General features: G+C 36.3%; 4 protein-coding genes and 1 long non-coding RNA gene across 6 annotated transcripts in view; 4 read left to right on the forward strand and 1 right to left on the reverse strand.

The window, feature by feature from the left end:
- Positions 1-3351: 3351 nt before the first annotated feature.
- On the forward strand, positions 3352-5958 carry LOC148867592 (exopolygalacturonase-like). Its single transcript, XM_088981021.1, has 4 exons — positions 3352-3998; positions 4345-4653; positions 4753-5042; positions 5160-5958. The coding sequence occupies exons 1-4, from the start codon at positions 3666-3668 to the stop codon at positions 5632-5634; spliced, it is 1407 nt and encodes a 468-aa protein (XP_088837147.1). The 5' UTR covers positions 3352-3665; the 3' UTR covers positions 5635-5958.
- A 19910-nt stretch (positions 5959-25868) lies between these two features.
- Positions 25869-31440, reverse strand: LOC148867593 (uncharacterized). Its single transcript, XR_016109177.1, has 2 exons — positions 31050-31440; positions 25869-26440 (listed from the first exon to the last, which is right to left on the reverse strand). It is a non-coding gene; the product is annotated as an uncharacterized LOC148867593 (long non-coding RNA).
- A 130-nt stretch (positions 31441-31570) lies between these two features.
- LOC148867594 (exopolygalacturonase-like) lies at positions 31571-36041 on the forward strand. Its single transcript, XM_088979687.1, has 4 exons — positions 31571-32086; positions 33253-33567; positions 34907-35196; positions 35295-36041. Exons 1-4 carry the CDS (start codon positions 31871-31873, stop codon positions 35767-35769), a joined length of 1296 nt encoding a protein of 431 aa, XP_088835813.1. The 5' UTR covers positions 31571-31870; the 3' UTR covers positions 35770-36041.
- A 21057-nt stretch (positions 36042-57098) lies between these two features.
- LOC148867595 (multiple organellar RNA editing factor 3, mitochondrial-like) lies at positions 57099-60516 on the forward strand. 2 transcript variants are annotated; one of them, XR_016109816.1, is made up of 5 exons: positions 57135-57632; positions 57731-57828; positions 57910-57975; positions 58058-58378; positions 60118-60516. XR_016109816.1 is itself a non-coding variant. In XM_088977762.1 (4 exons), exons 1-4 carry the CDS (start codon positions 57274-57276, stop codon positions 58264-58266), a joined length of 732 nt encoding a protein of 243 aa, XP_088833888.1. In that variant the 5' UTR covers positions 57099-57273; the 3' UTR covers positions 58267-58640. The 2 variants fall into 2 exon arrangements, 1 of the variants encoding a protein (XP_088833888.1); XM_088977762.1 differs by lacking the exon at positions 60118-60516 and having other exon boundaries at positions 57099-57632; positions 58058-58640.
- A 1507-nt stretch (positions 60517-62023) lies between these two features.
- LOC148867596 (Tetratricopeptide repeat (TPR)-like superfamily protein) overlaps positions 62024-65274 on the forward strand; it is a 3264-nt gene continuing 13 nt past the window's right edge. The window contains exons 1-3 of the mRNA XM_088977761.1: positions 62024-62384; positions 62506-63899; positions 64839-65274. The exon at positions 64839-65274 is cut by the window's right edge and continues 13 nt beyond it. Coding sequence (XP_088833887.1) covers positions 62523-63899; positions 64839-65012 — 1551 coding nt within the window. The 5' untranslated portion in view covers positions 62024-62384; positions 62506-62522 and the 3' untranslated portion in view covers positions 65013-65274. The remainder of the gene's footprint in view (positions 62385-62505; positions 63900-64838) is intronic.

Raw genomic sequence — 65274 nt, forward strand, 5'->3', positions numbered from 1 at the left:
CCGCTTGTTTGGAAGACAACAATTCTACAATTTTTAGATGATCGACTTCTTTGTCCCGATTGCTTACAACAACTCTGCTTCCTTCCTTTTCAATTTTAAGATGCAGAACAATTCCACCTATCTTCATAAAGTAGCTCAACGTCTATGTTTCTGGTGAACAAGTTTATCAGGCCTCGAATTTCAATATATAGTTTCCGCAAATCCGAAAGTTTCGCTTCTTTCCTTTCTGTTTCCACCATGATTTCAAGTAACAATTTGACAATATTGGGGATAACGAACAATTAAGGGGGTGCTATGTAGTGTGGATGAGAAATTGGTGGGTGTAGACTGATCTACATCACACCATAGTTCATAGTTGTTCTAAACTATGAACAAATTGTGTGGACTGCACCAATCCACACTCACAATAACGTTCTGTAGGCGTTGATTCCATGTTTCTCATATACATTTATGAATGATATATACTAACATTTTAAAAAACAACCAAGAAACAGAGTTGTTCTGGCCACTGGTTTTCGGGTCGACAGTCCGACCGTCTAGTTGGAACGGATGGCCCGTTCTAACCAACAAATTAAAAAATAAAAAATAATTTAAAATAAAAACCGGTTAAAAACTGTTGAATGGGTCAACGGTTCAACCGCTTGGGTCAACGGGTTGTTGACTTTTTCAACAATTTTTGGCCAAAACTGGGTTTGGGGTAAAATGGAACCACTTTGCCTGGACGGTTCTAAAACAAATGGTCTAGCCGTTTGGAGCAACGGCAATTCGAAAACCTTGATTTACACAATTAATCATAAATATTAATTTTTTATAAAATAATAGTAAAATAATTAAAATTTTAAAAATATATTTAAAATATTATTTTACTGACAAAACATTAAAATTAAAAAAAATAAAAAATTAAGTAAAATAATTTATATTTTATTGACAAAAATATTAAAATGTGAAACAGACAATAGGGTTTCAACCTTTTAGGGAAAGTGTAAAGTAGGGGATCAAAAATCAAGTGTGAAGGGTCCTTAACCACGAGATGAACACAATGTCGAACACCGCCGAAAGCTATAAGTTGAAGAGGAACCATGGTCGTCTCTATTTATAAATCCAAAATGAAATCACCAAAAAGAGTTTTTTGCGCTGCATCTAATACACCAAGTTTTGAATTTAATAAATTATTTTTACTTTTTATAATTTGTATTCATATTATTTTTTATTTTTTATTCTTAATAATTATTAAATATTTTATGAGATAGTGTTAATTGAACTCAAAATTACCAAATACTCTGTTCTAGGGGTAAAATAATAAAATCAAAGAATTTCAGATGCTAAAGGTTAGATTCAACACAAACAACTTTATCTATTCAAAGCCCCTAAAAAGTAAAAAAGCACATATAAGATTTTAGACACAAATAATTTCTTTTTAACTCTTCAGATTTCATATTTCATATTTATCAAAGAACACCTAAGCCTTAATGTCTTTTTCATCTCCCACCCACCCAATGGCCTTACACCACTTTTATAAAAAAACTTATCCCCTTTTTATAAAAAGGTATCCCCTTTACGGATTATATTTATCCACTTATATATAAAGCAAGACAACTCTACTCCCACTATATATTAATTCATTTGGATGTGTGCCCCGCCCCAAGATTCCCTTTCTCTTGAATTTTCTAGTTTGATTCTCACAGCTCTGATTATCGTTTTCTTTCTTCTTTATCAAATCTAGTTCTTAATGTATGGCTGAGATATCATGAGAACAACTATTTTGTTATGCCTTTTATCTGAGCCTCATCTTCTCTAATAAATTCCATAGGATGGCAAAAACTTGCTCCACCAAAGTATTCTTCCTAGAATCATGGTGAGTTAAATTTATTATATTAGTTGTGTGATCGGAGGACTGTGGATTACTTGTATTAGATATTGAATTGGACCAGTCCAGTCCAAAGTATTTATTGCATTAGGTTGGATTGAGCCAATATCTTGTCCATTGATAGAAGATAAGAATATAGGTGTCAATGGATTAGGTTTAAATTATCATTAATCTAAATTAAAACAAATTTGAACAGATTGGACAGTCCAGACATTGAATTGGACCGATCCAATTCAAGTGTATCTATGTGTATCTTAGTTTTTATAGTGTTTATTAAAGCATTTATAGTGTTTTCAAATGTATCTATGTATATCTTAGTTTTTCTCCAATACGCATGTGTATTCAAGGCGTATCTTGATGTTTTTTAAAATTGTCTTTCTAATACACTTGCATTTCCGATACTTTGAACACTGGTTTTAATTGGTCAAAACTCTTTCGATACTATTTTCCCATATATATGTGTGTGTGTGAGGGGGTCAGATGGCAAAATTTATGACACATGGCACAATATGGATCATGAAATAAATGACATGTGCCACAAGGAAAATTTGTGAATATGGCAAAATATACTCCATGTGGCAAATTTTGCAACACAGCAAGACATTTGCCATGATCCCATAAATATAGGACATGTGGCACAATATATGAATGCCGTGTGACAATTTGTGACATATGACATAACCATAGGTCATGTGACATTTTTATATTATAAAATTCAACAAATAGCAAGTTGCCACATGAAATTTATTATGTACATTAAAACAATATGACGTAACCAATATTTACCAAATATTGTTTATGTTTTTAATCTCAAAAACTTGTTTGAAAAGCAATATTTTCCAAATAAAAAATCATATAGTAAAAACACAAAACATACTTAATTGAGCACAAAATCATAAACTTATCCAAACATAACCTTAACTCTTCCAAGTCACATTGTGAGAAGCAACATGAATTTTCCAACAAGGGAATCAGACTAATTTAATTACCACGTACCTTGCTAGCTTGTTGGTACTAATTAATAGATGGTAATTATACTTAACAATAATATGAATATATGCATCTTGAGGTTAGGGATGTCAATTGGACTGGATTTGGTCCAATCCGATCCAATTTAATCTGAGGCCATTATAAATGGATCAGGTCCAATCCAATCTAATATTGAATGTTTTGGACCAATTTGGATCGGTCCAATTCAATGTCTAGACTGTTCAATCTGTTCAAATTTATTTTGATTTAGATTGGTTTCAACACAAACCTAGTCCATTGATACATATATTCTAATCTTATATTAATGAATCAGATACTAGCTTAATCTAATCCAATTTAATATAAATTTGTTACAACCGGATCAGGTCCAATCCAATCTAATAAATGTGTTGGACCAGATTGGTCCAATCGAAAGCCGATGGACACCCTTAATTGAGGGGGTATGGACGTGGGAACAGCTCGTTTGTAGATAGAGAGATGCGTGAGTGAACCGCAAACTAATTCCGGCCGTCATGCTCAGGACGGAATCAGAAATCAAATCTCTTTCCTCCGAAAAGATGTTGAAGCGCAATAGTTGGAACTTGGGAGGTTGTTGAGAGAAGAAGAATCCCGCGGTGAGGTTACATTACAATAAACATGGTTGAATTTGAGGGAAGATCGATGATGGACCGAATAAAAATAATAGAGTGACTATAAATAGATTTTGTGATGGCCTGCCTAGCTAAACGTACGACGTATAAATAATACTTGACTCCCGTCAAATCAAAGAAAGAAAAGAGAAGACAGGTGGTTTGAGATTGAGAACACAATGAAGATGAAGATGGGAGGAACTACTCTGCAGAAAGCTTTTATTCTCTTGGTTTCTTTATCTTTGTTGGGATTATACGCAGCCAATGGAGCACATTTGCGCCATGGTCACGGTCATCATCGTGGCCGGCATTTACAACATTCACATCATCATGCTTATGGCCGGCATTTACAACATTTACACCATGGTTATGGTCGGCATTTACAACATCTTGAACGCCATGGGTATGGCCGAATTAACCGTTTCCGCTTCCAACAGGGTGGTGACGCCGGTACAATATTTGACGTCAAAAGTTTCGGGGCTAAGCCGGACGGCCGGACCGACAATGTTCAGGTTAGTGGAGATACGTATTACGTAGGTGTTTAATTATGTTCATATTATTTCAAGTGTTTCATCTGCATTTGGAAAGGCATGCAGATTTTATAATTACGTTTCAGAATTCAGAGTTTACTCTGAAAATCCAGTTCAACACCATGAACTGGATTTAAAATTCAACCGCGCGATAAGGACATTTACATCGAAAATAAACATGCAAAGCGAAAAGAATTTTACACCGAAAACAAACGCAGCGGAAATGAATTGATCAAATTAATGATGTGATCGATGTGGGTTTTATCAAATAAATGATGATGATGATGATAAAATGAAATTAATCATGTTCATGTGTGGGTGGGTGCAGGCATTTATGAAGACATGGAATGCAGCTTGCCAATCGGGGTCGAAAGCAACGGTCCTGATCCCTGACGGAGTATTTCTAGTCGGCCAGGTGATATTTGAAGGTCCATGCAAAAGCCCCATTGTTGTTCAAGTGAAGGGATATCTGAAAGCAGTGATAGATGTCAGCGATTACCCTTCTCCTGAATGGATTTCGTTTGAACACGTGAACGGCTTGACTGTTACAGGAGGAGGGACCTTAGATGGCCAAGGCAAAACCGACTGGAAGTATAATGACTGCAGCAAAAACGCCTACTGCCAGCTTCTTCCGTCGGTAACTAATTAATTAATGTTGAACCCAGATAGATTGAGATGGCCGGTCGCCGGCCGGTCGTTCATTGTTTTAACTTTAAAAACTAAACTATTGGTGCAGTCTCTGAAATTAAACTCCGTCACCAACGGACAAGTTGGGCAGCTCAAGTTGCTGGATAGCAAAGCGTTCCATATGGTAATTTTAAAAGGCAAAAGCATTACGGTACAAGATCTCCAGATCTCTGCCCCTGAAGACAGCCCCAACACCGACGGCATTCATCTCAGTCGCTCCATTGATGTCACCATATCTAACGTCGTCATCGGCACAGGCGATGACTGCATTTCCATCGGCCAAGGATCCAACAATGTCAACATCAACCAAGTCTACTGCGGCCCAGGACATGGCATCAGGTAATTAATTCCCAAACTCTGTCGCTCTGGCTAGCTAGCTAACTAACAAGGAACAACCGATCGATCTGTGTCTATCTATACGCCATTAATTGCTTGTTTTATCACGGGACACAACAGCGTGGGCAGCCTTGGCAAGTACGACGACGAACAGGACGTAAAAGGGGTCACTGTGAATAACTGCACTCTGGCAAACACACAGAATGGCCTGAGGATTAAAACCTGGCCAGGATCACCGCCGAGCCAAGCTTCAAGCATATTGTTTAAGAATGTCGTCATGAAGAATGTTCGGTACCCCATCATCATCGATCAACAATACTGTGCATCGACGTCTCACTGCAGTAACACTAATCCCTCCAACGTAAAGCTTAGCGACATTCGATACCAGAATATCAGAGGCACCTCATCGTCACAGGTTGCAATCAAGATCAACTGCAGCCCAGCGGTGCCCTGCAAAGGTATTCAACTGTTCGACGTCAATTTAAAGTACGAACCCGGGACCAACGACGCGGGCCGTGATACGGCTGCCATGGCCACATGTTCTTATGCACAAATAGGCTACGGGGGGATACAGAATCCACAGCCTTGTAGATAGTTGCTCTCTGCAAACGGTGCTTTGAAGCTGCAAGCAATTAATAATTAAGTGGCGAGATCACGGCGACGGGAAAGTGTTCAATGCCTCCGATCGACAAAGTGAAATCGCCATTTTTACGTCCGACACTGCAGCTTCTATCACACGATTTCAACAATACGCACCACATTAACTATTTATTCCTTTATTAGAACTTGCTCTTCTCTATTGTAAAGTATTAGTGTGTGGATGTATACATTTCTCGCCTTTTGGCTAAGATCGTGTATTGATGTAAAAGAGTGTCATCAATAAATCAAATGACTCTTGTCCCGTTTGTTTATCCGGAAATTTGATTTTCCCATTTTCCAAGTGGTTTATAAAATAGTTTGCCCCATTATATTTGACCTTTTTAATATTAGTGTAAAAAGATCATTATATTAATTATTTAGGAATCAAATCAAAAGAAAATGAATAAGTGAATTTACTTACTTGGCTAAATACAATTACCCAGGTAAGTATGAAATTTAGAAACAACGCTGGACCTCTGGTTTTGCAACCCATTAAGGTTCAACCTCTACGATAATGGATAGTCAAAGGTACTCTAAAACAAGTTCAACTAGAGCAAAGAAGAAGAAGCACTCCGGAACCGAAAGAGGTTTTGAACTCAAATTTTTAATTGATCTCAAGAGGGGAGACAAATCTGGACATTAGAGGGCTAAACGCGATATTCATTGGGTAGTCGGTTCTACGGTCAATGCCAGTGGGAGTTGGGGATTACTGACATGCATCGCTTCACACCCACGATAGGCGCCGGTGTCGAATGTCAATGTGTTGACAAAGCATTATGTATTGGACAAAATTTCAAAAATTTATTAATCTTTTTAAAAATCGAATTTCCTCTGTTTTGCGAAAGTACAAAGGGTGTAAGCCCTATTATTCACTTTGCTAATAAAGGGGCCAATCATTTCACTATGATCATCCACTCAAATAAATTCTCAGACTACCCTAACATACTCAGGTTTTAATCCTTGATGAATCTCATTGATTGACATATCAAATACATCTCAATCCAATACTTAGTACAACAACATAATCAACAAGGATTATGTATAATTTTTCAGTTTTGCCTATCAATCTCCAAGGTCCAAAGCATAACTAGAAAATTGTCAAGGTTCAATATTCCATCCAAACACATGCACGCTGTATGTTCTTTAGGTCTAACCCTAATAATTGAGACAAACTACCCCAACTTCATTGGTAGCACATCAGTGTTATCCTTGGCAAGATAAACTCCCCAAGCCTATCCAACGGCTGAGAACATTCTTAACTAATACGAATCTCATAAGTATCCAGTTTAAGAGGTAATTTCACAAAAACATACCAATATCAATATGAAACAATAATATACTTATATTCATTTACAATAAATGTATCTATACATCGATTTGACTGGAGCTAAGGGCATACACTATCTAATAGCGTCCTTACTCTTGGCCTCAAATGACTTTTGTTTCACTAGTTCATTGCATCATAATTCCCTTCAACTTGCATTGAAATCAAATCGTGGAGCTCGCCCTATGTGGGAGTTTTGTTACGGGTCTTGTCTTCATCTTCACTACATTGGAGACTTGCAAAGCTACGCTAAGAGGTTTCATCATCATTGGGCTAGGGTTTGTAATGCTACACTGAGAACCTTAGGCTGCATTAGAAAGTCTTAAGCTCAACCCCAACTTAACCTTTCTTAAAGACTTTGATGGTGGTGTTGGTGATACCCCAGGAACATGTGCCAAGTTTGAATAGGGGGACCAAACTTCTTCAACAGCCCAAAGTGGAGACAATGTTCTACCATAACTAAAATTGGTAATAATCAAAATAAGAGAGATTAAGAGAGAGTGTTATATTGATAAGGAAATATGTTCTCAATATCTCAATAGCTCAAGTATACTCCCTATTATTTTGGGTTCTATTTATAAACCCTTTATGACTATTGGGTTAGTTCCAATGGATAGGAACTACCCACAAATCTCTCTAAATAGATGGGATTAGCCTCCATTGGGATGAGACACTTGTCCTTGCTTGTTGAGACATTTTCTTAACTAATAACTATTCTGATGGACCAAGTTTAAAAGAGATAAGTCAAAACAGATTTTATTTTATAAGAAAATAATATATAATAATAATGATATAATTGGAAAAAGGTGTTAATTGTGTGTGCACGTTGGTCCACATAGAGCAAATACTCCATCGGTTGTGTGGTTATTCCCGTTGGCCTATGGATAGTCCTATACAACGAGGATGATATCTAGGGCCATAGGCCACTCTTTCCAATATCTCCCACTTGGTCATATTGGCCTGAGGTGTACTATCTGCCCAATAGTCCTATTGACCTCGCATGCCATTTTAAAATTGCCCATCAATTAAATTGGGCTTGGTCAATGGTTTGACAACTATTTCACATGCTAGCACATCCAATTCATATTTTTGAGGTACATCAAGAACATAATGATGTTGTAGTAGCACATGCTTTTCAGTCAATCCAATATCTTTATTTTTGATGATCCAGATTGCAGCCCGATCAATATTTTATTTTTTGTTCATGATAGGTCTTATAAGTGCACCTTCCACCTTGAGATTTTAAATAAACTTGTGGATCCACATTGCTACAATTGCAATTTTATTGCATGCAATAAATTCCATTTTCATTGTGTGTTTTGTTAAACACACTTCATTTCCAAGAGACTGCTCCTCTTCCTAAGAGGAAAATATAATTAGTAGTAGGTTGTCTCCCGCAAAAAACTTGCATCACAATATTCTACCAATTTCAAATCATTGCATCAGTAGGTTAATTTATAATATTTATTTCTCAATAAATAATTCTTAGTATCCCTTTAATCACCTTCCAATGCAATTTCCAAAGTTATTTTAATATTAACTAACAACACCTTTTGCATATGCTGAATATATATATATATATATATAATCCATTTGAGCACATGTATTTATTTTCATCTTTTTAATTTCGTTTTCATCTTTGGGAGTTGCATAATTTTGTTCCCTTCAAAGATAGAGTTCTTAATAGATTACATATTTCCAATCAAAATAATTTTATTCAAGTAGGATTATTGTCAAAGAGAGGATTCTTCATTTTCCTGTAATACCTAGTAAAAGAAATTGGCATTACATATAATATGTATTCTACCTCTTATCTTTCCAAAATTCTCCCCTCATTTTCCACAAAGGAAAATTAGTTCTATTTAATTTCTCAATTTTACTTAGTTCACCAGCTATGGCAATGATCCTCCCATGTTTTCCATTCCTTCCTCCTTTTATGTGTATTTCTCCTCTTTGTTTTGACATTATTTCGCTCCCACCATCCTTCTTCTTCCTTAATAAATATTGATGGTAATTTCTCTATTAAATTTTTTATTATTCTAAGCTTTAGGGGTATATTTTCTACTCCTAATTTTACAATTCTAAGGGAGTATAATGCGTATATATAACTTAAGGATTGAAGAGTGATATTCTAGAGAAAATGACTAAACAGTAAAAGTTTCAACAATTCAAAGACTATATTGCAATTAGAATTGAGAAACACTTAATAATTGTTCAAATATTATGTAGTAATCAAAAAATCCACAAACATACATGACTTTTCAACAATTTAATATAGGGACTAATATGCAATTCACAAAAGTTATCTAACAGATAAAATCACATACATATTGGATGGCAATTGAATATACACACTTTAAATTAGTATAGAATTAAATAGAGATAAGATGCTATGATGAGGGGGAAAAGGGGAAAAAAATATGTTAGACTCTACTAAAAGACAAATTCAAATGTACACCCACTCTTTCAAGTAGCCAAAATAGCTATTAATTAGGAGAGCAAATAAGGGAAGCTAAAAATTTAGGGAGAATAACTGATCAGTCCATGTCAGAATTTTCTATCCCCACCCGGACAGGGGGGATGAATCCTGACTTTGAATTGATGCCAAATTCACGGGCAAGATGCAGTTTATAGGGGGGCTACTAATAGACTATGGGGGCTGTAATTCAGAGTTCTGCATTGGGTTGTAGTGTACTTAACCCAAATTTTAATGCTCTTTTCTAGGAGATTAGATACGAGAGTAAGTAGTAGGCTAGTGGTTAATTTTCCAACAATTGAAGGCACAACAATTTTAGAAGAATATCTTGCAAAAACAATTTAGTAAAAATAAAAAGATGATAACAAGAATTTTTTTTTAGGAGAGCATCCTATCAAAAACAAAGAGATTAAAGAATATATATTAAATGGCCCAATAAGTCACTCATTTAGCTATGAGATAGGCTCCTTTTTTTTAAACAAATTTTGACCACTAAAAACCCAGGAATATTATGAAAAAAAGTTAGCATTGGAAACTAAGTTTAATCATTTCAGTGTGAATCAAATACTACTACAAAGGCTTAATGAAATAGAGATATGAATCCCTATATGCAAATCCAAAAAGAAAAAACCCCATTTAAAACTTTGAATAGTCTCAATTTTTTTTAGACTTGTATGAGATAAATTCTTGCAATTATTGGGCAGAAAATACTTAGATAACAATAAAGAGAGATTTTATAGCAAGAATTTAGCAGCCCAAATATTCAAATGGCTATAATGATCATAAAAATTAACAAAACACAATCCAAGACTTAATAGGAAACATGCCACTATAATGATCATAAAAGTTAACAAATCACTTTTATATGTTGCTTAGAAATAATCCGATCACTAAATAACATGGTTCATACGCAACATTTTTTTTTTAGTGATCTTAAGGAAATTATATTTTCCAATGTAAATCAAATGGGTAACAAAGGACGATTTACTTTGAGGAGAATAATTAGAAAGGATAAAATAAAAATCGGCTGTTTTATTTTCCCTTTTATTTGAAGGAATCTACTTTATCAAATAACGTCACGTTTGATCATCTTTCCTCCAAAATTTTTTGTCTATTCTGGATAACCTTAAAAGGGCTTTTAAATTTTCTTCTAAGTGATTCGGTTGAATAGGTTATTAATTAATAATTACTTGCTACTTAAATATCCTATTTAATGTCACATTTTATCTCCTACACAAAGGGCAAGATTTTGGCTATTTAATGTCTCACTAGACCTGTTCATGGGCCCTTGGGCTCGGGCCGGGCTTTCATTTGTCATTAAGGGATATATGTTAGGCCCGAGCTCAAGCCCGGCCTGACCAACGGGCCTATAACTTGAGCCCGAGCCCGAAGCCCGACCTAATAAAATAAAAAACAATATTTTCTATTTAAATTAAAATTAAAAATTCAGATAGTTTTTTTTCTTATTTAAATGAACAATGGGCCTACAAGATGGTTTTTTTTTCTTATATAAATGAACAATGGGCCTATAAGATGGTTTTTTTCCCCTTTCTTTTATATTTTAAAACACAGTTTTACATTCTTAAATCAAAAAATTTATTCAAATGGACATAATCACATTATTCACTTTAAGATGGTTTTTTTCCCCTTTCTTTTATATTTTAAAACACAGTTTTACATTCTTAAATCAAAAAATTTATTCAAATGGACATAATCACATTATTCACTTTAAGTCTAATATTAGGTCGGGCCAGGCCGGGCTCGGGTCAGGTTATTTTGATAAAACCCAACCACAGCTTGAATTTATTGCGGACCGGGCTTTTTGACCCGAATTTAAGCCCGAGGGCCTATAACCACGTTCAAGCCCGTTTGGGGGCCATGAACAGATCTAGTTCTCACAAAGTTTTGGCCGACTCAAGACCCTTTTTTTTTTAATTTTCAATTCCTTGAAAAACCAAAATCTTAGCTGTATTACTTTGGAAAGTCAAAATAAATTAAAAAAAAAAAACAAGAAAACCAAATCGTTTTTAAAAATATAACCATTTTAGAGGTTACCGAAGAACGATCCAGAATTAAATGGATAAAAGATCAAACGTTGCTTTATCTTTGAGAGTAATTTTACTAAAACAAAAGAAAATTCATAATAGCCACCAAAATTACTCTCATACATACCTATTTAATTACTTATCAAGACCAAATCTCAACCAATATGAAAGATTAGTTGCTTTATCTTCAAATGAACGGTTTTCGTAACCAAAGATAAATGACAGATTTAAAGGTATCGAATGCATACAACTCAATCAGGAATGAAATCTAAAAGCATATTTGATGTTTAAACAAAAGATGCATGCATCCAGAATTTTCAGATTCAAATAATGTAAAATGGTTTGGCCAAAGTGCATGAGCAACCCAATCACAAATTTCACGAAAGGAACAAAAAATGGGAGAACGACCACACCTGATTTGGAGACAAAAAGACGAAAAAAGTTCTTTTCTATAAATCTGGTCTCCACGACAATGTTTTTAAAACCGAATTGGACAATGAACCGGTCAGGGGTCTGGTTTCTGCGTTGAATGGTCTGACCATTCGAATCAAATGGGTGGCCCATTCTGACAAAAAAAAAAAAAATGGTCAAACCGTTGAATGATTCGAATGGTTCGACTGCTCAAGACAGCGATTTACTGACCAAATCAACAACTTTTGGGGAAATAATGGTTATGGGGTAAAACAGAACTGGTCACCTGACTGGTTCCCGATTTTTCTGGTCTGACCATCCGATCTAGTCCGGTTTTGAAAGCCATGCTCCACAATGCCAAATGAGCTTTGAAGTAGGCTCTGATACCACTAAAAGAATTTGATGGTAGTGTTGGTGATATCCCAAGAACGTGTGCCAAGTTTGAACACGGGGCACAAACTTCTTCAACAAGTCAAAGTGAGACAATGTTCGTTCTATCACAACTAAAATTAATAATAATCAAGATAAGAGAGATTAAGAGAGAGTGTTGTGCTCAGAAGGAAATATGTTATCAGTAGCTCAAGTATACTTCCCGCTATTTTGGGTTTTATAGATCCTTTTATGATTATTATGTTTATTCCAATGAATAGGAACCGCCCACAAATCTCTCTAAATAGTTGGGATTAGCCTCCACTAGGATGAGACACTTGTCCTTACTTGTTGAGACATTTTCTCAACCAATAAATGCTCTATTGGATCAAATTTAAAAGAAATAAGTCAAAATAAATTTTATTTTATAAGAAAATAAATAATAATAATAATAATAATAATTGGGATTGTATGTACTTGTTGGTCCATATAGAGCAAATACTCCATCGATCGTATGATTATTCCCATTGGCATACGAATAATCATACACGTCAAGGATAATATCAAACACCATAGGCCACTCGGTCCAAAATGTTGTTCACCCCATCATCCATGAGTAATTAAATAAATGAATCACCTCTTTTAGGCTAATTATTACATAAATCTTCATCCCGTGTATTCCATCAAAACAATTAATGGAAGGGGTATATTTGCATATTTATTTAAAGCATGATTAGGGGTTTGTTGTAATTAAAATAGAGGAAATTTTTAATTAAGCATTTGTTAAAAAATAAATGCATGAGAAGTTTAAGTAATTTTCCCTATATATAATAGTGGAGAAACTTTAGTTGTTGGGAAAAACAACCTGCACTCGATTGCTTGGGAGTTTCATCCATATGACGCATCATCCCATTGCATAGTTTAGTTTGGAAGTGCTTAAAAATAAGCGTTAATTCAAATAAGTATTTATATTGAGTTCGAATTATACCAATAAGCGCTTATTTGTAAGGGTGCAAATGGATCGGATCATGATTCAATCTTATTTGAGATCTAATCTTATTTGGTCAAACTCGGATCACCCGAATCCGATCTGATATATATTATATATTTATAAATATATATATTTGCTATCTATTTTTTATAAAAAACATGTATATATATGATGAAAATAATTAAAAAATACTTGTATCTTTTGTTTTTATTTTATTTAAATTAGTATATTTTATTTTTCATTTAATAATTTATTATTTAAAAAAAAAATAAGTCGGACCAATCAAATCCAAAGATCCGATTTACCAATAGGATTCAAATTCAAATCGAGTCCAATTTGATCTGATCAAATCTTCGAATCGGATCGGACCTAACATGACAGTGTCACTAATTCAAATCCGATCCGATACATTTACATCCCTACTTATTTGCGTTTGGAAAATAAATACAAATAAATACTTATTAGAGAAGCCCAAATTATGGGCTTATTTTTAAGTGATTTCCTTTCTGACCTATCTTGCCCAACCATGTCATTTTCTTTTTCATCAAACATTCATGAACACTTAATAGAATGAACTTATTTTTAAGCATTTACTTAATAAGCACTTATTTTTCAAATAAACACTCCCAAACTCTGCTTTAGTGGATTAAAATGGCACGTGAGATGACTTGCTAACATTGGAAGAGAACCATTTGATACAATCAGCCATGTGCTGATGATGGTGGTGTTGCTCCAGCTGTACATATTCAATCACCAAAAGAGGTGTTATGAACCATTGACATGCTAGACGCTAATTATAGGCCATTGTCCATAAAAAAGGGCCACGCAAGGCATTCTGATTAGACTTGTTCATGGGCCAGGCCGGGTCGGGCTCAGGCCGGGCTTTTACTCTTCATGAATAGAAATTTGTTAGGCCCGAGCCTGAGCCTGAGCCTGGCCCGACCAACGGGCCTACAACTTGGGCCCGAGCCTGACCCTGATAGAAAGCCCGAAGCCAAAGCAAGAGCCTGAAGCCTGACGGTGACTGTAAGCTACGATTTTAGCAGTGAGAAGTGTGTCAGTTCGCGTCTGAGAAAGAGAGAGAGAGAGAGAGAGAGAGAGAGAGAGAGAGAGAGAAAGAGAATTCACCACAGTCGTCGATGCCTATATTCGCCGCCTCGCGGTGTCTGAGATTTGAAAGAGAAGTGAGAAGAAAAACGAGAGAGAGAAAGAAAGAGAGAGAAAGAGAGAGAGAGAGAGAAGGAGAAGGAGAGAACTCACCGCTGGAGTTGTTGTGCTGGTGAATGTTCGCCGCCTCGCTAGTTGTGTGGTTGCCTGAGAGTGTGAGGACTGAGGATGTGAAGACTAAAGAGAAGAGAGGTTCGGCTAAGGGGAAAGAGGTGAAAGAGGTGAAAGAGAAGAGAGGTTTGGCTTAGGGAGTTAGGGTTTTTTAAGTTTAGTCTATAGGTCAGGTCGGGCCGGGCTATTTTGGCAAATCCCGAGCCTGACTCGAATTTATTGCGGGCTAGGCTTGTTGGCCCGGGGTTAAGCCCGCGGGCTCATTTGCGTGTTCAAGTCCGTCTGGGGGCCGGGCCGGCCCATCAGGCCACCCGGCCCATGAACAAGTCTAATTCTGATCAATTTCTTGTGCTAGTTTGGCTGCAACTTGGGCCAGATTAACCCCAATCCAATCCAAAAATGACATGTTGGGTTGGATTAATGATTGGATTAGGCTTAGGGTTGAATTTCATAAACCCGCCATCACTTAGCGTTATGTAAGGATTAAACCCCCACACTCAGATTTTTATGATGTGTTTGGTTTGAAATAAAAAAGTAGTGAAATGAAGGCAAAGGCAACTTGACCCAACCCAACTTTTAACTATCTTTTCTTTCAAACTAAACACATAGCCTTAATGTATATCAAAATATGTGGTCACGTCGTCCTATTATATGTAATCATTTTTTTATTTGCTTTAATCCTCAAACATTAATAATCCTAACGTTTTATTGGGAGGGGGAAAAGTTGGTCAATAGGATTTTGATTCTCATTGACCAAGAATCCCATGTTCATTTTTCAGATTTATGTGGGGACCAGGGAATGTTTATTTTCCTGGGTATTTGGGTAAGTGATATCCATCTCCTTGGTGGATAAATAACTTTCCCACCTAGGGGAAAGTTGCTAATACTTCAATGGGACAAAAATGCCCATTTTAATAATGGATTTTTATGACTAAAATGGCCATTACCTTATTTACCTAATAAAAGAACATGAATAAATACACTTACCCAAGTAAGTGCTTCCCAAGAAAAACTTACCTAGATAAATGCATTTACATGGATAAATAACTTACTAAAAAGCGAATGGGGCTTTAATTTTTTCCTCAAACTCTTTTCTTCTTGGCTTATTCCTATTGCACTATGCCTAAGTATCTCACAAGTTGCTTCCACACACTTTCCTCTTAGTTGTTGCCTTAGATTACACTCACCGGTTGCCATTGCTCAATGTATTAACATTCTTTTTCTTTTTTTAGACCCTTAAGATTGTGTTTGATTTGAAAGAAAATACAAGAAAAGAAAGGGAAAGGCAGAAAAGCCTGAACAAATCTTGTATATGTTTTTCTTTCTTTCTTTCTCTACTTTTTTTGTTTCGAACCAAACACAGCTATCAATAGGGAGGAAGAAAATCACAGGGGAAGATGTAGGAGTTAATATTACCTACGAGCAACATTGAAGAACAACACACCAGTGTGTAGTGTCACATCAAACCGGTACCTGATTAGCACACCAGCGTGTTCAAAAATCACTGGTGGGTCGTTGAACTGTTCTACGATGCTAGTCGAGGATAATCTTTTCATAAGATGTGGCCCCACCTTGCCCCCGAGCCCAACAAATCAGCACACATCCTCATCATCTCAACTCAACCCCAAAAAAAGACAAAGATAAGTACAAATTCGTACAATTAATACAAAACAATGTATCACCTTATCACTGCTCTCAACTCTCAATCTCTCACCTTCCCATTAAGGGTGTCAATGGACCGGTTTTGGATTGGACCCCGTTCAGTCTAAAATCAATTTTGGATGGATTAGACGGATTAATAAAATAGATTGGATTGGACCAATTTGGTCCAAAATATTTATTAGATTGGATTGGACCTAGTTTGCTCGTAACAAATTTATATTGGATTGTTGGATTAAGCCAATATCTGGTCCATTGATAGAAGATAAGAATATATGTGTCAATGAATCAGGTTTGAGTTGAAACCAATTTAAATCAAAATGAATTTGAACATATTGGACGGTCCAAACATTGAATTGGACATATTGGATGGTCCAGACACTGAATTGGACTGGTCCAAATTGGTCCAAAACATTCATTGGATTGGATTGGACCTGGTCCATTTATAGTGGACTCACATTGGACTGGATTGGATTGGACCAAATCCAGTCCAATTGACGCCCCTACGTCCCATTGTTCTCAGTTCTCAGTCACTCATCTTGCCACTACTAATAAAAGTGTCAACAAAGATCAAAGCATCCGTCTCTTATTGCATGCTTATTTTTATTTTTGTCGTACAAATTGCAATGAAAATCAAAATATTATTGTTCCCTTTTATTACTTCAGGGGCATTCTTTTTCTAGATTTTGAGAGTGGGGAAAGTTGATCGATGGGTTTTGGGTTGCCATTGACCAAGAACCCCATGTTCTTTTCCAAATTTATGTGGGGACCAGGAAAAATTTATTTTCCTGAATATCACTTACTCGGATAAGTGGTACCCATCTCCTAGGTGGATAAATAACTTTCCCACTTGGGGGAAAATTGCCAACACTTGAATGAGACAAAAATACCCCTTTTAATATATTTTTATGGCTAAAGTGGTCATTACCTTATTTACAAGGAAAATAAAAGAACATGGGTCAATGCACTTGCCCAAATAAGTCTTTCCTAAGAAACACTTGTTCGGGTAAATAACTTACCAAAAAATGAACGGGGCCTCAATGGATATCAGCAACAACTTCGAATTGGACTAGATTGGGTTAGGGTTGAGGAATTAAGGATTTTAGGTCGGGCTAGAGTTAGGGTTGAAACCTTCAACATAAGCATCCAGATGTTCTAGGAGTAAAAATGTGTTCCAGCTCATTGCTCGATATGAAACAATCCACAGCAATATGCATTATTTTATGGGTGTAGCCAATTATAAATGGAGTTGCCAGTGGTTCTGGAACTAAAAATACTATGAATTTTAAACCACCCCAAAATATTGTGTTCTAGAATATCAAAGAACCATTGTTTGGTGAGGTTATTGAATAGTTTTTTTATTATTTAACACGCCTTTCAAATAAAAGTTTATTGTGCTTAAGGTGTGGATAAGCATAAGTCTGCCCATCCATGTCTTGCCCTTAAATTTTATCTGTTATAATAGAGACAACAAGGATCAAGCACTAGATCACTTAGTCAAAATAACTCTGACATCATCTCAAGAAACTATTCAAACTCACCACGTAACCACAATACCGAACTTGTAGTGTATTCCAAATCCAAAGCATACCATTTCAAACTCACCACAAAGGGGCGTAGTAGACTAGAATGCACCACACTTCTATAATCACAGTACTGAACACATCCTTAGTCTAAATAGACATGCAGTTGTCAGCTCAAAATTTTAGGAGCTCAGATCCAATTCATACGAAACATTGGCGTGCCAATCATGAAGAGTTAAATAACCCGTTACACATAGACCTGTTCACGGGCGCCCAACTTTACACTATCTCAGACTTGAGCTTTAGAATTTTGATTAAAGCCAAATTCAAGCCCGGCCATGAACAGGTCTAATTAAACACAGTGGCGAGCAACAGATCTAGTTGGATAAGATAGCTGGCTGAATTGAATGGTTAATTGGGCCGGTTGATCCACTGCTTAGACACTTAATGGTCTTAGAGATCTCTAGGGTTTCAGATTTCAAAAAGAAAAATCCCTGATAAATCTAGACCCTTATTAATTGGCAAGACTGTGTGTTATTTTCCTTTAACTATTGTATCTATTGATAATTAATATGTCAGTATATATGTATAACAAAGTGTTAAACAAGTGATTTACCTCGATAATGGTTAATAAAATTTAAGGTGGTTGCACTTCAATCTGGAGTTAACTTTTATAAATGAAAAAAATAAAAAGTGATTTACCTTTTGTCATTTTTTTTTTCAAAATATTTGTTGGTTTTTATGTGTTCATTGTACAATTTTAATTATAAGATTTGGGTCATTTGGTTGATTCCATAGTCAGATTTATTACACCTGAGACCTGAACCAATCTCCTGATGACATTGGCAGAAGAATCTGGTTGCTGCGGTGTTACCTACATCCAAACTACTTTTGGCATCTTGGAAAGTCTCTCTAATTGAGAGAAACAATTCCAATTAACTAGCTTTCAAAAAGCTAGGATATATGTAGAGAGTAAGCATTCCAGGCAAGCAAATTGTTTGGAAATTAAAGGGATTCGCCACTAACTGCTTATTACAACACAATCAATATTGATCCAACCTCTACTGATTACGTCTAGTTTAAATTCATGGCACCTGTCCACAACTTTCTTTCCTTTTATATTTGAATGCAAATCTTGGTTTGCGGTCCATGCAACTATTGGTTTTCTTTGGCTTTATTTGAATAGAGATTCTCTTCTATATATTGAAGAGAGTTGGAGAAAAGGTGAAGGCATGGTTAGGGTTAGGGGTGTCAATTGGACTGGATTTGGTGTAGTTTAATATGAGTTCATTATTGAAAGTGGATTAGGTCCAATCCAATCCGATGAATACTTTAGAACATTTTGGACCAGTCCAATTCATTGTCTATACCATCCAATCTGTTCAAATTGGTTTTAATTTAGGTTGGTTCCAATTCAAACCTAATCCATTGACACCTATGTCCTTATCTTCTATCGATGAACCAGATATTGGTTCAATCCAATCCAATAAATACCTTGAACCATGCATTAAGTTTGAACTGGTTCAGTTCAATATGTCTTATTGATCTATCCAATCTGTCTAAACTGATTTTGATTTAGACAGGGTCCAATCCAAAACCGGTCCATTGACACCCCTAGTTGGAGTGGTCACAAATCCCATTATTTCATTTTTGACCAAAATTTATCATCCAATTGGTGGTTAGGGTTCAGGTGCTATATGTTTGGTTGATAGAAATTAATATAGCTCTCCCATTTTCTATCAAGCCAAACACAGCATTAGGGTTGATTGAGGGTAAAGCCACATAGGAATATTCCTTCCTCATCACCCTATACCCTCCTAATATTCAGTAGGTAAAGACCAAGATTGGGAAGAAGGTGAAACAATAACACTCTGCATTCATCTATAAAAGGCACCATGAGCCAGCACACACTCCTTGCACCTTGAAAGAGATATTCTGATTTATCTCTGCATACTTTGAATAGTAGAATGGCACCAGGCCGAGCCGATCTTGTGAAAATAGGGAAGGAGGCCTTTGACATGATGGATTATGTTGGAGGTGGTGGCCGGAAGAGAATGGTTGCTCAACCCGCAGCAGCGGCTTCTGCTGCTGTGGGAGGTGGCTTCTCTCTTGCTGTTCAAGCAGCCCAATCACCAGATGAGATAATAGACTGCAGACTGTTGGCAAAGAAGTATGGTGGAGTTCAGATTATGGACTTTGGTCCAAGAAACGGGCCTCACAGTCGCAAGGCTTATTGAATTCTCCTTGTTGGTCATGTTATCTTCTCCTACCTATATATATGTATATATGTAGTAGTGCCTCTCATAGATTACATAATGCTGTAATATTGTATCAGTTATGTGTATAATCAAAACTATATTGTGTCTGTTATGTGTAATATTTGTTCTTTCTCTAAGAAGGCCCAATTACACAAATACCAAAAAGTTGTGTTTATCTAAGAAAGGTTCAACTATATAATATTAATCCATAGATTTAATTTAGGTCATCAAAGTGGTCTCTTAGGTTTAGTACATTAATTTCAACCATCCAGATGATGTATTAAAACTCAACTAATTTTGACCAATCAAAACCCACTCATGAATTTTGATAAATAACATATGATTCCAGTTGATTGGTCAAGAGTTTTTCAGATATGATATCTTTTCCAATCATAGCTGAACCCATGAAACTATTATCAAAACAATGCAAAAGTTTAGGCTACTAAAATGGTCTTCTGCCGCAAAAGAATTGATCTCAGTCACCCAAGCAATTAATGTACCAATATTTTAACTCATCTTGGCTATTCAAGTAAAGCAGCAGGTTTTATAAGAAAAACAAATAAGCCAAATTAAATAAAGTGATAGATGTACCGAATAACACCCAAGATCTAGGCCTAAAAATGGAATTCTAAAGATCAGTCAACTAATTTAACCGTTCAAATGATGTAATGATATTTCGTTTGATTCATTGATCTTGGAAGACCATTTTAGTGGCTTAGATCTACTATTGGGTACCAAAAGATTGGCTAAATCAGTCGAATTCCTATGACAGGGAGATTGGTATTTCAGTATTCCATTTTATTCAACACTACCCCCTCATGGAGCATTCAGATGTTTAGAAGTTGAAACAAGCCACATCACTTAGTCTCTCCTTTTGGGGGTATTCGGTGCAGTGGTGTTGTGTTGCCGTAGCATTTTAGGTTGATCCATATAAATTTGTGATAGATTTTTCTATTTGAAATGTTTTGAAAACGTTCTGGATTGGTCAATACAAATTGTTATTTTTTTTTTTAGTCTCAAATTTTATTCTAAGTGGAGAGGTGGCAGGGGAAGACTTTTTAGATACAAATTGTGATAGATTTTTTAGTCTCAAATTTTGAAAACGTTCTGGATTGGTCAATACAAATTTTATTAACCATTTTGAAAAAGAAAATTTGTAATAACAGGAGAAGACTTAACTCACCTTGCCCTATAACCTAATCATACATAGCTCTCCCTCACTATCTCAGGCCGACCCAATAAAAGAAAAAAGCAAAAAAGCCTAACAAAAACTAATTTAATTCTAAGAACGAGTAAACCCAAATTATCTTCATAAATAAGAAGACAAGCCAAATCTCTAGAAATTTAAGAATCACCATTGAGCATATTTTAAAATTGCTATTTCTTTTTAAAACATCAAAGTATATGTTGTTTTTCACAACATGCATTTTTCTAATAGAAATGACATATACCGATACACGATGTGGTAACATATATTTCTCACACATTTGTTTTGATTAACTCAAAATACAATAGCAACACAACACCACTATACCAAATACCCCTACTTTATACCCCTACTTTATTCCACATTTGAACCACCACAACCCTACTTTATTCCCAATATATATATTCTTTTGGATTCGTGTCCTGCCCCAAGTCCAATCCCTTCCTCTTGGATTCCCCACTTCGATTCTCGCAGTAGAAGTGGATATGAAAATGAAACAAAACACATCTTCTTCGAATATCCTTTTCTTTCTTCCTTTTCAAATCCAGCTTAATGCATGTATGAGAGAACGGTTCTTTTGCTATGCCTTTTTATTTGGGCCTTCATCTTCTCTAAAGGCACTGTATGTTTTGCTGTGCAAATCTGAACACTATAAAATTTGCACCGGTTTCAATTTTGCATCCATCTGTTTAATTATAATTTGCACTCTTGACACAAAATTTATACTTTTTTTTTTGTCTCATTAATTTGTATTATCTTCTTCTTACTTCAATTCTCTCTCATATAAAATGAGAACCACATTATCTTTTTTCTTAAATTATTCCTACCCCTATTTCTTTTGGTTCAGTTTGGAAGGAATACAAATACAAATATGTAGAGTGCAAAATCTTGTATTTGGTATTATTTTGTATGTATTTATACTATACATATTTACTTTTATGCTCATTCCAAATTAAGCCTTTACATAAGGTAGTAACTGCATCATTCACCATTTTACTTCCCACAAACAAATAAGATGGAACCGAATCAAAAAAAAAAAACAAAAAAAGAGTAAACCAGAATTTGTACTCTTATTTGCACTCCCATGCATTTACACCAATGCAAATAAAATTTGCATCACTAACGAACTAACCCAAAGTATTCTACATCACATTTTCTCCTTATCATTTATTCACTGCTCCATAAAATGATAGTGAAACCAAGTCCAGCCATGTATTCCTCGCCAATATGAGCTAGATAATTTTTTATACCATAGTTGTCTATACATACATACATACATACATATACACACAAACACACACACACACACACACATATATATATATATATATATATAAAGTAGGGAAATGAAAGAAAATATAGGAAAATTTTTACAAACCTCCTATATGTTTCCTTGCTTTCCCTTTCTTTCCCTACCTTTTCCTTCAAACCAAAGAAAGGCAAATTTTCTTCCACTACTATTTATGCAAAAACTGCTTTGATACGTAATTATTCGCAACAGGAACTTCCTGCAAATAAAAATTCTAAAAACATTTTACTAGTATGGGCATCTAGCTGCACATTAGGACCATTTCTCTGAATTTAACATACATATACGGCAGCACAGGTGATATTCTTGATGTGCAGCTAGATGCTAGGTGTACAATGTTTTTGCTTACGGGAGATTCCATTGCGAATAATTAATCTATAGTAGAATAAGGTAATATATTAAGGCTGCATTTGACATTCCTTATTTTAAGAACTTATTTTCTTTTTGCTGTTAAAAATTCAGTATTCATAAAAATATTTAACTGCAAAAAAGACATAAATCCTTAAAATAAAGAATGCCAAATTCGGCCCAAGTATATGAAAATGGAACTTTTCTTTCCGTTTTAGATAACCCACGATGTCATGAGTCATCTAATAAATAAAAGAATAATAGAAAAAAAATGCATAAAGATAAAGAAAATTATATATTAAAGTTTACAAAAAATGGGCATGTCTCTGCTCTTTAATATTATATAATCATCGTATTGAATAAAACATAAAAATGACTAGAAATAGAAAAAATTGGAAAAAAAATTAATGTGTACTTATGACCTGCTGAACAGGGTATACTGACGGGGTACAAGGCCATTTACCAAGTCCAACATTTAACTAACCAGCAAATAGATCAATGGACCTGGAAACATGATAAGATTATAGTGGTTCAACCACTTTCAACCAAAACATTGGTACTGATTGGACGGTAGGGGGGCTCACGGTACCGTGGGCCTAAATTCCAAACCAAATTGAGAGTATTGGTTTTTGGAAAATCGGTAATCAAAATCGAATTAAAGCCAATCAGTTAACCAATTGATTAATTTGGTTAACCGTTAGTTTAGTTTATTGGTTTTTTATACTTTATAAAATATATTATAAATAAATATATAAATATATAAAATATTATATTATATTATAAATAAGTATTGAGGAAAAATCAAAGAAAACAGATTCAAATGGCATCCAAACTGAAAGTAAAATAGAGATAAAGAGAAACAAGTATAGAAAATACATACATATTTACGTGATTCAGCTTATAGCCTACGTCCACAAGCAAAGGAGGAACAGAAATTGTACCCTCACAGGAAAAGCCTAAGCCCCAAAATACACTCAACGTGTCACTCGTCTCTCACAAAACTCAAACTCTGTATACAAGAGAGAAAATCCTCGAAATACACAACTCTTCGTATTCAGTTCGGACCTATAAGATGAATATGGGTCGCGTCTATAACGCTGCACCCCTAATGGTGATTACGCATCAACAATAAACCACTATGAAAATTTACCTTTGAATTTTTCTCAAAATTAATTTGGAACGAATTCATGAACCAGATCGCCACAAAGAATTCAAGACACAAACATAACAATAATATATTATAAAAAATAATATATATATATATATATATATAATATAACATACATAAATAAATATATATAATCGTCGGTTCAATTAAGCGTCAGTTTTTATATTGGTTAATGGAAATCAAATCGGTAAGTTCGGTTTTTAAAAATACCAAATCGATAAGTTTGATTAACCAAAATTTTCAATTCGATTTCATCAATTCGGTTTGGTTTTCTGGGTTTTGGTTTTGCTTGCTCACCCTATTGAACAGTACTCGTAAATATTAAAATAAAAAAAATAAAAATAAAAAAAAAACGAAGAAGAAGAAAAGGGAAACCTATTAATTGAACAGCATCTGAGGTTGGATGCAGAGAGAGAAGTTGGAAAAAGTAGTGGTCCCGGAGAGATCGAATATAATCTCATAAACAGGTACGTAGAAGGTAAAAGGAATATCCATTTAAAAAGATTAAAGATTCTTTCGAGGAGGAGAGTACTATATAAAGCGTTTAATTCATTGATCCTGTGATGGGGGAGTAAAAAACATAGAAACGAAGCTAATTTCTATTCATTTTTAGCTATTACTGTTGCGGTCAAGCTAGTTCTTAAGAGATGGTTCCTGCAGCCAAAGCCAACCTTGTTAAAGCTGGGATGGAAGGCTTAGGCTTTACTGTACTGGAGGAGCATGTGGAGCGGATGAGAATGAGATCTCCAACTGAACTGCATTCACATGGTCACCTGCAGATTCAAATTGCCCCTAAAAAGGAAGCTACTGATTCGTATCAAGCTTACAATGGAGTCCTGACTGCAGATTATTGTACCAAAATACCACTTTCAAACCATTAGGCTCTGAGTCCTTTCCTCCTCCTACAATCAATCTTGATAACTAGTCACAAGGCATGTTTATTCTGTAAGAAATTATGCCCTATCATGCTAAAATTGTCGATAAAGTCTGATCATTGGCCTTTTGGTAGAAAATTTTCTCTAAACCAATTCCTCTATATATGTGTGTGCATATACATATATACATATATACATACATATATACATACATACATATATACATACATACATATGTATATATATGCATTTATTCAGTATTTGTAATAAGAGAGAAAATAGCCTCTTGAGCCGCCCAATCTGCCAATTAACTTCACGGAAGATATGATTGATGATACGTCACCCCATAGTCCAGCTGCTCACCCGATCTCTCCATTACTCCTCAATAAGTCTTCAGTCTCCACAGCGCTTCAAATTTCTTCTTGAGGCATGATATGACCAAAAGAGAATCCCCCTCAATAAAAATTGGATGATCCCTGTAATTATCAACAATATTATGGGCCTCCCACGCAACCCAAGCTTCACATAAGATTAATAAAAGTGAAACCAATGGAATAGGTTTTGACTTCTAAAACTTCCCCAAGCTTGCATGTCTCTAGCGAGGCAAGCAATGGCACAAGAGCCATTAATTTTGATTTCTTCACCTCTTGGGTGTTTCCAATAGACCTGATTTCATTTATTATCCTCCCTCATCTTTCCAACACGATTGAGACTTTTTTTGAGTATCCAAATACAAATTGAAGAATGATAGGGGTGGGACATTTTTGTCATTGAACACCTTTATCATTCTTATTTTTCCAAATAAACCAAAGGATGAATTTACATTTTTTCTCTTACCTGCCTAGCATCATTTTTATCATTTTCCAAACTATCCCACCATTCTCTAACACTATTATCCAAATCACTAGGGCCGACCAAACTAGTTTGTAAACAGTCAAGTCAACAAAACTTGCTTAGCAAATGAATAATTTTTTAAAATGTTATCCGCCACAAAAATTGCAAGCACCATTAATAATTTCACTCCCAAGTTAGATAATAGAAAAGGTTTAAAGCCAGTCAATCGGCAAGGCCCAACCAAGTCCAAACTCGGCATCAGTTGTATTGGGCTAAACTTAGGTTGGGTTGGATTGATAAACTCAATCTTTACCTTAGGTTGGGCCAGGCCCGAGCCCATGACGTAAGTCTTAGGGTCGGGCTTGGGTTCACCCTCAATGACTCAATTCATAACAAAGTCCTTAGCCTTCGGAGTCCCAATAGGATAGTCATCCATAACAAAAAAAAAAAAAAAGATTGAGGGTGCAATTTAGCCATTTGGGACACCGTATGGGCAGGGCTATTAAAAGTTCAATTTACATAATAAAACTGAACTTTTGAAATGTTCATAATTAAGTTCCTGGTCTTTGAGAAAAGCCAATGGCACGACTAGGGCAGATCAATCGTCTTCTATATAACCTGCACTATCTTCTGAGCATCCGAACATATGAAAATATCTTTACAACAGCTCTGAATTTTCGTTAAGGCCTGCATGATAGCAAAAAGTTCAGTTTGATCAACAGAGGTAGTGATAGAGGTTTGGCCTCCAATAATTTTTAAATAGGATAAATTCCTTGAAAGAATGATAATGGCAAAACTGAGTAATAAGTCAGAAATTTTCCCTGCATCGGTAAAGATAATTAAATCCGTAGATCTGTTGACAGGCAGCTGAAACATTGGAGCAGTAGATAACACAAACCAAGTCCATTACCAGAAGAAAACTGTTAAGAACTCTCTAAAAGAATAATTGATATCTAGGGGGAATAGAGAGTTTCCATATTTTTGTTAAGCAAAATTTGAAATGGGAGGAAAGATGTGGGAGATACTATTGCTGGTTTCTTTTGTAGTCCTCTTTTACTGTAAATTTTCCTGATTTATGAATAGCCCAAATTCAAGTGATTTCATTATTCGAAGGGAAGATTGGAGTTCTTAAAATTTTTGCAGCTTCCTCAGGTGAGAACAAGGAATAGATAGGGTCGGTTTCCACTAACCCGAGGTAAGGAGATTTGAAATACTCATATTTCTCATATGATGAGTCAAAGGGAAAGGAATCCAAGAGAATTCATTGTGACTGTATCTAGGGTACTTTTGTCAACAAAGAAAGAGGAATTTTCGTTTACTAGGTGACCACACTCCAAAGCTAATTCCGTATTTTTTGGGCTTATGGATTTTCAGTAATGTAAGCTTGAGGAAGTAGTTGAATAGGGCATGAGATTATGGTGTTTTAAATATTTTGATTTCCAAACTTGAATCCATAATTTGCGTTGCTCATTTAGGTATCGCCAAGGAGGGCCAGATTTACTCATTTCATATTTTTGAGCCCTAAACCTCTAACAGCTTTTGTAGGGTAATTTTATGCCAAGAACACCAACAATAAGGATGACTCCGAGAGTTAGAAACACCCCACCAAAAATCTCTAGTAATTTTTTCAACACTATAAATCATTTTCTGATGATATTTTAAAAGACTCATAGAATGGAGTGAAGGGATGGGAGATCCATCATATGGATGGCCGAATCATGCAGGGTGGCTGGGCGAAATTTCAAAAATTTATTTCTCCCATCTGAGAATCATATTCCCTGATTTAGAAAAACTGCATTTTTCAATGTTCATTCTTGAAATAAAACCGGACCAAATCTAAAACCAAAATTAGGGAGAGGAATACCTGATGCAAAATCCATGCAAAAAGTTCCTCCCAACATAGGTGTTCACGCCCAAACAGGGTACCAAACCCTTCCTCCACTGAAGATGGCATAGCTTAAGATGAAATAGGATCAACAAGTGGATTCTTCAGCAAGAACCCCAATTCTTTATCAAGAATTTTGTAGGGATGTGAGCACAGCTTCAAGATTATTTCTTTCACAATAAACAATATCAAAATCCAATCTTGATCACTCTAAGAGGTGGAGACCAAATAGGGTAGGGTAGCAAGAACAGAGAGAAAGAGAACTGAATGCAGAAAAGTCAATCAAACTGTGTGTCTAATTCCAGTTCGCCCTCCTCCTTTATATAGACCTTAAAGAGTTAATCTCCTAATCTGATTAAGAGTTTCTTAATCCAAATCTTTATTTGGATCTAGACTCTTTAAGTGATAAGGCTTATCCCTTATCTTATCTACGGATCAGGATCAACTTCTTCTAATCCAATTAGAAGTTTTCTAATCCAAATCTTTATTTGGATCTAGACTCTTTAAGTGATAAGGCTTATATCTTATCTTATCTGCAGATCAAGATCAGCTTTTCCTAATCCAATTAGAAGTTTCCTTACCTGTTGATCCATACCCAAATTCACCCCTATTTAATTAATCCAATTAGAAGCTTCCTTATCTGTTGATTCATACCCAAATTCGTCCCTATTTAATTAATCCAATTAACTCAATTCGAAATAGGCTTTAGGCCCATTAAGCTTTCAAACTCATTTCCTTTTAATGCTATCTAGCTTGGCTCTCTTTGTATGGCGTGGGACCCTATCATTGATCTCCACATAAGCCACATGGGTTCAATCTAGCCTCTATTACAAGGCTTGGCCGAATTCACTAATGAGTCCAACATTTATACTAAAGAGGGCATCTCCCTCGGTTGCAAGGTACAGTGTTGTACTCTCTACTCACATGGATCCCGGGAATTAAAACATTTTTACAAATATTTTGTGAAACCATAATATATATATATATATATATATATATATATATGTGTGTGTGTGTGTGTGTGTGTGTATGTATGTATGTATGTATGTATGTATATCTCTATATAAATATATTTTGCAAAAATAAATCTCAACAATTTGAAATCAACTACCGACAGTTTAGGTTTCCATCAGAGAGAGTGCATTACCCGATCATTCACTTTGTCCGACAAAGGGGTTAATCCTGTCACTATGATCATCCAATCAAGTGAATTCTCAGACTACCCCAACATACCCAGGTTTTGACCCCCTCTAAGGATCTAATTGATTGGCATATCAAAGACAGTCCAATCCAACACCAAGTGCAATACCATAATGGAGTTTAGGGATCAGGTGTAACATTCCAATTTTGCCCATCTATCTCCATGGTCCAGGGTAATGCTAGAATTTGGTCTAGTTTAGGGTTTCAAGAAAACTCATACTACATGTGCCTCAGGTCTCACCCTAACAGTTGAGACAAGCCACCCTAACCCACTTTGCAAGAAATCAGTGTCAGATTTGGTAGGATAAATCTCCCCAGGTTTATCCAATAGTTGTGAAGATTCTAAACTAACACGAGTCTCATAAGTGTCCAGTTTAAGAGTATTACACAGAAATACACCAATATAACATGAATCAAATATGTACATTATTCATTTACAATAAATGTCATAACGTACATCAAGCTAATTAGAGCTAAGGGCATACATTGTCTAACATGGAGGGGAACAATTTAAAAAACAAATTGGATTAAATTTTTTTCCCAACTTGGCTAATAACTAACGCTCGCCATTTGTTAAGTTTGGAACTGTGATTTTCTAGGACATATTTTAGTTTAGCATGTTTGTCTTAGCCCAAAAAAGAGGAAGACCCAGGTATCAACTAAGGGGGCCTATGTGTAATTGTCGCCTAATCATTCTTTGGTGTCTTGAATGAATATTTTTACTACAATAGAGACATGATTTTTCAAAGTTTATCAATTGACCAGAAGCTGACTTAAATCGAAGAAGAAGCTAATTCAAATTGTCTAATTCTTCTCTATGGGCTCAAAGAAATAACATAATATCATCCACAAAAAAATAAATGGGAGATCATTGAAGAGGAAGTGTTTAGTTTAATGCCTTGTAATTTCCCTTCCTGCTCTACATGCAAGATTTGATGGGACAAACCCTCCATAGCCAAGATAAATAGATAAGAGGAAAGAGGGTCTCCTTGACGAAGGCCTTTAGAGGGACAAAAATGTCTTTCCAAAGTACTATTAATTAAGACTAAAAAGGAATCCGTAGAAATACATTCTTTTATCATCTAACAAAAGCCTTCAGAGAAACTGAGAGATAAGACTTTTCGGAGAAACTCCATTCTAAACGGTCATAGGCTTTAGACATATCTAGCTTTAAGGAAACATAGCCTATACCTCGGTATTTGTGTTTAAGAAAGTGGAACATCTCATGAGTGATGATGGAACTATTAGTCATTTGACAACTTGGGACAAAAGCTACCTGGTTTGGGGCAATACACTTTTATATAGGGGTGAGCATTCGGTTTATTCGATTAAAAACCGAACCGAATAAACCGAAATTTTTAAAACCAAAATAATAAAATGAAAGCTGAAACCGATTTACAATAAAACCAATATTTTCTATTCGATTTTTGGTTATTTCGGTTAAAAACCAATTTTAGTTATTATATATAATATTATATATTATAACCTATAATATATATTATGAAATTTAATTTCATTATAATACATTATATATAATATATTAATATATAAATATATAGCATATTATATATTAAATATGATATATTATATATTATATAATGAATTTATCTAATTCAATTTTTTCAATTAACTGAATTTTTAAATCTGAAAACCGAAATTGTTAAAAACCAAATTAACCAAACGGAATTACCCAAAACCGAAAAAACGAAAACCAAAATTTCCAATCTGTTAATTCAATTTTAACCGAATAATGCTCACCCCTACTACTTCTATAAAAGGTTATAAAGTCTAGTACAAAGTCTAGTACATTTACATTACATTACCAACATGTCCAAAAGATTAAAATAGTGAGGATGGGTCATAGTCTTTAGAGTCCGTTTGGGAGGGCTTATGCGTTGGTTGAGCTGCGTTGATGGAGTCATTTTATAGAAACTGATGTGGAATAGCTTCACTGCAAAATGGATTCTGTGGCGTAAGTGTAATTTTAACAAAATCAGATTCATGGAGTTCTGGGTTTCTCAACTCATGGAATGCCAAAAGGCGCTGCGTGAAAGCCCTTCCTAATGGGCACTTAGCATTAGTGGCACCAATCTCGTTTGAAGTTTGAATTCCCATTCCCTCCTTGTTCTTGCCGAAGATGTTGCACAGTTCGATGAAAGGTGTAAATTGTTGTTAGCCCAGTTGAAGATGAAAGGTGTTAATTGTTATTACCTTAGAGTGCTGCTGGTTATTCACATTAGAGCCACTACTGGATCCTCCAGACAGAGAGAATTGGGTGCAGAACTAGTATAGTATACATGAAAAATCCATCTTGTAGTGTTATCGATCGCTTGGTAGTTGATTATACTTCTCTGTTTCTCAAGAAACCCAGTCGGATAGAACATGAAATCCAGACCCTAAAACAGAGAACGATGAAGGAAAGAAAAAAGGAAAAAAGATTGTAGGTAAAATCTTTTACTCATTACGACAATGGCAATGGCATGTCGATCGGTACCCATTTTCTGCTCAAACAGAAGCGCTTTACCACTTGTACTCTCAATGTAGAACAAATTATTTTAGAAAACTCTCTTCTCCTGGTTGAACAGAGGTGGCACAAAACTCTAATGTGCATAACTCTGTTTGTTAAATATTAGCATTAGACCCGGATTTTTTGGCAGCACAAGAATCGGTTTTGGAGTTTATTTTTGATCCTCTAAATAAGGACACAAGAGTCGTAGAACTCTTCATGGACGGACACGCAATTAATCAGGTTGAACGTAAGCCAAATTCAAACTTTTATAATCACAGAGGTGAATGGAAGGACTAATGCGTCCATAATTCGAGGACCCGGATTCTTTGGCAATCACAGAGTTCATTTTTTTATTTCCGCTGCAGTAAAAATTACGTATAAATATTTGAACATGGATCCAGCACTCCTTCCCCGCAAATCCAAAGCGTGGGCGCCTCTTACGAAAACAGGGGAAGGAGGAATCAGAGAAGAAAAAGCTGAGCTGTTCATCCGATTTTTACAGCATCAATAAAGAAAGAAAGCAATGAATATTAGAGCAGCAGCCGCTCTGCGAGCTTTATTTCTCCTGTTTTTTATAGCTTTGGAATTATGCGTAGCCAATGGTGGATATCTGCAAATGATCCGTGAAAGTGGCCGAGGTTTTCGTTCCGGCAGCGGTGGCGCTGCAAAACCTCGTGGTATAATTTTTAACGTAAAACTCTTCGGAGCTAAGCCTGATGGCAGGAAGGACAATACCCAGGTACATGAAAACGATGATGGATTTTAAATTAAGGATTCTTTTTTTTTTTTTTTCTTTCATTCATTGCAATTGAAAAAAAAAAAAGTAAATTAAAGACCCCACTACTGTAGGTTGAGTGATAAATACCCCCATTAAACTTCATTTGCGACAAACACCCCCTTAACTTTTAAGTTTTAGCTTCAAAAAAGTTTTTCATTCAACTCTTTAATATTTTTAAATTCTCAAATTATTTTTTTTCTTTTTTTTTTTGAATGATTCATGATTCAATTAATTTATTAAATATAACATAGAAGCCCTCTAAGGCGGTGTTTGGCATCGATGCCATTTTCATCGGTGCTTCAAACAACGTCCTTTTGTTTGGTGCTGTTTTTCAGGAAAAAAAAAAAAAACATTGCTCCATACCATGCCTTGGAAATCGGAAAAGTATAGTTTGGAGCAACGCCAAATTCAAAGTTTTCTAAGAAAAATGTGCATTGTTGCCAACAATGCAATGATGTGGCATCATCTTGGATGTTGGATAATATAGACCATGTTGAAAAGGTTGCTGGTAGTACTGGTATCAAACAAAACCAATGCTATTTTCTCAGAAAACAGCCCATGTGGCAGCAACTATTCCAAAGAAAAATTAAGCACCATTTTTATGAGAAAACAGTGTGATGTTCCAACACCGATGCCAAACACCTAATAGGTTGCTCCAATAGATCCTTGTAGATTTTTAGACGGATTTAATAATATTCAAATAAAATGGTAAAAGTTTCTTTTTGATAGATCTAAATTTATGATTTCGCTTGGTTTTTTCTTGATTTACTGGATAAAGGAGTGAATACTTTTTATATTTTAAGATGATTGTAAGTGGAATGAATCAAAAAAAAATTAAAAATAAAAAATAAATTTTTTTCTATGCCAATGAAATGCTATTGTTATTTTAGCTGATTTCATTTGGAGAAAACGGAGGTGTTTTTGGTCAATTAAAGTTTAAGAAAAAAGGGCAAAAAAAATAAGAAAAACCTAGATGAGCATTTTGATAATTTAATGCATTTTTGTCACCCGACTTGAGAGTAAAAGGGTATTCAAGGGGTATTTGTGGGACTGTGGGGGTGTGTTTTTTAACATTTTAATGAAATAAAGGAGGAATTGAGGATAAATGAAATGGTGTGTGGATGCAGGCATTTATGAGGACATGGGTTGCAGCATGCAATTCGAAGGATCAGGCAAGAATTTTGATCCCAGAGGGGATATATCGAATTGGGCCGGTGATATTTCAAGGTCCATGCAACAGCCCAGATCCCATAATTGTTCAAGTGAAGGGAACAGTGAAAGCAACAGACGATATCAGTGAATATCCATCTCCTGAATGGGTCTCGTTTGAAAAATTAGATGGCGTGATTCTTACGGGAGGAGGGACATTCGATGGCCAAGGCCAAGCCGTCTGGCAATACAACGACTGCAGTAGCAACGCCTACTGCCAGCTTCTTCCCACGGTAATAAATTAAACACACATCTTAAATTATTTATAAATTGCATGCAGTTCGGTTTGATTGGTTTTATCAGTTTTATGAATAATTTTAATTGAAATTAATTATTATTATTTTTTATCATAAAAATTTATTAAAAGTAGTATATAAAATGTAAATAATTATTAATTATTTAAAAAATTAAAAATATAAAATAATTATATAAGAAAATGCCATTTTCATTTTTCTTTATCTGAGTTTATTTAGGCAAGTATTTCTAAGTTAGTTGAGTATTTTTAGTGGCAATATTATTCAATAAAGATAAGAGTAAATTATAAAAGCTCCCCTAAAGTTTCATTTTAACAAAAACTTCCCCTATAATTTTGAAAAATCTTGCAGTTACCTTCCTTTCATCATTTTTTCCGGCTAGAAAGTTGGCCTAATGCATTAATTTTTTGAAAATATCCATTTTACCTTTACATCTATCAATCCAGATGGAGGTTTATCAAAATACTCCAAAAACTTTTACTTTTTAACTAAGAAAATCCATAGGTCAGATTAAAGAGTAAAATGATTTAATTTTGTAAAATCATTATGGTTGAAAGTTTAGAAGAGCAAATCTGTCATTTTGATTATATGGAAAGATTTCCTAACAAGTAATAAGGGCAATTTTGTAACTTCAAAGTCTTTATTATGGAGACAATAATGTTTTATATCAAAAGATTTTCTAACAAGTAGTAAGGGAAACTTTGCAACTTCAAAGTCTCATAGAGACAATAATGTTTTTTTTTGTTTTTTGAGATGATGAACTGAAACAATAATAGAAGGGAGGTAAGTGTAGATTATTTTCAAACTAGAGAGGAGGTATTTGTTAAAATGGAACCTCATGGGAGGTTTTATAATTGTCAGAAACCTCAAGAAAGGTTTTTATATTTTACCCTAAGGCTCCATTCGTACCTAGGTAAATGCATTTACTCGGGTAAGTGTTTTTCAGGAAAGACTTACCCGGGTAAGTGCATTTACCCATGTTCTTTTATTTTTCATACAAACAATATAATGACCATTTTAGTCATAAAAATCCATTATTACAAGGGATATTTTTATCCATTCAATTATTGGCAATTTTCCTTCAAGTTGGGAAATATCACTTTCCCCGGTCCCCACATAAATCTGAAAAAAAAAATAACTTACCCACCCTCCAAGAGAGTATTGGCTATCATAAAAATACGAAAAAAAAAAATCGGTCAATTAGCTGGTTGATCAACTTATCTCTACCAAATCAGGCCAAAATATAAACAAATAGATGATCATCAATATTATATATATAGTTGCATATGGTTTGAATGTTGTAGATCACTTGGTGCAGTCTATCAAATTAAGCTCAGTAAGCAATGCAATCATTCGGCGGATCAAGTCCATCAACAGCAAATCGTTCCACATCGGGATTACGAATGGCAAAAACATCAAGGTGCGCAGCGTCGACATCGTTGCCCCTGAAGATAGCCCCAACACGGATGGCATCCACATCAGCCGCTCCTTTGGTGTGTCCATATCTAAAGCTGTCATCGGCACCGGAGATGACTGCATCTCCATCGGCCAGGGATCCCACAATGTCACCATCTCCAAGGTCACCTGCGGACCAGGACATGGCATTAGGTACTCCGGCGCCATTAATGCATGGCTTTTAAGCTACCAACTCTAAAGTCTGATCAGACTCTGAGCTCATCTTGTTTTAATTCCTTCCTTATATACAGCGTCGGAAGCCTTGGCAAGTACCCAGACGAGCAGGACGTAGATGGGATCACCGTGAAGAACTGCACTCTGGTAAACACAGACAATGGCCTGAGGATTAAAACCTGGCCTGGATCACCGCCGAGCCAAGCTTCAAACATTGTGTTTCAGGACATCATCATGGAGAATGTTAGTCGCCCCATCATCATCAATCAGCAATACTGTGCATCAACATCTTCCTGCACTAACAAAGAGCCATCCAATGTAAAGATTAGCAACGTCTTTTTCCAGAACATCAGAGGCACCTCAGCCTCAGATGTTGCAGTCAAGATCAACTGCAGCTCAGCCGTGCCCTGCGAAGGTCTTCAACTGTTCGACATCAACTTGGTGCCTATAGCACCGACGACGGATTCCACTACTTCCTCCGCCGTATGTTCTAATGCCAAAATAAGCTTCGGGGGAGTACAGGTTCCAGAGCCTTGCACTAGCAGCAGGTAGTTGCTCTGCCTCTGCGGATTCATTGAACAATTCCGCTTTCCCTTGGTAAGCTCCATTAATTCGAGATACCACCGCCGATTAGGTAAGAACTAAGAAGCGTCACTGTTGTATTACAAAACAGACTGAGGAATACCAGTACTGGATCGATGCCACTTATATATGAATTCACCTCTAACAATCATTTATGATATATATTGAAATTCTAGGAAGAGAATTATATTCCCTAATGAATAATCATATGGAATTAAGATTTCTTTTTCGTTTTTGCCAAACTTAAAAGTTGGATGGTCAAGTTGTTTTTATAATTAACAATTCATCATTCATCCCTTTTCGGAATTACTACTAATTGTTATCAGTGTTTTAAAAATCAACCCAAAGGTTGATTCATTTTTCCTGATCAGTTGGGTCGACGGGTCCTGCGGATTAATAGTTCAATTGGGTCGATGGGTCGCTTGCCAAGTCAACAATAACTATAGTTGACCAAAGTAAGCTTATTAGCTTTAACAAAATTATGTGTAATTAATAATTTAATTTAATTTTATTGAGTTTATCAATCATGTTTATTAACAAATTTTTATTGATTTTAACTAAGTTATTTTATTACTAATATAGGTTAGCGATTAAATATTTATGTACTGAAGTTTATATTATTTTTTGTACATTTTTATTAAAAAATTATTAATAAAACTATTTTTATTAGTTTTTTGTTTTTTTATTAAGTTTATAAAATCAATTAATTAGTGCAATAATTGTAAGAAAACCATTGGGTAATCATTTTTATTAAATTTTACTGATAACATTAATTTTGGTCAGCATGTAATTAGTTTAGCTTTTAATTAAGTTATAATATAATATATAAAAGAATCATACGAACTAATATGGTAATAATAGTCATAAACAAAGGGGATGTTTGGAACCGTGGTCGTTTTTCAAAAAAATGGTGTCACATCGGATCCACATAGGCATTTCAACAAATGCCCATGTATCTCATTGTTTAATTTATTTCAGCCGATTATTAAAAAATCGGACATGCCTCGAAAACTGGGACCCCACTGATGCATGAAACGCCAAATTTGGTGTTTCATGCATTGGTGACTCGTTTCCCCCAATAGTTGACTAATGTGTATCCTATGTGGTGCTTACCTGTCAGGACATACATGAAAAACGGTGATGAAAATCACCTTACCAAACAGCATATTATTGTTCAGTGCCTATGGCAAAAGTGTTTTTTTTTTTTGTGAAAAAGAGGTCTTAGAAGCGTGGGCATTTTTTCTTGAAAACTGGTCCCAAAAATATCCCAAGCTTCCAAACACCATGAAAAACTAGGGTAAAAGACTTAAACATATATACCTTGTATTTTTCTAATTTGACTTAAAGACAAGGTTCAAAGTATCGACCCGTATCGGCTGATACATATCGTTCTGGGACCTCCCCGATATGCCCCTACAGTGGGTGTATTGGGGTTCTGACTAGTTCAGGGGGCGGAGGAGCCTTAAACCGGCCCCCTAAACCAGTTTTGAAAAAATATATATATAATAAAAAAGTAAAAAAACAGTATTGATATCGCTTGATACGCCCTTACCAGTGTATCGGGCATATCGATATTTTGAACCTTGCTTAAAGGTACCTTTAAATTTTTCAGAAAAAACTTCAATATACTATGTGACTCTTTTATCCTTCATTCTCTTTTAAATTTTCAAAATTTACCTTGCATATTAAATGCATTATTGCAACCCTAGCAAGGGTGCACTAGAAGAAGGCTATGCCAAACTTATGGCAGGGGTGAAAAGCCACTTTTATATAATAAATTTAGCCAGAACTCCATGTCACCTGTAATTATGGATGCTACAAAAAGAAAATGTACAGATGTGCAAAAGTGGCGGCACCTTCTACTTTGCTGAAAAGCATAGACTGCATTTTGAAACAATGCAAAGTGCAAATGCAAATATGTAGAGTATAAAATGGTCCATATAAATTGTAAAGTTGGGTTGGTTTTGCACTAACAAATTTATCTTCTTACCAAACAGACTTTTAAATGTAATGGATGCAAACATGAATTCCAATAATGCATATGCCTTTTTTTATCAAAAACCCACTTGAAATCAAATTTACTTCTTTTTTTATTGATATACTTCTACATCTTATTATCAATGCAAATATGCATTGGAAAATGTGTTTTCTGTCATTTTCTAATGCATAAATGTAATGTTTCCAAACACAGGCAAAAGTGAACCAGAGTGCAAATTTACATTGAACCGGGATTTACACTCCATTTCATTTACAAATGCAGCCATAGGAATGATACACCATGTCTAGGGCTGCAAATAAGTTGGATTAGATTGGATTCAAATTCGAATTCAATCTTATAAGAATCAGATTTGAATACCTCTCTTGATCTTAAAAAATTGGATCACATCAAAGAAAGTCGATCCATTAGTTATGAAATATCATATTATAATAATATATAATTTATAATGATATGTTATATAATCATTATATAATTATATGTTCTATATTATATATTATAATATATATTTATTTATATTATATCATCAATGCTTTTATTACACGTCTAATGGAATCAAATATCTGATAAAATATTGAATTCAAATCATGCTCTTGAAAATCGTATAGATTCTTATCGGATTCAGATCAATCGGATTTGTTTAACATATTGGATCAAATATACATTTTACGAATCCAATCCGATCCGTTTTGAAGCACTAACTACCAATCAAGCAACAACTGAACCCCAAGAAAAAAGCAATTACAAAGTATGTATTTAGTATAGCTTCCATTTATTCACTAAACTTTTGTACTTGATTTATTTATAAAATCGAGAAAAGTAATAGTAAAGCCGTTTATTAACAAATAGGCATTATTAGACACCAAATCAGCATAACCGTAAATAAATGACTAACCATTGGAAAAAGAGTTAAAATGAAACTTCCCCCAACAGTAAACATGCATATAAATCAAGGCCAGTTTTTACGAATCTCTATACATATGGATCAACATGATGGGCTAAATTCTGAAATGTCACCAATGCGGTAGCATTTATTAACAAAACGTTGATGGTTCCAAACACCGCCAAAGTCTCTCTACGGAAAGGTCAAGGCGTTGGGAAAAGTTTCCCCCAACACACACTTTTCAATAAGATACTAGAAGTGGATCATAATAATGAAGACTAAAATACAATCTTCTCTCAAACCACCGATGGAAGGCAACTGATCATGTCCTAATATGCTCGGACTCTACGCAAGTAATTCAAGCGCTTCAGGATCAAGAAAATCTTCCTTGGTCTTGCCTTTGACTTTTGATCGAGACCAAGAAACTTTTAAGCAAATTGGTTTCCTATTCTTTTTGTTATGTAAATGGAAGTTTTAATATCCCAGCCCGTTCTATAACCCAAAAGGCTAAAACTTCAATCTTGGACTTTTTTTTTTTGTCTATTTATCCTTTCGGGACCCGATGTTAAGGTTTGGTGGTTGAATAGATATATTTTGGCTATCCTAAAAAAAAAAAAATTCTCCTACCTAAACCCTTGATGAAAAAGAAAAGAAATCAAAAGTCTTTTTACAATTGGATGGGGGCTATTCAAGTGGTGAACCCACTTTCTGGAAAATATAACTTTTTTAAACTAATCAAGTGGTGGGGTGTGGGCATACGGGGCTGCCTTTTACTCTCTTTTTTCTTCATTTCTCTTATTTTCTGCCCAACAAATGGGTAAAAGTGAATTTATAAATTTTAAATTATCTCACATGTGCCCTTTTATTGATGGAGGGTATGTTTAAGTCCAATAAAATAAGATAATAAGATACACATTTTAAGTTAATTTATGAAAACTAAGAATATGTTAAAGTCTTTTATCCAAAAAAACTAATATGCAATGGTAATGAACTCGCATCCTATGAACACATCGGTTCACGGGAAGCTTGCACCCTCTATTGGGAGGAATGCATGTCACCCACCCTCTTCAAAATGAAGCTTCCACCAGCGTTTGAACTCCGTTAATAGGACGAATCCGGTTGAACCCAACAAAAAAGACAAAATTTAATAGAATCCACTTATTAAACTATTTGGAAATTCATGAATCATCCGAACTCTCATTTTCTCTTGGAGCATGTCACCGACGATTTTACTGTACAACCGACGTCCGATGGCATGGAGTCCACCGGCGGTAAGTACATTTGTTCAAATCTTCTTCAAATCCTCCTCTCATTCTTCACACCACAACGCGTGAAATAAAACATATCTCCTTGATTAAAACAAAATTTTCTTCAAGTCATTCAACAGAGATCCAATGAATATAATCAAAGGACAGTGGCATGTAGAAGTCATAAATACACGGGTGAGTGAAATCGATCAGGGTTATTGGGAAGTTAGGAAATACATGTTGATGGGTTGCAGGGATACATGTCCATTACACCTCCTGCTCATTGGAGTAGGGGTGAATGAAAGGCAGAATTCATCTCCAAATCTTGAGTAAGGTAGTGATGCTAGCCCCTGTAGCATTGTTGAACAAGAACACCTAGGCCGCTCCTTATATTGCCTCTATTGGATAAACCCTTGATGTCATGGCTGTCCTCCCACCTTAATCCAAGGTTCAAAATATCGATACGCCCAATAGAGGTGTATCGAGCGATATCGATAGCTTTTTTTAGTTTTTAAGTCTTTTTTATATTTGGTTTAGAGGGGCTAGTTTAAGGTACGTTCACCCCCTGAATCGGTCAAAACCCTAATACACCCTTTATATGGGTGTATCAGAAAATTCTCGATACAATACATATCAATCGATACGGCCTGATACATATCGATACTTTGAACCTTACCTTGATCAAAGCTTTCCACAATTGAATGATCAACCTGGGAGTAATAATCCACACTCACATATAAAAAATCAATTGTCATCGTAAAATCAAATATATATCCAGCAACACACAGCTTAAAATTAACGCAACAACTCATTATAATTAATGAAAACTTCATAGATCCAAGAGGGTTTCAAAGTTTGTTTATAAGTCCAGCAAAACCTACTAACTAGAAGCCTAGAAATTAAATGTTGATCATTCTGTATTAAAAACCAAGTATCAACGAGTCTCATGGTTAATTTTTCTCCGTCAAGAACAGGAAATAAGCTCCCATAGACATGTTTTCTAACATCATTGGCCAAAGAAAACCTGCATCAAACACAATAGTTCTTTTATAGTTTATTTAGTTCATGCCTTATTGTAGATGATATATAATTGAACCAATTAATACTTCAATGTCACTCAAGCATGCACATTTAAAGAGCAATAAAAGGACTAACACCTTGATTTGTCTACACACAAGAAAGTCCTGAAGTGACCACCAATGCCCTTGGCAATGTAGAAGTTCATAGGTGTCTGCTCTACAAGGCTTTTGTCTTCAAGAACCAAAAGACCGAATTCCTAAGGTGCCCCTTCCGGCGGCCCCACGCTAGTGTTGTCATGGTTGGATTTAAACTTCAGGACCATTAGCCGACGTGTCTAGTGTTATGGGCCTGGGCATAGGATCTCGTCACGGGTTGGTCCACGGGGAGAACCTCTTGCTTCCCTTTGTGTCTTCCCTTACGTGCAGACCCTATTGTGGAAAATCGAATGGGTGATTTGTCCAAGAGACCATCCGAACTCTCCTCACTCTTTTCTTGACTGGAAAACTGAATACTTTATTCCCAAATCACAGCTCCTTAAATAGGAGATTACAAGAGAAGACTCCTTACTCCATTCGACTAAGCTAGGACAATCCAACTTTAAATCAAACTCCTACTTCTAACATACTTCTAACAAAACTCAGTTCCTATATCTAATAGATAAGTAAGAACATAATTAGATAAGTAAGAATGGAACTGGAATAAGTAAACTATTGGCGAACTGGCAAGGAGAGCTAACGTGGTAAGATAAGTTGTTGTGTGGGCCCCCCCCACTGCTGCTGCTGGCGGCGGTAATTCTTCCCACGAATGCATCCACAACATCCAGGCCATTCTCATTTGTGGGCCAGATGAAAAAGATGCCAATGCATTCACACACTCAAGTTTCGTGAACAACATAGAGAATGCCATCGAACAACATAGAGAATGCCATCAATAAGATGGTAGGTGGTGAAGTTTGTGGTCTGGTATACCAGAGATATGTTGGTTTTGTGGAACTTAGAGGTTAAATGCCACTTGCCATTTGGAAAATGCATGTGGATGGACCATGGTGAAGGGAGATTCAAAATTTCAAGAATCTCTTCATTCCCCCCTTTTTTGTTTTGATTTTGTCTTTTCTCTCTTTACTTCCTCTTGCATGTAAGAGACTTTTGTCCTACATTGCTTGGGAAAATATTTGAATTAGAGCATATTACTAGGATTGTTCTCCATATGCGTAGGGACCCATAGGAGGAGAGCAATATACATCTCTTCGTGCATGTGAGGGGGGTTGGGGATGCTTCACACATGCGCGAGCTGGGCTAGGCAAGGGCAAGGGCACAGGTGCGTGTATACGTGTGCTACATTGAAACGTTTTGCCTTTGACAGGTGTCTGTCTGAAAGGACACATTTATGTCCACTTCGGCGGCTGAGAACACTCTATAAATAGAGTGGTTTACAAACTAACAAATTCGCAATTCTCTGTATGTCTTTCTTTTGTAAGCGAGTGCACATCAAGCAGTGGCATGTGAACTGTTTTATCTTGGCAACCGATTGGCAAACACCTAGGTGCATCATAGGGGGCAAGAGTGACCAAGTGGCACAACTCAACCTTCCTTTTCTCTGCAATTCTCAGTTTCGTTTTCACAGTTCTGCAGCACTGCTAAAGTTTGGTTTAGAAATAGTTTACCAATAAGTTCCATTCTGCCCTATTTGTTATTATTTTCCAACAAACCAGAATGCCACTTGCTATCGGAAGTCCAAGTTGCCAATGCCGAGTGGTGGAATAATGCTTGGGTTGCCCGAATACTTAACCCAGTGTAGGAGAAGAGGATCAGAAGGTTGGCCGAGTAGGCAAGGTTCTGCACTTAAGCCATTTTATTAGTGGAGCCGGTGCAAAGAACGATGATAGAGCCGTCGGGGAGCTGGGTGGCGGAACCGCTTCAAGCACAGTTAATGTCATACCATTGATTAGGGATCATGGCCAAAGGAAGGTAGAACCAGCGGGTGGAGTGTTTTGCTTCAAAAGAATGACTTCTTTTAATTGTCTTTTTTTACGGTTCAACCAGATTCATCATGTTAACGGGGTTTGAATACTAATGAAAGCTTCATTTTGAAGAGGGTGGGGTGCACACCTCCTATTGGAGGGTGCACACTTCCCATGCAAGCTCAATGGATAATGGTAATAAACCAAATTGATTAACCTTTCTGTTTTGTGAGAGAGTGCACGTCTACCAATGCCTTGTGGGATGTTTTATTTTGGCAACGGATTGACAAATACTCAACTAAACCTTAGGGAGCAAGAGTGACTAAGTGGCATGACTCGTCCCTCTCTTTCTCTGTAATCCTCAGTTTCGCCTTCATAATTCTCCAACTCTATCTAAATTTGGTTTAAAAAGCGTTTACGAATAAGTTCCATTTTACCTTATTTGTTATTATTTTCCAATAGACTAAAATACCACTTACCGTGGGAAGTCCAAGTTGCCAATGTCGAGTGGTGGAATAATGTCTGGGTTGCCCGAATACTTAACCCACTGTAGGAGAAGAAGATCAAAAGGGTTGAACGTGTAGGCAAGGTTCTGCACCTGAACCATTTTATCAGTGGAGACGGTGCAAAGAACGATGATAGAGCCATCAGGGAGCTGGGTGGCGGAACCAGTTCAAGAACGGTTGGTGCCGTACCATGGATCAGGGATCATGGCCAAAGGAAGGTAGAACTAGTAGATGGAGTAGTTTGCTTCAGAAGAATGGCTTCTTTTAATTTTGTCTTTTTTCGTCTGGTTCAACCGGATTCATCCTGTTAACGAGGCTTGAATAGGTAGTGTTTTGGCAACACGACATTTTGAAGAGGGTGACGTGCGCGCCTCCTATGGGAGGGTGCACGCTTCCCATGCGAGATAAATGGACAATGGTAAACAATAAAGCATTGCATGTAAGAAAACAGTTGACTAATCGTTAGAGGTGTAAAATAGGTAGTGTTTTGGCAACACGACATGGCACGTGTGTAGTTCGCGCAAAATGCGGGCCTGGACATTTTTGGGAATCGGCCCAGCATGACTCATGGCCTGAGTTTACATGGGCCCGTGTCATGTGGTGTCGTGCCACGGGTTGGTTAGTCCATGGGTCGAGCCTTAGGCTAGTTAGGTCTAGATTAGGTTAAAGTTATTTATTTAAAAAAAATCTTAATTTTTTTTATTTTATATGAATTTTGATGTATATAATTGTTTATATATATTAATTAAATAAAATAGTTTAATAAAATTGAAAATAATTGTTTATTTTATTAATATATTATATATAAATATATATAATATATAACTATATTAATAAAATATATACAAATATATATATATAGGTCGTGCTGGGCCGTGCTGTGAGTCAATGGCCCGGCCCGTGGACCTGAAACCCCAAACCCAGCATGACCCATACAATTGTGCCGGGCCGCAGGTGGCATGGCCCGATTTACATTTCCACTAATCATTTCTTGATCATAAATGACCCATTTGAACTTTCTTCTTCATGGGAACAAATAAATAAGTTCTTTTATGTCCCCTTAAAAATAACCAAACAAAACTACGGCAATAGGGTTTTGGAATTGGAATCATCCATTTATATTCCAACTTTTGGATGGACAAAATAAAAATCTAATTCCCATTTCTGGTGGAAATGGCATTTAACGGAATGGCCATTCCCTCCCCTCCCCCAGGAATGAGAATTCATTCTAGTTGTTTCTAATTCCCATTTGAAGGAATAGATCATTCCGATTATAAACCAAATGAATCAAACAACTGGTATATTATCTCTTCCAAATTGGAAGTCACTCAATCTCCATCCAAATTGTCAATATCTCCATATGCTTTTGTTTAGACTTTCAAACGTCTCTAATAGTCTAAAGTTTAAACTTGGCGATATTGGATTAAAACATAGGAAATCAAGGAGCCCATGGTCTGTGTTATGACTCCAATCCTTGGACTTGTCAAAAATTCTTCAAAATAGGAAGTCACTCAATCTCCATCCAAATTGTCTATATTTCCAAATGCCTTTGTTTAGCTCCATCCATTAGTCTAAAGTTTAAACTTGACAATATTGGATTAAAACACAGGAAACCAAGGAGCCCATGGTCTGTGTTCTGACCATGGTTTTTAAAAGCAAACCGGTGATCGAACCGGTCAGGGGTTCGGTTACCGATTCAAATGGTCCGACCATTTGACCCGAATGACCAGCCCATTTTGACCAAAAAAAATTAAAAAAAAAATAAAAAGAAATTAAAATAATTGGAAAACGGTCAAAACCGTTCGAATGGTTCAAACGGTTAACCGGCCGATTCAACGGTTTGCTGACTAAAATCAACGATTTTGAGGAAAAAAGTGGTTTTAGAGGAAAACAGAACCGATCAAGTGACCGGTTTCCGGTTTTTCCAATTCAACCATCCGATCCGGTCCGATTTTGAAAACCATGGTTCTAACTCCAATCCTTGGACTTGTCAGTTGTCATGTTGAATTTACCTATACGAGACTAGATCTATAGATGTCTCCATGATTTAACACAAAGAAGAGGAGGAGGAGGAAAGAAAGAAAAAGAAAAGAACAAGAGGGAAGGTTTAGAAAAAGGAGAGAGGGTAAGTTTTGAAAATTTGAAGAATAAATAAGGGTAAAAGAGTCTTTTTATCTAATTTAAAAGCATGAAAGAAATTAGAATTAACGAAATCGAATTTCCGAAACTTCAAGGTACTTTTAAATAGACTAGTAAGCATGCACATGCTTTTTTTTTATTCATCAGCATGTACATGCTATGCACATGGTAATTCTAGATGATGATAATGATAGTAATAATGTATCAAAAAATCTATAAATATGTATTTTTTTTGTTTTTATATGTTTTTTTTTATTTTTATTATTAATCGAATGCATATTGCAAAATCCAAATCTTATTACATAAACACTTCATCTAAATATGTGATAATTGGATCGAGTTGTGAAGTTTCAAGTATCATTGACAAGTCTACCTACTTGGCTAGATTCTTCTTTTTATAATGTTGTGTTTTTTTGGTGTTTTTTCTTCTTTTCATTTATCAAAGATATGCAAGATTTAAATAGAGGGAATTGAATGAGGTGAAAAGTAGTAGTTCAATTTACAATTTAAACCTCACAATTAAATACAAACTAAATTGAAAGTTTTTTAATTAAAAGAAAGTTCTACAAATTTATTTATATTTTGAATAATAGTGTCAATATAGAATTATAGATATGTTCAATTTTTTCTATAATTTTTTATATTTCTGTGTAAAAATAATTCTAATATGCCACACTTACTTTTTGTTTAATATGATAGTTAATTAATATTATACATGCGCATGAATGTTTTTTGTGACATTTATGTATTTTTTCATTGTTGTATTTTTATATTTTATTAATTTGTATTATTTATTTATGACATTAATTGTTAAAACATTTTACCCAAAAGTTGAACTATTGATTTTTGCTAAATAGTAAAATAATTTCATTTTTGGTTGGTTTTAAAGTATGTATTTCATTTTCATTTTGGGATAAGTTGATTGTACTCCACCTCAGAATTCTGAATTCAACTGTAGACCTACAATAATTCAAAATTATAAACACCTCCAACTATAACATCCATACCCGCCAATGATTTGGCCGCAATTCCGAACTGGCACCTACCCCAACTGTACGAGGGAATTAAGATTTCTGGGGGTGGACTGAACAATAAACCCCCCCCCTCCCTTTTGTTTTTGAGTTAGTTTTAAAACATATGGGTTTATATTGTTAAAATTATTAACATAGATCTAATTAGTATCATTTATTAGTAAAAACATAACTTAAAATATAGGATTTAATAATAGAAAATGGGATTTAATACATTAACTATAAGACTTAATGAGAGGGGATTAAATGAGGCGGAAAGAATAAATAAAGTTATATTTTCAATCCTTACAATTAGTGATGAATTAAATACACAAATATGGTAATTATAGTAGCCATTAAAGTTGACATTAAAACTATAATAAAATGATTTTTATACCCTTTTTAAAATAAAATAAATAAAAGATAATTTTAGTCTAAAAAAAGTTTCTAAAATCTTAAGACATTTTGAATCATTTTTATATAGTTTAGGGCTGTTTAAGTAATGGGCTTCTAGCCAATAAGGGCAACTTTTTGCTCCTAATATCAATAAAAATAACAATTTTTATATAATAGCTATAATAGGAAACTATCTCATTCTCTTGTCAAGCATCTGGTTGATCACATCAGGTTGCACCGGACGTCCCGCTAATCACTATCTTCTGACATCCCAACGTGTGTAGAAGTGTATTCGCCCGGTTGTGATGAAACCAAACCAAGCAGAGCGGCGACGAGGAGGTTTGGTACATGCTTGTTGGCTTGATGACAAAGACAATTCAGGGAAGTAGTTCGTGTTATGAATTCAGGGAAGTAGTTCCTCTCTGACTGTTCTATCTCATTCTCTTTCTATGCATTTCGTTTTCCTTAGAGAAGTTTGTGTGTTCTTTAAGTTCGTATCCATTTTTGATTGTCGATCTCTCTTTAGCCAACTTATAACAACCTTTCATGTTTTCAGTGTGTTTGTAGATTGGATCTGTGGCCCTTCTCTTTTGATGGGGACAAGAGCTTCTCGAAAGAGTTTACGACTGAGGAAAAAACTTGATCAAGATATAAAAAAATGGAACTCGTTGGAAACAGCTCCAACATTTTGCAGGAATACAGCCTGTGTTGAATTCCGAAAGGAGTGTAGTATTAGTACTCCGAAAGTCTGTTCAAAAGAAGGTTCTGAAATTTTTCTGAGAAATCGGAAAGAAGAAAAGAAAAATAAGAAGTCTGAAACAATTCCTATCATCGTTAAAAAGTTTTTAATAAAAAACCAGCAGACCAACAGTCTGTTCAAAGGTATGAAAAGATCAAGGACCCTTTGACTAAAAATAAGGATCAAGCTGCTAAAACCAGTTATGATAAAATTTGTAGTTTGGTTAGAGCGGAGGTAATGGAAGCCAGTCAAGACGCTGCTGAAGTTCCGCTTCCAAACAAGGATTCAGTTCCTCCTCATGATGAAGAGGTTTTCAGTGAAAATTCTTGTCACTTAAGTGGTAAAATGCAGACAATACGAACTGTGACTAAAGTGTGTGCCCAGGAACTGGGCAAATGCTCGACTTTAAAACTCACATGCAGATTCTTTCATGGTTCAAATAGAGATTCTTTGAACAAGCCTCGGTTCTTTCCAATGCAAAATCTTGCGTGCTTGCTTGGCACTTTTAGAACTAAGATTAAAAAGCTCTTGAACGAGGTTCTGGATAATCTCTCGTTCACTCAAGGGGATTTCTCTGAGTGGAATTCCAAAAGTCTGATAAAGACAAACTGGGTTTGGAGATTGAACATGAAAGAGAAGAATTGTTATCACCATTATGATGGCAGTGAACACGTGGTGCACGGGACTGACAATTTTCATGTACCGCTGCATGAATTACAAGATTTTGCCTGCAGTGTTGAAGTTCCTAGTCCGAATGCTTTCAATTGTTATCCTAAAGAGGTGGGATGCTAGCTCCTAGTGAATCCAGGTGGGTCCCCTTCATTTAATAAAAGCAGGCCAAGTAACTTAAATTAGAAGGGAGCTCAACATCTCCAAGGAAATTTATTTTGGGAAGAAGAAAGCTCAGCTGATGCGGGTTGGAGAGGAAGCTACAGGACGCTCTTTTGAAACAAAATAAATTCTCTCCGCCCATTAACAAAAGAACTATCAATAGGATTCCTCGAAAAGATAAAAGGAGATAAACAGTTCCCGTAATGGGGTGGAGAACCCTATTTTACTGAACGAAAAGAGCTATAGCCTCTTTCCTGTATCGTGGCCCCTTACCAATAAGCAAGAAGTTCTCTCAAATCCTGAGATGGAGAGTTTGAAAATACGATCCAACAGTACCCCTTCAAAGGGTGAGTCGAGTAAAGCTAGAAGGGCCCTTTCTTTTGAATCCTCAAAAGACAGTGCCCAATCAAGTATTGAAAAGGAAAAGGAAAGCTATGTTAAGGTTTCTAACGTAGCCAGGCCAGTCAACATGGACTAGAGAAAGAAAACTTCAAAAGTCGACGAATGATGGAGCCTGTTTCTTTTTGCCAAATTCCTGGGTGACCCGGAACCTATTAAGGCTATTACCGAGAAAGCTTCTGATTGGGAGATTGAATGCAAAACTGATGTGCAGACTCTAGGTAACGGTTATTACCTTCTTACCTTCACGTCAAAATCTGATTACAAAAAAGCCCTGGAAAATGGTCCTTGGTTAATAAATGGCAAATATTTTGTCATCATCCCTTAGAAGATTGGTTTTAACCCAATCAAGGCAAAGCTCGAATTTGCAGATGCCTGGATTAGGCTCCCAGGTCTCCCCTTGGAGTTTTGGTCTAGAGATGATCTGGAGTACATCCTCTGCGATGTTGGATCTTTCTTGAAGCTGGATGATAATACTGTTAACATGCGCAGGATGAACTACCCCAGTCCCAGAATCTGTGTCCGAGTTAAACTCAACAGGCCTTTTGTTCTCACCATACCAATTACATATGGTAGTGAGAATCAACACATCCGGGTGTTTTATGAGAATTTTTTTTACCTCTGCACTGCTTGTGGTTGGCGAGGTCATAAGGCTACCAGCTGCACAAACTCCAGCAAGAAGAAATACGAAAATGAATGGGTGATTGTTAACCGCAAGAAGAGTGCAGGTCAAAGAAGCTTCAACCCTGATAATAAATCTGGTTTCTCTAACTTAAAAGAGAGAACTTGGACTGGCAAACGACCTGATTGGGCTGATATCAAAAGCCAACATTTTGAAAGAGCAAAAGGCCACTCGTGAACAAGATTTTTGAATGCTGGACACGCTACAATCCTGCCTTCAAATTATGTAAAACCAAAGATGCAGTAGGTTCAGAAAACAATTTCGACATCAAAAGAACCATCAAGAGGCAAAAGTATCGTCTTGGGTCCCGTTAGTGCTCCTTACTCAAACACAGTGAAAGGAGGAAATGTTTTTTCTTTCATTCAAAATAACAATCTTGAGGATGAAAACGATTTCATTAATGATGAGGAGGGTGATGGGTTAGGATTAATGGAGGATTATTGGGATGGTCGAGGGGGAAATGAGGACTTGGACAACAATCATTTAGAGGTCGTGATGAACGAGGAAAATGCTAATTGTGACCACGATGAAGGTCGAGAAGAAGAGGACAATATGGGTCCAGACATAACGAATGTTTTCCAACGAAGACTCTTTGCTGGAAGGCCCAAATTGTGTCATCAGACTTTGGAACTCCTAAGGTTGCATAAGCCTGATGTATGTTGTTTTCTTGAAACTAGAGTTAACCCTAGTAGATCAAAAAAGATTATCAGCTCGTTTTCTTGTTTCAATGACCACTTTGTTGTCGATTCTGTTGATTTTTCTGGCGGCTTATGCTTGCTATGGGATAAGGAAAAGTGCAATATTGATGTTATATTTTATAATGAAAGACTTGTTCACACCTTTATTACTGATTTGTCAAATCAGAAATCATATTTCTATGCTCCCCCTAACAAGACAATCCAAAAGCAGGTTTGGGAATGGATTAAGATCATTGGTGATAATACTAGTGAGAATGGTGCCGTATTGGGGATTTCAATGCATTCAGGTCCAATGAAAATAAGAGGGGAGGAAGAACCATTCATTCTTCTCATACCAAGGATTGCAACCTCCTCGAAATTAACATTTGGGAATCAATTTACTTGGAGAAACAAATTTACTTGGGAAATGTTGGGTTGGGTTTTTGTCAATGATGAGTGGAGGAGAAAGTTTGCTGATGCAATTCTCACTAATCTTTCTTTCTTATCATCTGACCATTCCCCCATCCTTCTCTCTATTGAGTTGTTAGCTCAAAGGGGCCTAAGCCTTTCAGATTTGAAGCAATGTGGTGTGAGGACCCCAATCTTGTTGATGTTATTTTCCATTCATGGAGTCATAATACTACGGGTACTAAAGCTCTCCAATTTATTAAGAAAAGGAATTTACTTGTTCAAAATTTAAAAAAAAAATGGAACAAAGAACATTTTGGTATATATTTACAAAAAAGAATGAGCTCCTTCAAAGACTTAATGAAGTTCAAAGCAAATTAGTTGAGAATCCAGATGATAGAACCACCATCAATTTAGAGTGTGCTCTCCAAATTCAATTTGATAATATTCTTAAACGAGAAGAAATCTTCTGGGCACAAAAAGCTAGAATTGATTTGATGAATTTTGGTGACAAAAACAATAAATTTTTCCATTGTTAGAAATTAAAATAGAATATTCAGATTAAAAAACGATGAGAATGACTGGATAGAAAACCAACAACAATTAGCAAACTTTATTGTCAAAAAATTTGAGGAGAGATATAAGTCTGAGAATGTTCATGGGGTTGATGATTTCATCAAAAACATAAATCATTGCATCTCAATGGAGCAAAACAAATTACTTTGTAAGGAAGTTACAAATAGAGAGATTTGAGAAGCTATTAATTCAATGAAAGACCTCAAAGCTCCAGGCCCAAATGGGCTAAATGCTCTCTTCATCAAAATATTTTGGAATATCATTGGAAACACGGTGTGCAATGTCATAAGAGCTTTTTTTAATTCTGAAAAATTAAGCAATGCTCTTAATGAAACATTCATCACTCTTATTCCCAAAGTTAAGAACCTAGATAATGTAAACAAATTTAGGCCTATAAGTCTTTGCAACGTGATTTATAAAATCATTACCAAAATTCTGGTAAATAGACTTAAGCCAATTCTTAATGATATTATCTCTCCATTTTAGAGTGCTTTTGTCCCACATAGACATATCAATGATAACATTCTTATTGCACATGAACTGCTCCATACTATGAAAAAGAAAAAAGGGAGCTCAGGCTTTTTGGCTTGTAAGGTTGATATGGAAAAGGCCTATGACAGGTTGGAATGGTCTATTGAGAAAGTTCTTACAAAGTTTGGCTTCCATAGGAAATGGATTGATTGGGTCATGTCATGCATAAAATCAGTTTCCTATAAAATTTTGATTAATGGCTTCCCTTCTAGAAGTTTTGAGCCATCTAGGGGCATTAGGCAGGGAGATACTCTATCCCTGTACATTTTTGTATTATGTGTTGAAGCCTTAACTAGGAACCTAATTGATGAATCAAGCAAGCATAAGAGTCCAATTGGTTTTAAAGCCTCAAGGGATGGTCCTTGTATCCCTATTCTTCAATTTGCTGATGATTGTTTTATTTTTGCTAAAGCTACCATTCCAGCTTGTGTGAAGATTAGGGAGATTCTTGATAAGTTTGATGAAGCTTTTGGTCAAATCCCAAACTTTATGAAATCAACTCTTAAATCTCTATTAACATCCCATCTAGATTGTAGAAGATTTTTTCAAGAATGCTTAAAATCCCTCTTGAGAGAAAAGACTCCACCTATTTAGATGCTCCGGTCATCAATGGAAGAGTGCCAAAGGAAGTATTCAACAATTTTTTAGATAAAGTTAATAGGAAATTGACTGGATAGAAGAGGAAGACTCTCTCTTTGGCCGGTAGAGCCACTCTACTTAACTCTACTATTAGTTCTTTGCCTCATTTTATCATGAACTCATTCAAAATTCCAAATAACATGATTGAGGAGATTGACAAGAGACAAAAGAACTTTCTTTGGTCCAAAGGCAATGATAAAAAGCCCATTCATCTAATGAGTTGGGGGAAAATTTGCCTCCCCAAGAATTGGGGTGGTTTGGGCCTTAAAAATCTTCATTGGGTTAATGAGGCTTGCCTAGAAAAGCTAGGTTGGAAAATTCTAAAGGACAAACATAATTTATTGGTCCGAGTGATTTTTCACAAATACCTTCGAAATGAATCTTTTTTTAATGCTAAGCCTAAAAATGGAATTTCTTGGGCTTGGAGGGGAGTTCTGAATTTTAGAGACTTACTCAAAAGGGGTCTGGGTTGGGTTGTTGGAAATGGAAGGAATATTAAGTTTTGGAAAGATATCTGGTTGGACTTGGGTCCAATTGAAGGTTTATTGAATATAGAGCCTTCGGGGGCTGAAATTGAGCATGAGGAGTTGCTAGTAAGTGATGTTATTAATCATGAAAGGCATATTTGGGAGGAGAATAAGATCCGTATCTTAGTTCCCCTTAATATTTAGAATGGCATTAGAACTATCTTTATCCCCTCTGACTCAAATGAGGACATGTTGATTTTGTTAGACAATGTATGCCCTTAGCTCCAATCGAAATGATGTACCTTATGACATTTAATGTAAATGAATAAAGTACATATTTGATTCATGTTATTGTGGTGTGTTTCTGTGTAATGCCCTTAAATTGGACACATATGAGACTCGTGTTAGTTTAGAATCTTCACAGCCGTTGGATAGATCTGGGGAGATTTATCCTGCCAAGGCTGACACTGATGTGCCGCCAAGTTGGTTGGGGTGGTTTGTCTCAGTTGCCAGGGTGAGACCTGAGGTGCATGCAGTGTGGGTTTTCTTAAAACCATGAACCGGATCAGAATTCCAATATTGCCCTGAACCTTGGAGATTGATGGGCAAAACTGAAATGTTACACCTGACCCCTAGACTCGATTATGATACTGCATTAGGTGTCGGATTGGGCTGTCTTTGATATGCCAATCAGTGAGATCCTTAGAGGGGGTCAAAACCTGGGTATGTTGGGATAGTCTAAGAATTCATCTGAGTGGGTGATCATAGTGACAGGATTAGCCCCTTTGTCGGACAAAGGTAATGATCGGGGATGCACTCTCTCTGATGGAAACCAAAGCTGTCGGTAGCCGATTTCAATCATTGAAATTTGTTTTTGCAAAATATATTTATATAAAGATATACATATATATTACGGTTTCAAAATGTTTGCAAAAGGTTTTAATTCCTGGGATCCATGTGAGTAGAAAGTGCAACACTATTCCTTGTAGCCGAGGGAGATGTTCTCTCTTGTCGGACAGTGCTTGATCATTATGGGCTGAGAAGTTAAGTGTAAGACCATTGAGGGTAATACCTGATGGGCTAATCTTTCATTTGCCCACAGTCCCTGGGTTTTTATAAGGTGGCTTGGCCCAGGGACCACTTAGTGTAAGTGTTGGGCCCATTAAGAGCCCATGGTGATGGGCTCAGGGGTTCACTGTCCATAACAGTGAATTCGGCCAGGCCTTGTAACAAAGGCTAGCTTGAACCCATGTGGTTAATGTGTAGATCAATGTTTGGTCTCACGCCATATAATAAAACCCAACTGGGCAGCAGTTTGGAAGGTTAGTGAGCACATAGACTTAATGGGCCTAAAGCCCAATTCAAACTGGTTTAATTAGAGGCTTAAAAGGAGGAGGAGGCGGACCATTCAATACACAACAAGATCTCAGATCCAAGAGAGAAGACAGCAACAATAAGACTGCGCCATCTTCTGCTCTTGCGCCCTCCTTCTGCTGCCGCCATTGCCAGTTTGTTCTCCATTGTAGGAGCGGTCAAGAAGGGTTCTTGATATCATTTTTTGGAGAAAATTTGATCTGAAGTCGTGCTTACATACCCTCCATCGAATTCTTGCTGAAGGATTCGATTCTTATGAAGAACCACCTGTTGATTCTGCTCCACCCTACATTGTGTCATCTTCAGTGGGAGCAGTCTTTGGAGTTTTCCTTGGGTGTGAACACCTTCGTTGAGTGTTACTGCTACTCCGTATCAGGTACTTCCCTCTCCTACCTTTTGGTTTCAAATCTGGTTCGGCCATTCATATGATGGATCTCTCATCCCTTCAGATTTGGAGGTTGAATCTCAAAGGGCACTTTACTGTTAAATCGGCATACAAAGAAGCTATTATCATGCACAGGGGTCAGAGTGATTTTAACTTTCAGGTCAACAAGATTTAGGGGCTTAAAATTCCTCCTAAAATCCAAACCTTTTTATACCTGCTGCTTAATTCTAAGCTACCTTCTAAAACCTTCTTAAGGTCTTTAGGTATCTCCATTGATGTTGGTTGTAGCTTCTATGATGGAATTAAAGACACTAATCATATTTTTAAAAATTGTACTATTGCTAAACAAATCTGGAATATCTTAGACCCATATATTAAGGGGCCCAGTGAAAATGACTCCTCACTTCGGGAGTGGTGGAATGGCTTATTTTCCAATCAAATTGATTCTATGATCCCTATGAAATCATGCTTTATCTTGTGGCAGATTTGGAAGAATAGAAACGAAAATACCTTCCAAAACCATTGTAGCCACCCTTCGGTCATCATTGATAGAGCTTTGTCTCTATATTTTAATCACAACGTTGAAAATTGTTCTAATCCCAGTACTATACAGAATAAAGATTGGAAGCCAACCAAATGGAAAGCTCCAAAAGGGAGTTCTATCAAAATTAATTTTGACACGTCCAGAAATGATAAAGGTGATTGCATAATTGGTTGTGTTACAAGAAATCAATGGGGAATTGTTCTTGAGACCAAAGCTTATTTTATCGGGAATTCCTCAATTAATGTAGCGGAGGCTTGGGCTGCATGGGAGGCCCACAATATCACTTTTAGCTATAGGGGTCTCCCCATCTTCATTGAAGGAGACTCTCTTCTTGTGATTTCGTGTTTAAAGAATAAAGTGGACTGCCCATGGAGATTGAAGACCATCATCAAGGAGTGTTTGAAGCTGGCTAGAGATTTGGATTGTGGTGTCACCTACAACCATGTCTATAGAGAGGCCAATCAAGTTGTGGACTGGATGGCAATCCAAGCTCTTTCTTTTCCTCTCAGCACTCTCAGTTTTTGCCCTCCCTCTATTCCTAGAGTCTTAAATTCTATTTGTTTTTGTGATGTTTGGGGCCGAGGTACCGCCGTCTTGTGTAGCTCCTCCTATTTCTACCAAAAAAAAGAATTGGATAACATTTTCCAAAAAATATCAATTAAGGGCACTACGCACTATTGCTTGCCAAAGAAGAGTTCTAACATTCTAAGAGATGAATCGATATAGTCATGCGGTTCCTCACCATGAAAAAGAAAAGGAGAAATAAAGGAAAATATTTGAAGTAAAACCGGTAAAAATCATGGAAAATCTTAGGATCTGGACATCAACCTCCCTGAAGGTTCGAAAACACAGTTAAAACAAGAAAATAACTTTAAAAGGAAAAAGTAAAACAAAGCTATACACACACAGACACACTAGAGATGAGAGGGCATCGATCAACCGAGGAATCTTACGAGATGAACAAGAGCCTTGATGTGTTTAACGAGAGCGGAGTTGCACTGATTGTCTCTTGTCTCGTGTTTGTGGTGTCTAATAATATAGCCAGCCTCCATCCTAGGATATCCATTACCATTCATGGTGAAAATCTATCTCTGCAATCATCAGCTCAGCCGAAATAAGAACTAACTCCTCTCCATGAACTTCCCTAAAACCACTCCTATTTTCTTCTCTTCTCTCCTCTCTCAAAGCAGTCAATGAGATGGAAACAAAAACCGCACTCTTCAAAGTTCATCAATTTGGCTCGTGGCTTCGCTTCGCCCAATCTCTCTCTCTCTCTCTCTCTCTCTCTCTCTCTCTCTCTCTCTCTCTCATGGAAACCTCCAAACTCCCATCGCCATTGCGATCTTTAAGTAATGAAACCGCTTTCTTTCATCTCATGATTCTCATCGTCTATGTTTTCAGACTATGTTACCTTCAAGGAGGTCGATGTCCAAATCCTGAGATTTTCCATGATTTTTACTTCAATTTTTTTTTCCTTTATTTCTCCTTTTCTTTTTAATGGTGAGGAACCACACGACTATATCAATTCATCTCTTAGAACATTAGAACTCTTCTTTGGCATAAGGGAGCTGTATTTTTTTGTTAGCAGAGGAAGACGAGGAACACTTCGCAGTGCCCTTAATTGATATTTTTTCAAAAAAAAAATTATCTTATTCTAAAAATTGTTATTTTTATTAATATTAAGGGCAAAAAGTTGCCCTTATAGGCTAGAAGCCTTAGGCTGTGTTTGGTTTAAAGGAAAAGGTAGGAAAAGGAAAGGTAGGAAACCTTTACAAATCTTGTATGAATTTTCCTACCTTTCCCTTCCTTTCTCTACCTTTTCCTTCAAACCAAACATAACCTTAAGTAATCAACCCATACATACGAAAGGATCTTGATCCGACAGTTGACATCTCGACCCCAATATCAATACCCAATTGCTCATGCTCAGGAGTCTGGACCGAGCCCGGATCTCTCCTGTGCTGCAAGTAAAGACTCTGCTTACATAGTGCAGAAGAGAGGGATAGAAAGTGCGCGAGACTACAACTCTACGAGACCAAACGAGGCAAGGAAGTGACGGTCTTCTATGTCGCACTTAACCCGGCGTACCCTCGTTTCTCTTCTTTCCCGAGCAATCAATTCCTCATCGTCTCTATTACCTGTTCGTTCTCGTTTCGCACTCGCAGTACTCGATATGCAGCATCGGTTACTGACTCCCGAGCCAAGGACAATCCCGATTCGGTCGAAAACATCGGCGTCAGGCTACTCGCCCTTGAACGATCCTTCTCCGAACTGGAGCAACAGACCTCCTAAAGAGACGATCCTCCTCGATGGTTGCGACTATGAGCACTGGCTCATCGTCATGGAGTTTCCTGCTGACCCTAAACCCTCCGAGGAGGAGATGATCGCTACATACGTAAAGACCCTTGCTGCTGTTGTCGGGAGGTATCTTTTGCTTATTCTCTGCTCTTGATTCATGCTCCGTTTATTTTTTGTTTTCGTCATTATGTTATTTATGGTCTTCCGCCTATTTGGATTACCAGTGAAGAGGAGGCCAAAAAGAAAGTCTACTCGGTCTGCACCACCACTTACACGGGTTTTGGTGCTTTGATATCTGAAGAGCTTTCTTACAAAGTTAAAGGTATTCGAAATTGGGGTTTAGGGTTTTCAGTAGCTTTCATTTCTAACTTGGATTTGATTTCTTTTCCATCGGGATGAACAGGACTACCTGGTGTTCTTTGGGTATTGCCGGATTCGTATCTTGATGTGCCCAACAAAGATTATGGAGGTTGGTCTTAACTAATGGACTTTCTACTGGTGAAATGAAATGTGCTTATTCAATTTCCTCATTTTTTTGGGTTGTTTATTAGGAGATTTGTTTATCGATGGAAAAGTCATCCATAGGCCACAATTCAGATTCAACGAGAGACAGCAAACTAGGAACAGGCCTCGCCCTCGGTATGACAGACGTCGTGAAACGATGCAGGTTGAAAGAAGAGAACCGATGCAAAGAGACAGCTGGGCCCAAGATAGGAAAGAACCTGCAACGCAACCAAATGCAATGGGAAGACAGGATTGATAAGATAGAGATTCCTCACTAGATCAGTGAGATTTTCATTGGCGACAACCGACAATGCCTGAGGATTAACAGATAATTTGCCTAAGTGGAGAACTTACAGTACTAAACTAAGGTTTGCATGAGTTGTAATTCTTAGTTTGTTAACAGAGATGTATCTCCCTTGCATTACAAACTATTGTCAATGAGGAACATATATAACATGCAATGTGCTGTAGGAAGGTCAGCAATGTGAATATCCTGTAGGTCTTTTCTCTGGCATACTTATTCTAATTCTTTATATGGAAAGAGCTGCAGTTGCACTATAGATAATTGATGCAGACCAATGGTGTATTAGAGTTTATTGGTTCCTCTAATCCATTGGGTTTTTAAGCTCATATGTGGTTGTTCTAGTAGTTTATGCTCCCCTTGTTATAAGAATCCTGTAACTGTTAAACGTATTACCAGTTTAAGCATATAAAACCCTTGGTTAGAGTCTGTGCATGGCCAATTGAATTAAGTACAATGCCTCATAAAGAAATTGCTTCCTGCATATGGATATGAGATTTTAATTCTGATCCACCTAGAGGTCATTTCTAATGTTAATCCGTAAGGATCTGCTTGCTAGAATAATGATAGTTCATCATAAATCAAGAACAAGATGATACCAAAAAAAGAACAATATGATACCTCTTGTATTCAGCTGCTGTTCTGATTGTAGTGAAAGTATAACCAAGGTAGCTTTCTGGTCTAGATAGACACCGTGAAACATGCCCAAATATGAGGTTCTTTCTTTCCTTGGTTTAGAATTTTAGTAAAAAGTTCTCTGAGCCATACTATTATATCAATTAAGTAGACTTTCTTACTGGTTACCGGTGGGGCATGCACTATTAGGGCTGTTCACAAATAAATCCAAACCGACCAACCTGGCCCGACCCATCCCAAGTTGGCCGGTTTTTCTTCACTACCAGTCGGTTTCAGTTTTCACATGAAAACCGAAACCGAACCGAATCGAGTTATGTGAAAAAATATATATTCTAAAAAATATCTGTTAAATATAGATATTTTAGTTTTAAATAATAAATATATATCTGAAAAATATATATTCTGAAATATATCGAATATATATTTCCAGAAATTAGAAAATATATATTTCGATATAGTTGTATATATGCTTTGGTTTTAAATATATATTTCCAGAAAATATATTCTGAAATATTATATATAATATTAGCACTTTGACTTCATGTGCATTGTACAAGCTTGAAGTTGGTTGAAACACAAACCGACTCAAACCGACTAGGTCGGGTCGGTTTGAAAAAACACTACTAAACCACCCAACCCGACTAGTGAACAGCCCTATGCACTATGATGGTGTAAGGACAGAGATGTATTTGGCGAGAAAGGCACCATGGACAAGTGGGACCTCAGGTGATGACCAAGTTCTACTGGCGAGGGGGCAGATTCCTGAAGTTTCAAAATGTCCTTATTTTTCTTTTTCAAGGACAATAGATGGCTGCACATAATACAGCAAAGATATCTTTTTGATATATATAACAACAGATATTGTAAAGGTTATCTTATGGGTACCTTTTGTCTTTCAAGAGAAAACCCTACTCTTGTTTCTCCACATCACTACACTGTTCTAACAGAACTCTTCTTCTATATGTGTATATGTGTGCAGCAGTTGTTTTCAATCTTTCCATTACCTTATTTTTGTTTCATTTTTATCTTATTATTTGAGTACTAGCAGCATTCTGTTTGTTATTTGAGCTTCTTTAATTATGATGGAGTTAATGAATAAAATTAAGCTCTGGGTTTCTGTTTGATGGGTTAAGACCCCCTGCGTTGCCTGACTTGCCTCCCTATTTTCAGGCCAATTGAGTATTCATAAATTCTTGAGGTATACGTAATGGTTATGGGAGATTTCAAATCATTCTGAGATTGAAGCAAGAAATAAATACCTTCATGATGTCTATTGGGAAACATGCGAGATGTGACTTATGGATTGGGAAGTTAACTTTTTTTTTTTCGTTTTCTTTTGGTTATAGTGGATAGGGAAGTTTTGATTTTCTAGGTGAACTTGATGAGTTTATGGGGATGACTTGTGATGTGGTATGTTTTTCTTTTCGTTTCTTTCGTTTTTGTTTGTCTTTTGGTAAGAGCTGTGGTATTTAGTTCAGTGTATAAAATTTTGTTTAGAACTCTGGGGGATCAAACTCCAAATGCTAGATTGAGGAATGTATAATCCAAAGCTTGGATTTATTTTCTGGGTTATTGTAGGACTGGAAGGAGAAAATGGTCAAAATAGAGAATGGTTCCAGGAGGGGGAGAGAGAGAGGCCCAAGTCAAACTTGAAAAATGATCAATTTGCATGGGAGTATAGGACCAATTACCTCCTTTCTCATTTCTGTTTAAACCTTTTGCTGATTGCTTGATAATATGATGAGCTATAGAAGGTTTTTTAGGGCCCATTTTGGAGGGTTTAATCTTTGATCGACATACTTTCACTGAGTTAGGGGTGAGCATTCAGTTTATTTGGTTTAAAATCAAACCATATAATTGTTGTAAAGCATAAAACCAAACCGAAACTTAATTACCGAATAAAACCAAAAAATCGAAACTGAGATTTTTTATTTGTTTTTTTTTTTATTATTTTAGTTAAAATCGAATTTCATACATATTATATTATATATAATAAATTTTAGTTAACTTGATTTTTTGCTGAATTTCTAATCCTAAAAATAGAAATTGATTTTTAGGGTACTTGGTTGATTTTTGAAAGTTGATGCACTTTAAAGTTAATAGAGCTGAGACCCACTACCCCAAATTTAAGCTAATTATCGTTAATTTTTCCTACAAAATTATAGATTGGAAATATAAGGAGTGGCAGTTGTATATTCTAAACAAGGTGCATAATTGAGTAGAATGGGGTTAGATATGGTTGGGCCACATGTGATGCGTCCGATGGTGATCATTAAGTCCAGTTGGATAGGAATAGGATCCTACCTACCATATGCACAATTCTCCACTCTTGTTACTTCGATTCGATCTTAATACTGGAAAGGGGCCTAATTTCCGATCTTTAACATGGGGCATATATGATATATCAGACCTGACTGATAGGCAGAATCTATCTGTCCAACAAATAAACAAATTTATTGTGACTACTACAAGTAAAGTAGTCAAAAGTTCTGTTCTTATAACTATGAATTTTCAAAATTCAAATCAGGCTATACCTATCCGGAACTGATTATTATTCGGGTCTATACGACAGATCCTGATTATTGAAGTGTAATTCAATAATTCACCCAAGATTTTCCAGTCAAATACAGCCTTATGATTATATTTATCAAAAATAAAGTTTTAAATTATTATTATCTCTTATTTTTTATTTCAAACTAAATGCATCCTAATTAAAACAATTGTGTTGAACTGTTATGATGTTTTAACCAAAATTGTCTTATATCCAACCCAAGAATACAACAAAAGTTACAATAAAATCTTAGAGGCTTTATGTATTATAAATTATATAATCAGGTCGAGTTGGGACTAATTCTTTAATCAGACCCAATTATTAATGTTCTATGCAGAGGCCCAAAAACGATATACAAAATAATAATAATAATAATAATAACAATAATAATAATTTCGTCTCCGCATCAGATGGTCATGGATTGGTGGTGGTGGGGAAAGTTGCAACTTCTGGGCCCAGATCTCTTTCAATAAATTAAGACATGGGTGTGACATTGCCACCGACATCAAGACTGTCAATTAGCTGGCCTAATGCTTGAATCGGACGGTTTGATCTACTAGGGTAGACCAATATTGTAGTTTAGACCAATTGGACGGTCTTATTATTCCTGTGCTGTAATAATAACAAATGATATCGAATTCCTAAAGAAGAGAGATCTAAAATAAATTTTCCTTTGATTTACTACCTCACCTTCCTACCAAAGTAAGATCTGGAGAATTACCGAAACGATGTTCTTCTGCGCTTCTCTTATATTATTATTGTTGTTATAGTTTTTCAGGGAAATTCAGAAGAAAGAACAGGCCTGGACCGAGGCTTTCTCTGTTCGTGGATCGCCGCTCTCTCCCTTCTTGTTCCTGTGTCGTGGAGTCCCAGCCAGTTATTCCAGGTACGCTTTCTTGATCTGCCCTTCTATTTCTTTCTTCTCTTTTCGGCAATCTCGTGCGAATTAAAGCTATGGTGTTTTAATTTTAATTTTAATTTAATATCTCCCACTCGCTCCATCTCAGATCTGCCATAAGCGACCATGAATTCTAACTTTGGAAAACCTAGTAACCCACAAAGAGGATCGGTTTCTAGTAATAACCATGAATTCGATTTCGGTCTGGGCTCCGGCTTCTCTAACAACCGTCATCGATCTCTAAACGATCATAAACAACAAAATGCCTCCCCTTATTCCTATCCTTCTTCCTCTTCCTCTACTACTACTACTACTGCTTGGTCTTCATCCACCCAACCCAAACAGCCCTCCCCATCTTCCTCGTCGTGGACCCCAAACAAAGCTTCGTGGACGCACCAGTCCTCCCCAAGTATATCTAACCCTACTTCCATGGTCGGAGATATCTTTGGCAAGAGTTGGGTTTCTACCGCCCCTTCGGGCAACAACGCTCGTATTGGCATCCCGGAAAAGAACCATAATTTGTTCGGAGATCTTGTTGGTTCTGCTCTCGGTCAGGCTAAGAGCAACACCAATGTTCCTTTGAAGAATGCAGCACCGCCAACGGCATCCGCCCAGACGAAGAATTCTTTCTCAATGGGGGGTATGGCTGATTCGCTGCCCAAAACCAGCACTCCTATGAGGAACAGCAATTGGGGATCTTCTGGCAATTTTGGAAGTTATTCTGCTGCCAACAACAGCACTAATACCAACAGTATGAACAATAGCAATAAGACTGGAAATCTTGGGGGACCAGCAATGAGAAGTGGAGCTGGAGCCCCTGCAAACTCCAAGAAAGACCCATTTGGATCTTTGGTAGATTTTGGGTCTAAGACGAACCTCAACTCCACAGCAGACAATAGTTCCAGTGCCGGTGCCGGCGACTATTCATTTGGAGAATTCCAGAACGCTTCCAAATCAAACAACCAGTCATTCACATCTACTGCTTTTCCTGCAACCAGTAACAATTACATGGGATCAAACTCTAGTTCTGCTGCCAATTTGGATAATTTTGGAATTCCTACTACCCAAGATTTTGCTTCTCAGAAGCAGCCTCCTACTCAGCCCACCAGTGTAGATCCATTAGATATGTTGTTCTCGTCAACCTCAAACTCCACCTCTGCAGCTCCAACAACAGCACCTGAAGTTTCCGGAAATGAACCATTTTCTGAAGCAGATGACTGGGGCTTGGGTGCAGAATTTGGAGGAAGTGATGTGGGTGGTACTACTGAGCTTGAAGGTCTTCCACCCCCTCCGGCTGGTGTCACAGCATCGGCTGCAAAGAACAAGGGGTTGGATAATCACAAGCAGGGGCAGTTTGCCGATGCCATAAAGTGGCTGTCTTGGGCAGTAGTGCTTCTAGAGAAAGCTGGTGATGATGCAGCCAGTATGGAGGTTTTGTCATGCAGAGCTTCCTGCTATAAAGAAGTTGGGGAGTATAAGAAAGCAATTGCTGACTGCTCAAAGGTATAACTATTGTTTAATTTTTCCTATTTTTCTCTTTTCATTTGTAGGGGTTTTTCTTTAAACAGAAGAAGGAGATTTCAGGCCACCACTCACTTTACCATGTCTAGCTTGTCCAAATCTTGGATGGTCAAAACAAAGTTTCTGATATCATACAGTTTTGAGGTTCCTTGCTGTAAACAACTTATTTTCAGCTATCTGGATTCTGGACACATACTGTACACTGCAGAACAAAATATTAAGAATGTAAAACAAAGCTGTTTTAGTAGATCTGTCAATGGGTTGGGTCTGGTTTGGGACAGGGCGGACCAGTCCCAAACTGATTATTAATTGGTTCTATAAGATAGGCCCAGAACCAAACCAATTATTAATCAGGATAATTGGGCCTGAGCCTGACCCGATTATATTTTACATCTATAATTACCTATGATAGTAGTAACAACTTAGAACATCATTTTTGATAATATAACCTTAATAAAAATGACAGTAAAATAATAAACTGTTTATATGTTAAAACAGTTGTTTTAACCAAAAAATATATATCTTATATTTGTCTACAAAATTTACTCTTTTAGACATAACATATAACAACAATTACAAGAAAACCAGGAGACCTTTATATATTATTAACTATATAATAGGTTTGAAACAGCAAGAACCAATCCCAATCCAATTATTTATTGGGACACAAACCACAGAACCAGAACCAACATAGTCAGGTCAGTTCTGTCAGGTACACCCAAGCCGTTGACAGCTCTATGTTTTAGGGCCAGTGTAATCTATGAGATGGGAACTAATTGAATCATTCAGGCTGATAATATGCGTAATGTATGTTGTTTTTTAATCATTGTACCCTAGGTGGTTGTGCAACTTTTTGTCTGTGAACTGTTGCTGCATTTTGTTGTCTGCTCAGTATGGAAATCAAATCTTTTTGTTTTACAGGTTCTTGAGCATGATAGTGCAAATGTTTCTGTCCTAATACAACGTGCACTCCTGTACGAGAGTACTGAAAAGTACAAACTTGGGGCAGAGGACTTGAGGATGGTTCTGAAGATCGATCCTGGTAACAGGCTTGCAAAAAGTACAATTCACCATTTGACTAAACTGGCTGACTAAAGACCCTCCCCCTTAAATTTTGGATGGAGACATAAGGTGTTTACAGTTCCACCCTTTTACTTGGAAGTATGGGTTATCAGTTAATGATTTAGTCCTCAAGGAGGATTTTTATCTGTATTATCTTCGATGTGTTGTATCAAGTGTTACTGTATTGCTTATGACCGGAGATAATATTCTTTTTGTTTGTTTTTTTTTTTTTTTTGATACTTTCTTGCAGGAATTGCAAAATGTTTGATGTCTTCCATATATGAATTGAGAGACT

The sequence above is a fragment of the Nelumbo lutea genome, chromosome 3, assembly GCF_056320005.1.
Source record: "Nelumbo lutea isolate HS-2025 chromosome 3, American lotus-T2T, whole genome shotgun sequence".
Lineage (NCBI taxonomy): Eukaryota > Viridiplantae > Streptophyta > Magnoliopsida > Proteales > Nelumbonaceae > Nelumbo > Nelumbo lutea.

Coding starts and splice junctions, on each gene's coding strand:
- LOC148867594 (XM_088979687.1), top strand. CDS start 31,871: ATGAATATTAGAGCAGCAGCCGCTCTGCGAGCTTTATTTCTCCTGTTT. Junction 32,087..33,252: donor GCAGGAAGGACAATACCCAG/GTACATGAAAAC, acceptor GTGTGGATGCAG/GCATTTATGAGGACATGGGT. Junction 35,197..35,294: donor GGACCAGGACATGGCATTAG/GTACTCCGGCGC, acceptor CCTTATATACAG/CGTCGGAAGCCTTGGCAAGT.
- LOC148867592 (XM_088981021.1), top strand. CDS start 3,666: ATGAAGATGAAGATGGGAGGAACTACTCTGCAGAAAGCTTTTATTCTC. Junction 4,654..4,752: donor ACTGCCAGCTTCTTCCGTCG/GTAACTAATTAA, acceptor CTATTGGTGCAG/TCTCTGAAATTAAACTCCGT. Junction 5,043..5,159: donor GGCCCAGGACATGGCATCAG/GTAATTAATTCC, acceptor GGGACACAACAG/CGTGGGCAGCCTTGGCAAGT.
- LOC148867595 (XM_088977762.1), top strand. CDS start 57,274: ATGTCGCACTTAACCCGGCGTACCCTCGTTTCTCTTCTTTCCCGAGCA. Junction 57,633..57,730: donor CTTGCTGCTGTTGTCGGGAG/GTATCTTTTGCT, acceptor TTGGATTACCAG/TGAAGAGGAGGCCAAAAAGA. Junction 57,976..58,057: donor GCCCAACAAAGATTATGGAG/GTTGGTCTTAAC, acceptor GTTGTTTATTAG/GAGATTTGTTTATCGATGGA.